At 48.3% G+C, this 65,278-nt stretch overlaps 1 protein-coding gene across 3 annotated transcripts; it reads left to right on the forward strand.

Moving 5' to 3' along the window:
- The first annotated feature begins 14,138 nt into the window (after positions 1 to 14,138).
- Positions 14,139 to 59,875, forward strand: PSD4 (pleckstrin and Sec7 domain containing 4). 3 transcript variants are annotated; one of them, XM_010366042.2, is made up of 17 exons: positions 14,139 to 14,276; positions 39,247 to 40,290; positions 41,769 to 41,894; positions 42,186 to 42,261; positions 42,700 to 43,075; positions 49,292 to 49,468; positions 49,946 to 50,026; positions 50,156 to 50,268; positions 50,490 to 50,548; positions 50,763 to 50,852; positions 52,675 to 52,718; positions 53,096 to 53,256; positions 54,519 to 54,589; positions 54,702 to 54,868; positions 55,684 to 55,828; positions 56,026 to 56,169; positions 58,104 to 58,361. In XM_010366042.2, the coding sequence occupies exons 2-17, from the start codon at positions 39,358 to 39,360 to the stop codon at positions 58,359 to 58,361; spliced, it is 3,021 nt and encodes a 1,006-aa protein (XP_010364344.2). In that variant the 5' UTR covers positions 14,139 to 14,276; positions 39,247 to 39,357. The 3 variants fall into 3 exon arrangements, with proteins under 3 accessions (XP_010364344.2, XP_010364345.2, XP_030776815.1); XM_010366043.2 differs by lacking the exon at positions 14,139 to 14,276 and adding an exon at positions 30,584 to 30,932 and having other exon boundaries at positions 54,705 to 54,868; positions 58,104 to 59,875; XM_030920955.1 differs by lacking the exon at positions 14,139 to 14,276 and adding an exon at positions 30,585 to 30,932 and having other exon boundaries at positions 58,104 to 59,875.
- Positions 59,876 to 65,278: the final 5,403 nt, after the last annotated feature.

Below are 65,278 nucleotides of genomic sequence, written 5' to 3' on the forward strand. Positions count from 1 at the left end.
CAGACCAGCCTGGCCAACATGGTGAAACATTGTCTCTACTAAAAATACAAAAATTAGCTGGGCGTGGTGGTGGTGGTAGTTGTAGTCCCAGCTATCTGGGAGGCTAAGACAGGAGAATTGCTGAAACCCAGGAGGAGGACGTTGCAGTCAGCTGAGATCACTCCATTGTACTCCAGCCTGGGCGACAGAGTGAGACTTGGTCTCAAAAAAAAAAAAAAAAAAAAAAAGAAAAGGAATACCTGTGGCTCCAACTCCTTGTCAACTTGTCAATATTTGGTATGGTCAGTGTTTTAAATTCTAGCCTTTCTTAAGAGGATGAAGTAGTATATCTTTGAGGTTTGAATTTGTACTAAAAATATTGAGCATCTTTTCATGTGTTTATTGGTCATTTGTGATTTTTTTAAAATTGTAAAATGTCTGTTTAACTCTTTGGGCCATTATTTTACATTTTCTTATTCATTTATAGTTTTTAAAATTTATTTTTAATTTTTGTGAGTACATAGTAAGTGCATATATTTATGGGGTACACGAGATATTTTGATATGGGTATGCAATGCATAATAATCACATCAGAGTAAATGGGATATCCATCCCCTCAAGCATCTATTCTTTGTGTTACAATAATCCAATTATACTCTTTTAATTATTTAAAAATGTTCAATTAAATTATTATTGACTATAGTCACCCTGTTGTGCTATCAAATACTAGGTCTTATTTATTCTTCTAACTATTTTTTGCACCCATTAACCTTCCCTACTTCTTCCTCACTCCCTCACTACCTTTTGCAACCTCTGGTAACCATCATTCTACTATCTCCACGAGTTCAATTGTTTTCATTTTTAGCTCCCACAAGTAAATGAAAACATGCAAGGTTCATCTATCTATCCCTGACTTATTTCACTTAACGTAATGACCTCTGGTTCCATTCATATTATTGCAAATGCCAGGACCTCATTCTTTTGTATGGGTGAATACTACTCCACTGTGTATATGTACCTCATTTTCTTTATTCAGTCATCTGTTGATTGACACTTAAGTTGGTTCCAAATCTCGGTGATTGTGAAGAGTGCTATAATAAACATGGGAGTGCAGATATCTCTTCATTATACAGATTTCCTTTCTTTTGGGTATATACCTAGCAGTGGGATTGCTGGATCATGTGGTAGCTCTATGTTTAGTTTTTTGAGGAGTCTCCAAATTGTTCTCCATAGTGGTTGTACTAATTTACATCCCCACCAAGAGTGTGCGAGGATTCCCTTTTCTCCACATCATCACCAGCATTTGTTATTGCCTGTCTTTTGGATAAAAGTCATTTTAACTGGGGTGAGATGATAGCTCATTGTAGTTTTGATTTGCATTTCTCTGATGATGTTGAGCACCTTTTCACATATCTGTTTTCCATTTGTATGTCTTCCTTTGAGCAGAGTCTGTTCAGATCTTTTGCCCATTTTTAATAGGATTATTAGATTTTTTTTTCCTGTAGAGTTGTTTGAGTTCCTTATATATTCTGGTTATTAATCCCTTGTCAGATGGATAGAGTGTAGTAAACATTTTCTTCCATTCTGTGGATTGTCTCTTCACTTTGTTGATTGTTTCCTTTGCAGTGCAGAAGTTTTTTAACTTAATGTGATCCCATTTGTCCATTTTCCTTTGGTTGCCTATGCTTATGGGATATTACTCAAGATATCTTTGCCTGATCCAATGTCCTGAAGAGTTTCCCCAATGTTTTCTTGTAGTTTCATAGTTTAAGGTCTTAGGTTTGAGTCTTTAATCCATTTTGATTTGATTTTTGTAAATGGCAAGAGACAGGAGTGTAGTTTCATTCTTCTGCATATGGATATTCAGTTTTCCCAGCACCATTATTGAAGAGACTGTCCTTTCCCCAGTGTATGTTCTTGGCACCTTTGTCAAAAATGAGTTCACTGTAGGTGTATGGATTTTTTTCTAAGTTTTTACACTGTTCCATTGGTCTATGTGTCTGTTTTTATGCAAGTACCATGCTGCTTTGGTTACTGTAGCACTGTAGTATAATTTGAAGTCAGGTAATGTGATTCCTCCAGTTTTGTTCTTTTTGCACAGGATAGCTTTGTCTGTTCTGGGTCTTTTGTGGTTCCATATAAATTTTAGGATTACTTTTTCTGTTTCTGTGAAGAATGTCATTGGTATTTTGATAGGGATTGTACTGAATCTAAGGTGGCTTTGGGTAGTATGGACATTATGACAATACTGATTCTTTCAGTGTATGAACATTTTAACAATATTGGTTCTTCCAGTCCATGAACATAGAATATCTTTACATGTGCTTGTATAGTTTTCAAAGTTCTTCTTGTTATTGATTTCTAGTTTTATTCCATTGTGTTCAGAGAAAATACTTGATATTATTTTAGTTTTTAAAAATGTTTTAAGACTTATTTTGTGGCCTAACATGGTCTATCCTTGGGAATGATTCATGTGCTGAGAAGAATATGTATTCTGCAGCTGTTGGATGAAATGCTGTGTAAATATCTATTAGGTCCATTTGGTCTACAGAGTAGATTAAGTCTGATGTTTCTTTGTTGATTTTCTGTCTGGATGATCTGTCCAGTGCTGAAAGTGGGGTATTGATGTTTTCAGCTAGTACTGTATTGGGGTCTATCTTCCTCTTTAGCTCTAATACATGCTTTATATATCTGGGTGCTCCAGTGTTGGGGATGTACGTATTTACTCTTGTCATATCCTTTTGTTAAAGTAGCCCTTTTATTCTTATATAATGACCTCTTTTGTCTCTTCTTATAGTTTTTGTCTTGAAATCTATTTTGTCTTATGTAAGTAGAGCTACACCTGCTTCCTTTTTGTTTCCATTGGCATGGAAACAAAAAAAAAGTCATTTCTTTATTTTCAGTTTATGTTTATCTTTTTAGGTGGAATGTGTTTCTTGTAGGGAACAGATCATTGGGTCTTATATTTTTTAATCCATTCAGCCACTCTATGTCTTTTGATTGATGAGTTTCATCTATTTTCATTCAATATTATTATTGATAAGTAAGGACTTACTCCTACCTTTTTGTTATTTGTTTTCTGGTTGTTCTGTGGTCTTCTCTTCCTTCTTTCCTTCCTTTCTGTCTTCATTTTAGTGAAGGTGATTTTCTCTGGTGGTATGTTTTAATTTCTTGCTTTTTTATTATTCATGTATCCTTTGTAGGTTTTTTGATTTGAGGTTACCCTGAGGCTTGCAAATAATATTGTATAACTATTTATTTATTTACTGAGACAGAGTCTCGCGCTATCAACCAGGCTGGAATGCAGTGGCACGATCTTGGCTCACTGGAATAACTCATTATTTTAAACTGATGACAATTTAACACTGATTGCATGAACAAACAAGCAAAAAGAAAATTAATAAAAACTCTGCACTATAACTTTATCCCTCACTTTTTAACTTTTTGGTGTTTCTGTTTATATCTTATTATACTATCTATATCTTGAAAAGTTGTTACAGGCCAGGTGCTGTGGCTCATGCCTGTAATCCCGGCACTTTGGGAGGCTGAGGAATGCAGATCACTTGAACCCAGGAGTTTCTGACCAGCTGGGCAACATGGCGAAACCCTATCTCTACACAAAATACAAAAATTAGTCAGGCATTGTGCTATGCACCCATGGTCTTAGTTACTCAGGAGGCTGAGGTGGGAGGATCACCTAAGCCAGGGAGGCTGAGGCTGCAGTGAGCCATGATTGTACTACTCCACTCTAGCCTGGGTGAGAGAGTGAGACTTTGTCTCAAAAACAAAAAGTTGGCATAGTTATTATTTTTGGACAGTTCTTTTCATCTTTCTACATAAGTTGTGAGTAGTTTACACACCCCAACTATAGTGTTATAATATTTATTTTTTTGTGTACTTACTATTACCAGTAATTATCTGAATTTTGTACCTTCGGATGATTTCTTATTGCTCATTAATGTCCTTTTCTTTCAGATTGAAGAACACCCTTTAGCATTTCTTGTAGGACAGTTCTTGTGTTGATGATGAAGTCTCTCATATTTTGTTTGTCTGGGAAAGTCTTTATTTCTCCTTCATGTTTCAAAGATATTTTTGCTGGATATAGTATTCTATAGTAAAATTTTTTTTCCTTCAGAACTTTAAATATGCCATGCCACTCTCTCTTGGCCTGTAAAGTTTCTACTGAAAAGTCTGCTGCTAGATGTATTGGAGCTTATGTTATTTGTTTTTCTTATTTACTGCTATTAGGATTCTTTCCTTGACCTTCGAGAGTTTGATTATTAAACGCCTTCAGGTAGTCTTCTTTGGGTTCAGGTAGTCTTCTTTGGGTTCAGGTAGTCTTCTTTGGGTTAACTCCACTTGGTGTTCTATAGTCTTCTTGTACTTGAATATTGATTTATTTGTCTAGATTTGGGAAGTTCTTGTTATGATCCCTTTGAGTAAACTTTCTACTCCTATCTCTCTCGTTACCTCCTCTTTAAGGCCAATAACTCTTACATTTGCCCTTTTGAGGCTATTTTCTAGATCTCGTAGGCATTCTTCTTTTTTTATTCATTTGTGTCCTGTATCTGTGCATTTTTAAATAGCTTGTCTTCAAGCTAAATAATTCATTCTTCTGCTTGATCAAATCTGCTATTAAAAGACTCTGAGGCTGAATGCAGTGACTCATGCCTGTAATCCCAGCACTTTGGGAGGCTGAGGCAGGAGGATCACATGAGGCCAGGAGTTCAACACCAGCCTGGCCAATATGGCAAAACCCGGTCTCTACTAAAAACACAAAAATTAGCTGGGTGTGATGTTGCATGTCTGTAATCCCAGCTACTCAGGAGGCTGAGGCATGAGACTCACTTAAGCCTGGGAGGCAGAGGTTGCAGTGAGCTGAGATTGCACCACTGCACTCCAGCCTTGGTAACAGAGAGAGATTCTGTCTGCAAAAAGAGAGAGAGAGAGAGAGAGAGAGAGACTCTGATGCATTCTTTAGTATGTCAATTGCATTTTTCAACTCCAGAATTCCTGCTTGATTATGTTTAATTATTTCAATCTCCGTTAAATTTATCTGATAGGATTCTGAATTTCTTCTTTGTGTTGTCATGGATTTCGTTGAGTTTCCTCAAACAGCTATTTTGAATTCTCTGTCTGAAAGGTCACATATCTCTGTCTCTCAGGCTTGGTCCCTGATCCCTTATTTTGTCCCTTATTCGGTAAGGTCATATTTTCCTTTATGGTCTTGATGGCTTGTGAATGTTCATCAGTGTATGAGCATTGAAGAGTCAGGTACATACTGTAGTCTTCACAGTCTGGGCTTGTTTGTACCCATCCTTCTTGGGAAAATTTTCCAGGTATTTGAAAAGATTTGGGTGTTGTGGTCTAACTTTTTGGTCACAGCAGTCATATCTGCTTCAGGGGCCATGTCAAGCTTAGTAACACTGTGGCTCTTGCAGACTCATAGAGGTATCACCTTCGTGGTCTTGAATAAGATCCAGAAGAATTCTCTAGATTGCCAGGCAGAGACTCTTATTCTTTTCCCTTACTTTCTCCCAAATAAACAAAATCTTTCTCTCTGTGCTGAGTGGCCTAAAGCTGGGGGTAGTGGGACACAAGCACCTCTGTGGCCACCACAGCTGGGAGTGCACTGGGTCAGACCTGAAACCAGCATGGCACTGGGTCAAGGCCCACTGTAACCACTACCTGTCTACCATCTCTTTTGACTTAAGGCTGTAGGACTCTACAATCAACAGGTGTTGCAGCCAGCCATGCTTGCATCCTTCCTTTCAGGGCAATGAGTTGTTGTCTGGAGGAAATGGCCTGATGTTGGAAACCTTAGAAATCTACCTTGTGCTGTAGTCTCTGCAGGTAAGCTGGCACACAAGCCACAAGACAATGTCCTTCCTACTTTTCCCTCCCCTTTCCATAAGCAGAGGAGTCTCTCCTTATGGCCACCATTGCCACAGGGCCTTGGGGCATACTGTCAGGCTACTGCCAACGTTTACTCAAGGCCAAAGGGCTCTTCAGTCAGCTCGTAGTGAATGCTGCCAGGCCTGGGACTTACTCGCCTTCAAGACAGTGGGCTTCCATCTGGCCCAGGGCAGGTCCAGAAATGCCATTCAAGTGGCAAGGCCTAAAATCAGGGACCTCAAGAGTCTGCCTGGTACAAGCCGTAATGTCTCTGGGGTCCTAAATAAACTTGAAAGCTGCAAGACAAAGTCCCCTCCTTTATTTTTCCCTCTGCTTTTCTCAAGCTGAAGGAGTCTCTTCCCATAGTACCATAGCTGGTAATGTGCTGGGTCACACCTGAAGCCAGCATGGCCCTGAGTCTCACTCAAGACCCACAGTGTATACTACCTGCCTACAGCTGCTGATTATTCAGGGCTCAAGGGCTCATTACTCAGCAGGTAATGAATCCTGCCAGGACTAGGTCCTTCCCTTCAAGGCAGTGATTTCCCTTCCAGTCCAGGGTATATCTAGAAATATCATCTGAGAGCTAGGACTTGGAATGTGTGCCTGAGGACTCTGCTTAGTGCCCTATTCTACTGTAGCTGAGCTGGTATCCAAGTTGCAAAACAACATCCTCTTTATTATACCTTCGTTTCTCCTCAAGCAGAAGGAAGGAGTATCTTCTGGATCTGTGAGCTGCACTTTCTGGGATTGGAGGAGGGGTAGTGCAGGCCCTCCCTTGGCCTCCCCAGCTGGCGTATCACTAGGTCATGTGCCCCCCAAGTCCACTGACTCTGAGCCCAGAACAGCACTAGGACTTGCCTAGGAGTTGCAGTCTTTGTGGCTTAGATTGCCTTTCAAGTTTATTTAGGACCCCAGAGACCTTTAGTTCATGACATTAAGGCTTACCAAAACTTAAGTTCCTTCCTCTGGCATGGACGATACCTCTCTGCCTAGGGCTGATCTAAATGCTCCCTCTGTGTGCATCAGCTGAGTTCTGCTTGGTGTTGCTTTCTACTGTGTCAGGGCATCGCTGAGTTCCAATGCAAAGTCTGGCCATCACTGCACTATCCCTCCTCCATACTCATTGATTCTCTTCCTGTGCCACATGGCTGCTGCTGGGGGATGGGGGAGGGGTGACATAGGTAACTCAAAACCGTCTTTTCTACCCTATTCAATGCCTCTTTCAGTGCTATGAAGTTAAAACCAGGTACTGTGATGTTCACCTGATTTTTTTTTTTTTTTTTTTTTTTGAGACAGAGTTTCGCACTTGGTGCCCAGGCTGGAGTGCAATGGCACGATCTCAGTTCACTGCAACTTTCACCTCCCGAGTTCAAGCGATTCTCCTGCCTCAGCCTCCCGGGTAGCTGGGATTACAGGCATGCGCCACCACGTCCAGCTAATTTTGTATTTTTAGTAAAGACAGGTGTTCTCCATGTTGGTCAGGCTGGTCTCGCACTCCCAACCTCAGGTGATCCGCCCGCCTCGGCCTCCCAAAGTGCTGGTGAGCCACCGCACCCAGCCTTGATTTTTGGTTCTTATGAAGGTATTTTTTTGCATAGATCATTGTTAAACTTGCTGTTCCTGTGGGGAGAGTGATTGCCGAAGTCTTCTGTATAGCCATCCTCCTCTGCCTCCCAGGCCTAGGAGTGAAATTCTGGGTCATATGGAAACTCTATGTTTCATGTTTTGAAGAATTGCCAAACTGTTTTCCAAAGTAGCTGCACCATTTTACAAGCCTACCAAAAGTATATGAGATTTTCAATATTTTGCAACCTTGCCAATACTTGTTATTATCTGTACTTTTTATTATAGCCAATCTAGTAGTATCTTATTGTGATTCTGATTTGTGTTTTCCTGATTGCTAATGATGTTGAGCATCTTTTCATGCGTTTGTTGGTAGTTTGTCTACCTTAGAGAAATGTCTGTTCAGGTCCTTTGCCTACTTTAAAATTAAATTATTCTCTTTATGATTGGGTTATAAGTATTATTTATATATTAGATACAAGTCCCAGCGTTCATTTTTTTTAACCATATAGATTTCTAGTTGCTCCAGCACTGTTTGTTGAAAAGGCTTTTCTTTCTTCATGAATTACCTTGACACCTTTGTCAAAAGATATGTAGATATATATTAGGACACTTTAATTTTGTTACCTTAATCTGGTTTTATATATTTATGCCATTCTAATTCGAAGTATTCCCTCATATTTCCTGTGATTTCTTGTTTGACCTATGAGTTATTTGGAAGTGCATTGCTTTATTTCCAAACATTTGGATATTTTCTTAGATAGAATATTATTATATTATTATATATATTTTATAGATTATATATATATATAATAATATATATATTATATATATTATATATATATATAATATATATATAAATATATATATATTATATATATAATATAATAATAATATATATTAAATATATTATTATATATATTATATATATTATATATATAATATTATATATATTATATATATATAGAATAATATATTAGAATATATTATTATGCTAATTTAATTCCATGGTAGTCAGAAAACATGATCTTATGATTTCTTCCATTGAAATTTAGAGATTCTTCTATAGTTCATGAATCATAAGTCTTGGTGAATATCCCATGAGCAGTTGAAAAGAATATGTATTTTGCCATTGGTGGTGTAATATTATATGATGTCAGTTTGGTCAAGTTAAACAATTATGTTGTTCAAATCTGTGTCCTTAATAATTGTTTGTATACTTGTTTTATTAATTATTGAGAAATGGGTTTTACAATGTCCAACTGTGTGGGTTTTCTACTTCCATTTTTGCTTGACATATTTGGAAATTCTGTTGTGACATTCCTACACATTTAGGATTGTTATGTTTCTTCCTCTTCCTCCTCCTCCCCCTTCTCTCTTTTGAGATAGAGTCTCACTCTGTTGCCCAAGCTGGAGTGCAATATCAGGATCTCGGCTCACTGTAACCTCCACCTCCTCGGTTCCTGCCTCAGCCTCCTGAGTAGCTGTGATTACAGGCATGTGCCACTGCACCCAGCTGATTTTTGTATTTTTAGTAGAGACAGGATTTCACCATGTTGGTCAGGCTGGTCTTGAACTCCTGACCCCAGGTGATCCACTCGCTTTGACCTCCCAAAATGCTGGAATTACAGGCATGAGCCACCACACCCGGCCTGTTATGTCTTCTTGATAAATTGATCCTTTTATTATTTTAATATGACCATTTTTATTTCTGGTAATTTCCCTGTATTAAAGCCTACTTTGTCTAAAATTCATATTACATAGTATATTTTCCCTGTACTTTTACTTTCAATTAGGCTGGGTTTTTATATTTAACATGTGTATGTTGTAAACACAGTATAGTTGGGTCTTGTTTTCTTAGCCTATTTGACAAGTCTATCTTTTATTTGAGGTATTTAGTGTATTAATGATACATTTTCTATCTTGCTATTTGTTTTATGTGTCCTCCTTCTTCTTAATTTTTTCTTACTTCCATGGCTTCTCTTGGGTTAACTATTTTTCAGTGATAATTTTTATATCTTCTATCAGATTTTAGTCTGAATTAATATTATAAAACGTCATACACAACGTAAAAATCTTACAATGTACTCCCATTTTTCTTCCCCTTCTATGTTTTGTGCTTTCCTTGTTATACATCTTGCTTCTACAAGTGTTACAAATCTCCCAAAATCTTACTATTTTTGCTTTAGTCAATGAACTTTTAAATAACTTAATACAAACGTGAAAAAGTATTTTGTATTTATCTGTATATTTATAATTCCCACTGCTCTTCATTGCTTCACTGTAGATTTTAATTTTTATTTAATATCATTCCCTTTATCTTGAATAATATATTTACTCTTCATATAATACTGTCAGATTTTATTTATTTGAAGATGTGTTCCTATTTAAAAGTTTTTTAGGGGACAAAGCACTGTAAGTTGCTAGCTTTTTAACTTTTAGCACTTTAAAGATGATATTCCATTTTGGCTCAGCCTGGTGGCTTATGCCTGTAATCCCAGGACTTTGGGAGGCCGAGGGTGGGGAATCACTTGAGGCCAGGAGTCTGAGAGCAGCCTAACAACATGGTGAAACCCTGTCTCTATCAAAAATATGAAAATTAGCCAGGCATGGTGGCATGCACCTATAATCATAGCTACTTGGGAGACTGAGGCAGGGGAATTCTTGAACCTGGGAGGCAGAGGTTGTGGTGAGTGCAGATTGCACTACTGTCCTCCAGGCTGGGAGACAGAGCAAGACTCCATCTAAAACAAACAAACAAACAAAACAATATTTTGTCCTCTGGCCTACATGGTTTCTATATGATGAAATTATTCATCATTCCTGTATGCAATGTACATTTTTTTATTTGGTTGCTTTTAAGAGTTTTATCTTCATCTCTGTTAAGTCAGTAACTGTGAAAGGGTCTGAGTTTTTATTCTGCTTACAAGCTAACTAGATAGCCCATCACAATTTTATAGATTCTAATAGATGATGGTGGAAGACAGTCTATTTCTTACAGCAGCAGCAGAGTAATACACAGACTCCTCAAGCCCCACTTTTTTTTTTTTGAGACAGAGTCTGGCTGTGTCACCCAGGCTGGAGTGCAATGGCGCAATCTCAGCTCAATGCAACCTCCACCTCCCGGGTTCAAATAATTCTCCTGCCTAAGCCTCTCGAGTAGCTGGGATTACAGGTGCCTGCCACCACACCTGGCCTCCGCCTGGCCTTGAGCCCCACTTTCTACAGGGAGTTGTGATGAGCTCCATATGTTACCTGAACACATAGTGAAATACATCATAAAAAGGGACCCTGGCCGGGCGCGGTGGCTCACGCCTGGAATCCAGCACTTTGGGAGGCCAAGGTGGGTGGATCACGAGGTCAGGAGATCAAGACCATCCTGGCTAATATGGTGAAACCCCGTTTCTACTAAAAATACAAAATAGCTGGGCGTGATGGCAGGCACCTGTAGTCTCAGCTACTTGGGAGGCTGAGGCAGGACAATGGCGTGAACCCAGGAGGTGGACCTTGCAGTGAGCCGAGCTCGTGCCACTGCACTCCAGCCTGGGTGACAGAGCGAGACTCCATCTAAAAAAAAAAAAAGGGGGGGACCTTAATATTGTAATGGAGGCCCTGAACTTACATAGGGGCTGTTGGCAAACCTGCCCAGGCTTCCCCCTGGAGGGCAAAAGTTGAGATGTCTGGGGTAATAAAGATACAGATATTCATTCTGGGGTAATAAAGATACAGATATCACCTTCATCGATGTGGATTTATTTATATTGCATTTGGTACTTATGCAATATAAGTACAATTTGGTACAATTTACTTATATTTCTCCTGAAATGCCTGATTTCTTTACCCATTATATCTATTTTTTGCTGGAAGTTTTTTTAAACCATATTTATCATAGTATTTGTTTTTAATTCCTTATCTTTGGATCCCAATATATTGGTCACCTGAGGGTCTATTTATTTTTTTCTCTTGACTATGGCTCACATTTTTCTGCTTTTCTGAATGTCTGATAATTTTTTGTCACATGGTGAACATTGTGAATGATATATTGTAGATGCTCTGCATTCTATTTTCCTTTGAAGAGTGTCAAGTTTTGTTGTAACAGGAAGTTAAATTATTGAAAACTCACCTTGGTTTTGTGGAGATTTGGTTTTGCATTTTGTTTGGATTAATTTCTTTTGATTTTGTCCCTAATTCTAGGGTATATCCCTTAATGCTGGGATACAGTCCTTCCTGCTAAGGGGTGGTCATTCTAGGGTTACAATGGAAAGCCCAATAGAACCAAGTCCCTCTCAGATGGTGGAACTTTCCCAGAGATGAAAACTAACTGCTCAGATCTCTGCTCACTATTGTTCTCCTTTGGGTTGTCTAGATTCTTGTTCCATGCATTGTTCATTCAGGAATCTGCCAAGAGTTTAAAGGAGTTTGCATGTAGTTGTTGGGCTTCTGTTCTTTGTGGCTCCCTCCTTTTCAGGATTTTCCCCCTCAAAGACACCCCACTCAGTCTCCCAAGTTTACAATTTACCAGTGTACCTCACACTACTGCTTATATTCCCTGCCAGCTGCAAGCTTTTGGAGTGTTCAGTTCATTGTTTTAACCAGTACCTGGCATATATACAGTAGATGAATACTGAAGTGAGTATTTGCAGAGTGAACAAATGAACTAATAAATTATAGGATTATTAAACCTAGCATCAGAGCCACATCTAAAAAGACTAAGCAGTAGTGTTGCACATTGATTTAGAGCAATCCCTTGTCCACGGCCTGTTAAGACCATGTTCGAGGTGGGGGATTGCGAGCAAAGCTTCATCTGTATTTACAGGCACTCCCCATTGCTTGCATTACTACCTGAGCTCCACCTCCTGTCAGATCAGCTGTGGCATTAGATACTAATAAGAGTGCAAACACTATCGTGAACTGTGTGCGCAGGCGATCTAGGTTGTGCGTTCCTTATGAGAAGCTAGTGTTTGATGACGTGTCGCTGTCTCTTATCACCCCCAGATGGGACTGTCTAGTTTCAGGAAAACAAGCTTAGTACTCCTACTGATTCTAAATTATGGTGAGTTATAAAATCATTTCATTATATATTACAATGTAATAATAACAGAAATAAAGTGCACACAATAAATGTAATGTGCTTGAATCATCCTGAAGCACTATCCACTCCCGCCTCCCCCATCTGTGGAAAAATTGCCTTCCCCAGAAAGCAGTCCTTCCCTGGTGCCAAAAAGGTTGCACACTGCTGATTTAGAGCATGGTCTTTGGGTCTTGCCTGACTGTGTGTCTGTGTGTCTTTGATCAGGTTACTTAGCCTCTCTGTGCCTCAGTTTCCTCATGATGTGAAAAGCTTCCTAACTCGTAGGGTTGCCATGAGGATTAAATGTTTTAAGACAGTTTATTGCCTAGCACTCAATAAATATCAGGTGTTGTCAGGGTTGTTGCTGCTTGTAGAGAGCCTGGTCAGTGTCATTTTAGCAGCATCAAATCAAGAAATGTACCTCTCTAGGTTGCCAATTCCTAGGGGAGCTAAAATGTTCACTAGATATTGTGAATAAATGTGAACCTTAAACAGCCAATTCTTCCAGATGGATCCTGAGTGGTTAACTGGGCCTAGATCTGTTTTATTTTTCTGTTTTTACATGTCAAATGACTGGACCGTATTGGCCTAAATTTAAAATAGAGCCAAGTGGTCGTTTGCTGACTAAAGGTCACACAGGCTGAGCTGTCTGGAAGCCAGCACCTTTTGTTTCTGGGAATTTCAGAGCTCACCTGAACCAACCAATCAGAGCTCACCTGCCTTGGCCAATCAGGGTTCAACTGTATCACGCAGTCAGGGCTCAGATGTATTGATCAATCAGAAGTTAGCCTTGTCAAGCAGTCAGAACTAAGCAAATTTCAAGACTTCATTTGCACAGGAAACCTGTGTGGGACCATTTGCTATAAAACCTGAGCCTTCCCTTTGTTCTTTGGAAGCGCACCTTTGTTTTACAATAAAGGTTGTGTCTCTCCAGTTTACAAACTGCTTACTGGAAGATTCCATTTGGAGAACTTCTATTCACGACATACAGGAAATATGGAATCATTTAACTCAAAATGTCATTATATGGTGCCTTACATAGTTACAGAAATAGAAACCAGATCGTGCCATCAAGGGTGACATTGAAAAATAATAGCTTCTCGCCAATGACAACCTATTCTGAGCATATGTTTGCTGAAATAGATTAAGTGTAAAATCATAGCTATTTGCTTCTATGCCACCAATCCCCAAACCAACTAGTGAATATTCACTGTAAGTCAACAGTTACGGACAGCTGAAATTCGGAAATCAAATAATGCAAACTTTTTCTTGTGCCCAGTGAATAGTAAATGAATAAGGGGTTTGTAAGAACTCCAAACAATCCCTTTCAAGGCTTGCACGTATCTAGGGCAGGCCTCAGTTTCCGGTTTAGGTACTGGAAAAAGAGCCAGAGGGCTTTGGAGTGCCTGCAGCTCGCTAGCGCACAGGTCAGGCGGTGCGGTGCAGGGCGTGCAGGAGGTACCCGGCCTGCCTGGCGGCCCAGCCCGGCGTCACCGCGGTCAGACCAGTCCGACAGCTTCGCCCCCCCACACCCCAACCCTGGCCTGGTCTCAGCCCGCCCCTCCCTGCCCTGCGCCGCCACCAGCCCGCCAGCCTGCAGTCCCGGAAACCGAGTCCCTCCTGTAAGCGCCCGGAGCTGGACTGGCCCAGCCCCCCGCGCAGCCGAGGCCCCACAGCTCTCGCTGCCCACGGCTGGCGCCTGGGTGCGGGGCCATGGGGCGCCCGGGCCGGCGGGAGGCCGGAGCAGGAGCCCAGCGGGAAATGGGTAAGGGATCGTGGGGAGGCCTGGGCCGGGCGGAGGCACCCCCCGCCGTCGCCGCCCTCAACACTGACTGTGTGCCACGCACCGGTCTCGCCAAGCCGGTGAGCACCTGCAGAGCGGCTGTCGCTGAGGGTAAGGGTTCCTGGAGCAGGAAAGAGGGTTGAGAGCGAGCAGGGGACCCTGAGAATCCAGCCTAACCAAGTGGCGGAGACTGGGACAGCAAGGGGACACTCTCTCCACTGAAAGAATCAGCCTGGGCTCTCTCGCTGTGGGCTACTCCAGCTGCGCTGCTGGATCCTGGCTCCAAGCCCCGCTGGCGAGCAGGAGGAGCTCTTAAAGACCCAAGTGTCAGAATCAGGCGACACTGAGGGCTTTGCGCCTAATCGCTCATGGCCCTGTGCCTCAGTGGTTTCTGGTGCTCATGACCAGGCCAGGCTGGCCCCTGCTTGGTGGGAGCTGCCCCCCAGGAGTGCACTGGGCTAGAGGACCAGGCAGCTCTTCCCTATCCCCTTGGGTGCTGGCCCTTCTCCTAGGTGTGTCTAGCAAGAAAGTATCAGAGATTTCTGGGAAGGTAAACAGTGTCTGCTCAGCTGACAAACTCATATCCCTCTAGAATTTCTTTCTGGCTCTAGAATTGTCTAGCTCCTCTTTTCCGTAGGATGATGGAGGTAAGAATGTGAGTTCTTTGCTGGATTTTTCCATGCTGCAGGATGGACTTGCTGCTCTGGTCAATGCGCTCGCCAGACCTCTGTGTCCACGGTCTGCATGTCTAGGTTGGGGGACAGTATCAAAGTAAGACTGGGCAAGGTAAGCCCCATCTGCCCTTGAATCTCAGGCTTGGCCATCCCCGAGCCCAGAGCTGATTGAATGTAATTAGCAACTAATTGGATGTCCATGAGACTCTCCACATAAAGAACACACCAAGGTCAGGTTTAGACAGTGTGTAGCGCCAAATGATTCATTCTTTTCTTCCAGATGTGATATTTCCTCTATGTGAGGCATCTAAAGAAGATCCATTCATTCATTCATTCATCTAGCAGGTATTTACTGAGTGCCAACTAGGAATCAGGCATGTAGGGACTGCGAATACTACTGCACTTATTTGCATATGGGTTGGAGAGAGAAAATAAGCAAGTAAGCAGCTGAATGACATCATTTCAGAGAGCAATAAATGCTGAAGAAACAACACTGAAAAATTTTCAATCAGAAGGATATGGGGCATGACAGCGAAACGTGTAAGAGAATTTGGGCCTTAGCTAGAAAGTGCAGCAAACAGACTTTCTAAATTAGATGGGAAAATGGTCCCATGTTCAGGTCCTCAAAATCTAGGGACACAGGATGAGGTGCTCTCTGTTCCTATGAGCAGGGAGTTGTAAGCTGCCTATAAGAGATCAGTGAGAAAGGGACTAGTGGTGAGTAGCTCCTCTCTAAGAGTACGTTTCTTATTGGGAAGCTTAAATCTAAGACAGAGATGGAGATTCCAATGGACTAGTGGTGAGTAGCTCCTCTCTAAGAGTACGTTTGTTATTGGGAAGCTTAAATCTAAGACAGAGATTAAGATTCCCAGAAAACTTGGTCTATTGACTCACTCACTCATTTGTATAGTTATTCAACAAATATTTATTGAGGACCTGTATGTTCCAGGCACTATTCCAGGTTTTAAGGATACATCAATGAACAAGACAATCCTTTGTTTCATAGAGCTTATTTCTTGTGAGAGAAACAGACAATAAACAACATAGCAATTTTAATGTGGTGTCAGATGAAGGAAGTGAAGAAAAGCAAAGCAGCTTAAGGGGTCAGAGTTGATAGGGGCTGCTGTGTCCAACAGAGTAGTCAGGACAGGCTGTGCTGAGATGAAATTTGAGCAAAGACCTGAATGAATGTGGGACATAGCCATGTGACTACCTGGGGGAAGAACATTCCAGGCAGAGGGAACAGCAAGTGCAAAGGCCCTGAAGCCAGAGCGAGGCGTGAAAATGCTGGGCATGCTGGATGAACAGGGAGGAGGTCAGTGTGGCTCTGGGGTGGGGAGCAGGCATCTCAGAGACTCGTCTTAAAGGAGACCGGGGTAGGACTTCGCCTTGACCAAAGGCACCCAGGAAAGCAGGTGATGCCCCTCATTGCTGTGGCAGGAAGATTTACAATCTCCAACTTGTAGACAGGACTGGTGGTTTATGCCAAGTAGGGCAAGAGGTGATCAACAGAGATGGAGAGCATGTCTTTGGGTGGGAGAGGTATCATTTGCTTTTCTTACTCACACCCTGTGTCCTTCAAAACATTACGGACAGCCTGACTAACATGGTGAAATCCTGTCTCTGCTAAAAATACAAAAATTAGCCAGGAGTGGTGGCGCTTTCCTGTACTCCAGCTACTCGGGAGGCTGAGGCATGAGAATAGCTTGAACCCAGGAGGCAGAAGTTGCAGTGAGCAGAGATTGTGCCACTGCACTCCATCCTGGACAACAGAGTGAGAACCTGCCTCAAAAATAAAATAAAATAAAATAAAATAATAAAAATAACATTATGGGGCCATACAGTGAGAATTATAGTGGGCAGCAGACCCTGAGGTTTTCAAATTTAGTATTAGGTTGGTGCAAAAGCAATTGTGACGTTTGCCGTTACTTTTAATGGCAAAAACCACAATAGCTTTTGCACCAACCTAATAAATGCCCAGGGAATGGAAGATGAGAAAAAACCTGCCTTCTGGGAAAATTCCAATAACCTATTTTTTTCATCCTTAAAACTATTATATGATCTCATTAGCAGGTTTTTCTTAAAAAACAAACCAGCCCAAGAGCATATAAATCATTAGCATTTATTGAACACATACTATATGCCAGACCCTCCTTTGGGTTACTTGTGTGCAGTAACACAAATAATTCTCCCAGAAAGTCTGTGCAGTTTATACTATTTTGATCCCACTTCACAGATGAGAAAACTGAGGCCCAGAGAGAGTAAGAAAGTTGGCCAAGGTTACATGGGTAGTAAGTGAAGAATCAGAATTTGCCATCAGGCAGTGCTATTTTTGAGCCAAGTGCTCTCACACTATGCTGTAACAATGTCAGAGAGTCAAACTTGGGCCCAAATTTTGAAGAGATTCTGTCCACCAAATGGACTTCTGCCTGCCCTAACTTTTGGAGAAGCTCCTAGTTGGCAAATGAAATTGGTCCCTTTATAAAATAGTCGTGGCCGGCCGGACGCAGTGTCTCCCGCCTGTAATCCCAGCACTTTGGGAAACCGAGGCTGGCAGATGACTCAAGATTAGGAGTTCAAGACCAGCCTGGCCAACATGGTGAAACCCCATCTCTACTTAAAAAAAAAGAAAAAGAAAAAGAAAAGAAAGAAAGAAAAATACAAAACAGCCAGGTGTGATGGCTCGCGCCTGTATTCCCAGCTACTTGGGAGGCTGAGGCATGAAAATCACTTGAACCCCAAAGGCGAAGGTTGCAGTGAGCCAAGATTGTGTCTCTGCATCCCAGCCTGGGCAACAGAGCGAGACTATGTCTCAAAAAGAAACAAATAAATAAAATAAAATAGTTGTGGTCATGAGACATATTCCACAAATACTGGTCTCAGGTCATGGTGAGGATGCGGGTGCAGGGTGAGGACTACATAGGGTGCGGTAGGTCAGTGGGTCAGATCCAGTTAGCTGGGGCTCAGCCTTGTGCTCAGGATGCTAAAGCAGGAGGATGGCATAAGACCAGGAGGGCAGTTTTTGTCCACAGTGCATGACAACAGATGGTTAAAGAGAAGACAGCTGCTGGGTTTGAGCACATTCTACTTCTCTCCTTCTTTAAAAAAGATGTTTTTAAGATAGTACTGGCCGGGCACAGTGGCTCACACCTGTAATCCCAGCACTTTGGGAGGCCAAGGCAGGCAGATCACCTGAGGTCGAGAGTTCAAGACCAGCCTGACCAACATGGAGAAACCCTGTCTTATGAAAAATACAAAATTAGCCAGTTGTGGTGACACATGCCTATAATCCCAGCTACTCGGGAGGCTGAGGCAGGAGAATTGCTTGAACCCGGGAGGCGGAGGTTGCGGTGAGCAGAGATTGCGCCACTGCACTCCAGCCTGAGCAACAAGAGTGAAACTCTGTCTCAAAAAAAAAAAAAAAAAAAAGAACTTACACAGGTTAAATATTCTTTAAAAATATTTTTAAAGGCAATATTTACATGTATTCAAAAATCTTTTAAAAATATTAATGCAAATAGCCCTTAAGGTACACAGTGTAAAATCTCTTTCCCTCTCCTGTCCTGTCATCCTCAATTCTCCTCGGAGGCGATTTCTTGAGGATACTTTCAGAGTGACATATTCTATTTGTAAACAAGCATGTATGTGTATATACCTTTCCTGTCTTCTTCTTTTTTTAAAACATAAATAGTAGGAAATAATACTTAGGTATGCACTTCTTTTACTTTATATACTTAACAATCATTCTGCTTCACGACATATAGACAGGTTTCATTTTTCTTTTTTTTTTTTGAGATGGAGTCTCTCTCTGTTGCCAGGCTGGAGTGCAGTAGCATGATCTTGGCTCACTGCAACCTCCGCCTCCCGGGTCAAGTGATTCTTCTGCCTCAGCCTCCTGAGTAGCTGAGACTACAGGCGTGCACTACCACAACCAGCTAATTTTTGTAGTTTTAGTAGAGATGGGGTTTCACCATGTTGGCCATGATGGTCTCGATCTCTTGACTTTGTGATCCACCCGCCTCGGCCTTCGAAAGTGCTGGAATTACAGGCATGAGCCACCACTCCCGGCTTTTTTTTTTTTTTTTTTGAAACAAGATCTCACTCTGTCACCCAGGCCAGAGTGCAGTGGTGCAGTCATGGCTCACTGCAGCCCAACCTCTTGCGCTCAAGCAATCCTCCAGCCTCAGTGCCCTGCCCTGCCCAACCCCTGCCCAGTAGCTGGGACCACAGGCAGGCACCACCACGCCAGGCTAAATTTTGTAATTTTTGTAGAGATGGGAGTGTCACCATGTTGCCCAGGCTGGTCTCAAACTGCTAGCCTCAAGCAATCCTCCCACCTTGGCCAGCCTCCCAAAGTGCTGGGATTACAGTCGTGAGCCACCACACCCCGCCTTCGTCCTTTTTAAGTACATGTATGATACTGTATCTCATTGAATGGGCTACCGTATTTATCTAGCCAGTGCACTGTGGGTTTACAAGCTGTTTTCCCCATTTCTGTTTGCCGTGATGGACAATAACACATTAAGCATACCTGTACCTATATAATCTCAGTTCTGCGACTGTTTCAGCAGGAGGAATTCATAAATGTGGTTTAAAAGTTACTGCCAGCCTGCCTTCCGAAGGCAAGCTATTTGTATTTCTGTGGGTTGTTCACATACTTGGCCTATGTTTTCAATTGGATTTTCATTGTTGTTATTGAATTATCAATTCCTCTTCATCCCTCATTCCTAGTCCCAGTGATTTCCCCTCACACTTACCCTCTAACCCTACCCTCATGAGCAGCAGCTACTCTGACATATTTATGATAGGTTTATCCTTAGATCTGGATGTATTTTAGAAAGGTATATGATGTTGATTTATATACACATGTATTTTTAACCTGACATAAATTGCACTATGGGGCTGGGCACAGTGGCTTATGCCTGTAATCCCAGCCTTTTGGGATGCTAAGGTGGGAGGATTGCCTGAGGCCAGGAGTTCAAGACCAACCTGGGCAACATAGCAAGACTTTTTCTCTACAAAAAGAAAAAGGTAATAATAAACAAAAATTAGCCAGGTGTGGTGGTGCACTCCTATAGTCCTAACTACTTGGGAGGCTGAGGCTGGAGGATCACTTGAGCCCAGAAGTTTGAGGCTACAGTGAGTTACGATAGCATCACTGTACTAGAGCCTCAGCAACAGAACGAGACCCCATCTTTACGGGGTCACAATTGCTTCACCCTATAAATCATTATATTTTTCTTTCTTTTTAAAACCAGCACTTTTTTTTTTTTCTTTGAGACAGAGTCTCGCTCTGTCAACAATCTTGGCTCATTGCATCCCCTGCCTCGTGGGTTCAAGTGAGCATGCTCGGCTAATCTTTGTACTTTTAGTAGAGATGGGGTTTCACCATGTTGGCCAGGCTGGTCTCAAACTCCTGACCTCAAGTGATCCACCTGCCTCAGCCCCTCAAAGTGCAGGGATTACAGGTGTGAGCCACCACCCCTGGCTAACCAGCACTATGGTTTTTTTTTTTTTTTTTTTTTTTTTTTTGAGAGGGAGTCTTACTCTGTCTCCCAGGCTGGAGTGCAGTGGTGTGATCTCGGCTCACTGCAACCTCTGCCCCCCAGGTTCAAGCCATTCTCCTGCCTCAGTCACCCGAGTAGCTGTGATTACAGGTGCCTGCCACCATGCCTGCCTAATTGTTGTATTTTTAGTAGAGATGGGGTTTCACCATCTTGGTCAAGCTGGTCTTGAACACCTGACCTCGTGATCCACCCTCCTCGGCCTCACGAAGTGCTGGGATTATAGTCATAAGCTACGGCACCCAGCCACCAGCACTATTTTTTAAAAGATCTATTTGACTGCAGTGTGTACTCTTGGTTTGTTGCTTCTGATTGCTGCATTGTACTCTGTAGCTGGAGTTACGGAATTATTGTAATAGTCAATTCCTATTGGATTGGTCTAGAAAGATTGTAAGGAGAATTGGCATTATGGGGTGAGCCTCAAAGGATGAAGAGGACTGGGGAAGGAAATGAGAGCTGTCCGAGGGGACATGTGAACATGCCAACAGCATTTAGGGAAGGACCCATTGCCTGCTGGGGCCATAGGTCAGGGTGTGCTGGTGTGTGGTCATAGGAGAGGCTGGAGAGGTCTCAGATAACAAGGTTGGTCATTCCCTTAAAGCAATGGAAGAAAGAGGCAGTTAGGGGCTTTGTTGGGGAATGGGGGAGGAGGGTGCCAGGTAAAGATTTTCTAGGGCAGGAGTGATCTCCCAGTGGAGAATTAGGCAGGCAGTTGCTGCAGTTCTCCAGGAAAGCAAGGAGGGGGTGGAGCCCAGGGACCCGCAGGGGAGGAGGATTCAGCACGACTGGGGACCAAAGCCATGAGGGGAGAGGGGCCTGGGCTGGTGCCAAGGTTGCTAACTTGGGAAGCTGGTGGATGTGATGCCTGTCTAGACAGGTCCTGGGAGGCGCAGGCATGGGCATGGGATGGGAAGGATGCTTACAGGCATTTGAGCAGGCTGTGAAGTCTGATGCTCTGCTGTACATCCAGCTAGAAGATTCCTGCTGGTAATTAAGATGCTAGGCTAGAGAGGGAATTGAGAACCTTTAGTGAGTAGGTGGGAGGTTAACACGTGGGAGTGGGTGAGGTCCTCGCAGAAGAATGTGAGGGCGAGAGATGCCCAACCAGAACAGAGCATGGGGCAGGTTTACAGGGAGGAGCTGATGGACAGTGTGAGCCAGGCAAGAATACATGGTGACCTTTTGAACTCTGCCATTTCCTGGCTTGATAACCTCTGGAAATGATCCTCTTGGCATGGACTCTGTGCTGCTGTGGAGCCTGGGCAGGGGAGGGATGGGAGGTTGGTATATACAACAAGGCCCAACGAGTGGACACTGCCTTTTTGGAGCTCTCAGTTCTGCCTTGGAGGATGCATAGATATATTGAGTCAGAGAGGAGGGAAATGGCCCCAGGAAGCTTAGGTGTACAGGCTTTCCTCTGGGAGTATGAGCTCCCAGGCCCCAGTGCTTTTCCTGCTAGGAGCTGCCAAACCAGCCGTCTCTTTTGTCTTCTGAAGATGACGGTGGACAGAGCGTGCGTCAGCCCTTGCTGCTGCAGAGGGCACTGCGAAGCTCACAGCTTTGTTGCTATGGGCAGGGTTAAGCGTGAGCCTCCCCAGGGGAATACGTGACCCTTTACAAGGCCCAGGAAATGTCCTGCTCTGAGTTTGTCTTCCTCCTTCACTTTGTGAGAGCACACCTGTTCTCTGTTTAATGCTAGAGCTTTGCTTTTCTGCAACTCATACCCACTTGAATTCCTATTCAGTGATTGGTGGCCAATCAGGGCTAATGAGCATTACAAGGAAGACTTTCAGCTCTTTCTCCAAAGGAGAACATGCTGCAAAGGTCAGCTCCAGCTGCACAAAGAGTCTGCTCATTTACATATCCCTACTATAATTTTTGAGATGAGAGTTTTGATATATAATTATATTATTAAATAATACTTAATATTTTTCTTTGAATACATATACTTAACAACATAAAGTAGATGTTTTCTACTTTAGCGTTTTCCTAAGTCACAGGTTTGTTACACTATATCCTATTCTACTGCATATTCGAATAAATGATTAGCTATTAATGTTCAGTATGTGTACCACATATCCACGTAGGCAAACACAGCCTCAGATTTGTGGGTTCATGGAGAGGGTAATCTTGGGGTAGGTGCTTTACCCTAATCCTAGGTAGGGGAGGAAATAACCCTTTTCCTCTTCCTTCTTAGGTTTAGGGACTGAGACCTGCAAATTAAACTGACAAAAGCCAGATTAACAGAAGAAAAAGGTTTTATTCACATGTACATGGGAGTCAACAAAAGTAGTAGCTGGCTTGTTAGATAGTTAAAGTTCAAGGCCATGTACCTAACTCAGTAGGGGAAAGGGAGGGGGCAGAAACAGTAACTTTATTATTTTTGCTGATAACAGACATAAAGTATATTTATTTTTAAAAATTGAATACATATGAAACAAGCATGAAGAAATTGAAATCATGTATACTGTTGTCAGGCACAGATAGCTACTGTCAACCAATGCTTTCATGTTTGATTGCCTAAATACACAAACACAAACAAGTTTTTTTAAAAATTGGGACCATAGGCCAGGCGCGGTGGCTCACGCCTGTAATTCTAGCACTTTGGAAGGCCGAGGCAGGTGGATCGCCTGAGGTCAGGAGTTCGAGATCAGCCTGAACAATATGGTGAAACCCTGTCTCTACTAAAAATGAAAAAAAAAAACAGCCAAGCGTGGTGGCGTGCACCTGTAGTCCCAGCTACTTGGGAGGCTGACGCAGGAGAATTGCTTGAACCTGGGAGGCAGAAGATGCAGTGAGCCAAGATAGCGCCACTGCACTCCAGGCTGGGCGACAGATCAACACTCCATCTCAAACAAACAAACCAACAAACAAAACAAACAAATAAAAAACTTGGGACTATAGTGAAATTATAAATAGTTTTCTTATTTAACAAAATTCTGTGAGCATCTTTCCATTTCATTAGATACTCTTTAAAAACAAGATGGGCCGGGCGCAGTGGCTCAAGCCTGTAATCCCAGCACTTTGGGAGGCCGAGACGGGCGGATCACGAGGTCAGGAGATCAAGACCATCCTGGATAACACAGTGAAACCCCATCTCTACTACAAAATACAAAAAAACTAGCCGGGCGAGGTGGCGGGCGCCTGTAGTCCCAGCTACTCCGGAGGCTGAGGCAGGAGAATGACGCAAACCCGGGAGGCGGAGCTTGCAGTGAGCTGAGATCTGGCCACTGCACTCCAGCCCCGGTGACAGAGGGAGACTCCCTCTCAAAAAAAAATAAATAAATAAATAAATAAAATAAAATAAAATAAAATAAAAACAAGATGGCTAAAGATTGCCTAGGTTCACCATATGGCTATATGGCTACCCAGTAATCTATTCATTTATCTCGTTCCCTATTGTGGATATTGAGGCTGTGAGCATTTTTGCCATGCTGAGTAACTGCGTGCACATGTGTTTCAGCAGATGTTTTGTGGGTGCCTTCTGGTGCCAAGGGGGCTGGGGAGAGAGGGTGAATAACCAGTGCCCAACTCACTGCTCACGTGGAAAGGACAGGCCACAACATGAGCTTATCTAAAAAACAAAGAGCTGGGAAAGAGTCCAGGAGAAGGACCTTGAGGTGAGCTTTTGTGTTGGGGCAGAGGAGAGCCAGGGAGCTGTGACCTGAGTGGCCCCGTCTCTGGCCATCTGTCCACAGACACTGGGTGTGCTTCATTTGGCCACAGGGGGGTAAGGACAGCCTCCCAAGGCTACTGCATCGGTACGGGATTGGGCAAGCAAGTGAGGAGACGGCGGCTTGTCATTCACTTTTGTAATCACTTCCTGCCCTTCTCCAGAGCACCCAGGGCAGCAGCAGCGCACACATGCGCTTAGAGGTCAGTGATGTCAGCACTGGGCTGGGCTGTTCTCCCTTTCCTCTTTTCCCTGCCTCTAGGAGACTTCTCCCTCCCACTCTAAGGTCACGGGCGGCAAGGAGAGGCACTTTTGGCCCCTGCCACGTGCCCAGTCATTGGAAGCCCTGGCCCAGCCCTACCTCCCTGCTCTGATCCTGGGAGCCCACAGCTGAGCTGGCCAGTGGGACTGTAAACATCTTACCGGGCAGAGGAATGGATGGGGAGGCAGGTGTTTTGTCTGCCCTTCTCCAGGGCCAAGGCTTGTGGAGGTCAGAGAGCTGGGAGGGAACAGGGCCTTTTCTGGAGAAAGGAGCATGTGGCCACCTCACTCTCAGCCTTCTCTAAAGTATAGGACTTTTATGGAGACTAATTTGGAGCCCATTTGGATGCTTCAGTCCTGCTCTCTCACCCTGCCCCAGGACAGTATTTCAACTCCATTAGCACAAAGGTTTTCATGAACTTCCAGTTGGGAGACATGAGTCAGGCTTACCCTGTCTAGCTCTGCTCATTTGGGAAGAAGACCTGCTCCCCACCTGGGTTTTCATTTCTGCAGCCTGCAGTGGTAACGGGGTACAGCAGAAAGTGCATTTGGAGGGTTCCACAGGCCTAAGTCCGATCCCAGCCTTACCATTTCCTGCCTGTGCAAGCCCAAGTGACTGCTGACCCTCTGTCTCCTCATCTGTTCTGTAGCCTGGAGATAATAAAGCCCCTCACCCTGATCCCAGAGCCCCAGGAACTAGAGATGATGCGTGGAGAGGGCCTGGTTAAGTGCCAACACACTGGGGTCCTCAGGAAAGGGTCCTGGGCTTTATGTCAGGTGCCATTTCCTTCATTGGTGGCCTCTCTCCTCTCTCCCCTCTGCCTCCCAGGAGGGGCTGACTATGTGCTGAGATCCCCAGGGCCCCTGTCCTGGAAGGTGGGCTCCACTCGCTGGTCGGTGCTCAGTGTGGAGAAGCCGCCTGTGCTGAGCAGTTGCTTCTGCAGGCAAACAGGAAGCAGCTTACCTTGAGGGAGGCAGCAGAGTTGCCTGGCTGTGCTGTGTGTCTGCTGTGTTGTATGTCCTCTGTGCCGTGGGGAGGAGGACAGGCTGGGGAGGGAACTCCCAACACACACACACACACACACACACACACACACACACACACACACACACACAAAATATGTAAGACCCACTGTGTGGAAGGAACGGGGAGAGGCAGGTCCCATTCCCCTTAATACTGTCTTGAAGAGAGGCTGAGCAACCTTTATTCATTCATCAAATGGCTGTGGAGCAAGTGTGAGCCAGGCACTCTGCTGTAAAGCACATGGGCCAGTCCTTGCCGTGAAGAAGTCAAGGGGAGGATGGGAACCCATAACTAAGCCGAGGGGCAGGGCCTGGACTTGGGGAAGGGGGAAGATCACTGGTGCCTCCCTTTCAGCTTCAGGAAGCCATGGATTACCAGGAAGTCTGGACTGGAGGGGGCAGAGCCCCGACTTGAGGAGGTGACACCTCATCTCTTGGTCTCCTGGCTTCTGCTTTCCGCATCTGGTGCCAACCCCACTTGTCCATAACCTCTAGCCATGTACAATATAGATCACTTTCGCTTCTAATCTTCCTGCACTTTTCAGCAGCAGTCAACCAAGCCAACCACTTCCTCTGTCTGAAGTAACCACCTTTTGTCTTCTGTGAGAACATGGCTCTCCCCTTGTTTCTCTCACCTTCGCAACAGTCCATTTTCAGTCTCCTTTGTAGACTTGTACCCTCCCAGCCGGATAGGCAGCACCTTCCCTCTCCCAGCTCAGATGGGTTCCAGGTGCGTTTTTCAGTTGCCTACTTGACATATTACACAGGTAGTTCAAATCCAATATATAAAACTTAAACTCTGGGCCGGGTGCGGTGGCTCAGGCCTGTAATCCCAGCACTTTGGGAGCCCGAGGTGGGCAGATCACCTGAGGTCGGGAGTTCAAGACCAGCCTGACCAACATGGAGAAACCCCGTCTCTACTAAAAATACAAAATTTGGTAGTGGCGCATGCCTGTAATCCCAGCTACTCGGGAGGCTGAGGCAGGAGAATCGCTTGAACCCGGGAGGCAGAGGTTGTGGTGAGCTGAGATAGCACCATTGCACTTCAACCTGGGCAACAAGAGCGGAACTCCATCTCAAAATAAATAAATAAATAAATAAATAAATAAATAAATAAATAAATAAAAGTTAAACTCTGGATTTTCTTCCTGAGCCTCATCTCCCAGTTCTTTCCTATTTCAGCAAATGCCATTATTACCACCCATCTGGTCGCTTAAGTCAGAAATCTGGAAGTTGCCCATGACTTCCCCTCCCATCTTGACCCCTCGAATATAATGAAGCAGCAGGTTCTATAATCATATGCATTCCCAGCCCTATGTCTCCCTTCTCTCCTATGACTGTCCTAGCCAAGCAACTGTCCCCTGTCACCTGGACTCTCACAGAGCCTCCTAACTGGTCTCCTTGAACTTACATAGCCTCTACCATCTCTTCTCCATATGGCAGACAGATCCATCTGTTCTCCATATAGCAGATGGACGATCTTAAAAGTAAATACACAAATACTCTTTGACCTGTCATTTCTCTGCTTAAAAATGTACCCTGGGGGTTGGGCGTGGTGGCTCGTGCCTGTAATCTCAGCACTTTGGGAGGCCAAGGTGGGCGGATTACCTGAGGGCAGGAGTTCCAGACCCAGCCTGGCCAACATGGCAAAACCCCAACTCTACTAAAAATGCAAAAACAAGCTGGGTGTGGTGGCACAGGTTAGTAATCCCAGCTACTCGGGAGGCTGAGGCAGTAGAATCGCTTGAACTCAAGAGGTGGAGGTTGCAGTGAACTGAGATCTCCCCATTGCACTTCAGCCTGGGAGACAGAGCAAGACTCCTTCTCAAAAACAAACAAACAAGGCTGGGTGCGGTGGCTCACGCCTGTAATCCCAGCACTTTGGGAGGCCGAGGTGGCCGGATCATGAGGTCAGGAAATTGAGACCATTCTGGCTAACACGGTGGAACCCTGTCTCTACTAAAAATACAAAAAATTAGCCGGGCATGGTGGCGGGCGCCTGTAGTCCCAGCTACTCCGGAGGCTGAGGCAGGAGAATTGCTTGAACTTGGGAGGTGGAGATTGCAGTAAGCCAAGATAGTGCCACTGCACTCCAGCCTGGACAACAGAGCGAGATTCCGTCTCAAAAAACAAACAAACAAGCGAACAAACAAACAAAAATGCACCCTGGGCCGGACATGGTGGCTCATGCTTGTAATTCCAGCACTTTGGGAGGCTGAGGCGGGTGGATCACTTGAGGTCAGGAGTTTGAGACCAACCTGGCCTACATGATGAAACCCTGTCTCTACTAAAAATACAAAAATTAGCCAGATGTGGTGGCAGATGCCTCTAATCCCAGCTCCTTGTGAGGCAGAGGCAAGAGGATTGCTTGAATCCGGGAGGCAGAGGTTGCAGTGAGCTGAGATCATGCCACTGCACCCCAGCCTGGGTGACAGAGTGAGACTGTCTCAAAAAAAAAAAAAAAAAATGCACCCTGTCTTGCCACTGGGGTGCCCGTAGGATCTGGCCCTGCCCCTCCTGGGCCCCGGGACTGCGCTGCACCACACTGGCTTGCTTTCTATTCCCTGGAAATGTGGAGACCTTTCCCACCTCAGGGAAGGAATTAGAAGCCGAAAATGCCCTTCCATGCTGGACAGTCCTCACCAGGACATGGTGCAGCCTCAGAGGCCTTCCCGAATTCCCATGGCAGTGCGCTCACCCTCACTGCTCTCTTATTTCTCTCTGCTTCTTCCCAGGCATTCCTCACAATTTATGATAAAGTTTGATTCAGGAGTCCGATTGTTTATTTTCTTTCTCTGTCAGTAGACTGGAAGCTCCCTAAGAACAGGAGTTGTTCTACAGTAGACAGGCCTAAGCAAACCTACCCCAAAGTCTGAGGAAGCTGAGAAGTTGAAGAAAGAGGCTGAGAAAGCTAGGGGACTTTCCAACAGAAGCCATGTAGGTGTCTCAGGCGGCGATGAGATGAGATGATGGATCCTCGCATTAGCACCCAGACCCAGGGCTCATATACCATAGGGTAGGGGTGGTTCAGATGGGATTTGTAAGACAATTGAAGTGTAATATCAAGGTTGTTTGACCTACAGGTAGCACTTATGGACTTACAGTAAGTACTTGCTCTTACACAGGGAACAATAGATAAACTGGAAATCATAGAGGCCCTGTCTTGGAACTGGGGTCACTCAGTTAAGTCAATGTGGCAGGTTAGCTTTCAAGATGGACTTGTCTCAGCTTCCACAGGGGTCATGTGTTTTATTCCTGATGGGTCAGCGGCTTGTAGCATAGAGCCTACACGGAACAGGTGCTGGCTTTGAGCCATGGCCATGTTCTGGAGGCACCCCTAGAGGCTGGGGGCTGGAGTGGAGGGTTTGCATTTAGGTCTTGGTGACTTCAGGTTTCTGACTTACCCAGCTTGATGGAGACAGAGTTGTAAAAGCTGAAATATATGAGGAAGAACAGCTTGGAGAAGAGAGGGAACCAGGTTTGCCTTATAAACATGGAGTTTGAGGTGCTGGTGAGATAAGTGTGCCCCCAACATTTGCCAGCCGCAGGAAGTGGAGAATGGAGGACCGCATCTGATATGTCCGAATACATGAAAGTTAAGACTAAAGCTCACAAACTGTCATATAAAATGTATCCTGCCGGGTGCGGTGGCTCATACCTGGAATCTAGCACTATAGGAGGCCAAGGCAGGTGGATCACCTGAGGTCGGGAGTTGGAGACCAGCCTGGCCAACATGGAGAAACCCTGACTCTACTAAAAATACAAAATTAGCCGGGCGTGGTGGCACATGCCTGTAATCCCAGCTACTCGGGAGACTGAGGCAGGAGAATCACTTGAACCTGGGAGGCGGAGGTTGTCGTGAGCCGAGATGGCATCATTGCACTCCAGCCTGGGCAACAACAAGAGCAAAACTCTGTTTCAAAAAAATAATAATAATAATAATGTATATTCTCCTACCTAATTCTCCAACCTCCCACCTTCATCATGGCCTGGAGCTCCAGGTTGGAGGGAGGATTCTCAGTCGCCTCTAAGTGTTGCTGCCACAGCACAGCCCACCCCAGCCTTTGGTCCATGTCACAGCTCCACCTCTGTTTCTCTTCCTCACCCTGCTCTGTATCATACATGCGTGTGGGTGGGTGACCTGCCCACAGGTTCAAGCTCTCTCTACCTGCTCCCGTCTCTGCTATCAGGACTCTTGCCAGCGCTCCACCCAATCTCGGGCAGTGCAGTGTGCCCACATGGGGAGGAGGCCATTTGGGCCCCAGAAGTGGAGAATCTCAGGATCTGGGGCACCCAGAGTGTGGTGGAGAAGCAGGGTGCACGGGCTCCATGTTGGTATGTTCCTGTGGACTCTGCACCCTGTGGGGAGGGGTGAGACTGTGGGTTAGCTAGAGCCCGACCCTCTCAACTCTGGGTGGGGTGTGCATGTGAGTGCACAAGTGAGGGAGTCTCCTGGTCAGCTGGAATCGTGAAAATGAGAGTTCAGGGAGGGTGGGAGTGGTGGAGCCTCAGCAGAGAAGTTGATGGTCACTGATGCTGAGGAAGTAGATTGGGTGGAGGGAGGAGAATGGCATGTTGAGTGCGCTCCCCACCAGCCTCATTCACACTCGTGGACACTGCGGCCTGTGTCTCGAGGACATGTGTTGAGAATTCAGCCGTGGGGAATGGAGGTCCATTGGTTCATATAGTCAGAGGCTCTGTATTTTAACCCCAGCTTTGTGATTTTCCAACTGTGCAACCCTGGGCAGTGGCTTAGCGTCTCTGAGCTTGCCTCCAGATCCAGATCTGTATGATGGGTTTATTAATGCTTCATAAAGTAGGTGTGAGGAGGGGTTGAGGTGCTATTGGGAGACACTTTGTAACTAAAAGGCAACTCTATCACCTGCGTTAGTACCAGTGACATGAGACAAAAACTGAAATGTCGTTTGTTAAAAACCAGAAATTGCCTGACTTAGGGCCCTCAGGTCTCTCACTGGGTGCCCTGAAGGGGACTGAGAGCCAGGGCAAGACTGAGAACCTGGGGCGGAACTGCAGGGAGGAAGGAGGTGGGGCCTGCTTACCAACCAGGCCTCGGCGGCCCCTTCCCCTTTCAATCCCAGGCCCCTGCATGGCAGGGAGAGGACAGTTCCACCATGGCAGGTTCTTTCTAGGCTGGTGTGCAGAGTGGGGGCCTCCAAGGAGCAGAGGCATGGGGAAGGGAGTTGGAGGCGCTGGGCCTAGGAGGAGAGACTCTTGTCTTGTGGGCAGGAAGTGTGAGGTGTTGAGCAGCTAGGAAACCCTGGGGAGGCAGCAGGGAGCAGGAGGGGTGTGTGTTGTGGTGAGGAGGAGCGGAAGTCGGAAGCTCCAGCCGTCACAGTCACATTCACTGGGCAAGCCGACTGTGCAGCCAGGAAGTGCTCTTGGGGACCCCAGGCCAAGCCATCCCTTCTTGGGTCCTTTGGAGGTGAGTTAAGTGGGTCTGCCTAGGGTGGGGCTGGAGGAACCTGCGGGAGCAGGGAATATGAAGAGTCATATGTGGGTCCTTGTGGCAGGGGCTGGGGCAGGTGGGCAGGGGAGAGGCGAGGGCTCTGGCAGTGCCGTGTGTACCTGCCATGACACCGGGCTAGGCTAGGCCCCTTCTTCCCCCTTCCTGCTCTTTGTCTCATCCCCCTCCTCCCTCAGCCTACCCCTCCTCATCTGAGCCTTCTCCCATTCCCTGCCCTGGCCCCACTGACCCCTGTTGTTTCCCTTCCCTAGCTCCCAGCAGAGCCCCTGAAGGTCTGCAATAGTGAAGGGTGAAGGAAGTTCCTTGCTAAATCTCTTGTGAGTGTCACTGGGTCCCCAGTGACTACTCTGGCTGAGTACCCAGTGGGGGCTTTTGTGGCCAAAGGCCCCAAGTGATCCTCGACCCTAGACTCCGGAAGGAGGGAGTCTGGAAGGCCTGAGTTTGGGGTGGGGGCAGCTCTGGGTGTGGTTGCTGTAGGAGCTCAGAATCAGCTTGGCCATGAGGGGACTCCCAGCTTCATCTTGCCTTCCAGGACCATCCTGGAGAAGCTCGAGGAGAGGTAAGGGGACCCTCCTTGCTGGTTTAGCTCTGGCTTAGGCCTGTTGTCCTGATGGGCAATAGGAACCACTGAACTCTCAAAGTGCGCCTGTGTGGGACACTCTAAGGCCCACTGTAATCGTTATTGTCATAGTAAAGGGAGTTGCATGGAAGGAAAGTCCCCTGACACCACCATTCCCCCCTTATTCCAGGGCCTAAAATCCCACAGTTGAAGTCACTCCTCTGCTAGAATGCAGGGAAGGGTGGCCTGTCATCAGCTGATGATAAATACTCCTCCGTTCATCGGACCTTGGCCCAGCTTTAAAAAGTGGGCCCCAAGCAGGCCTGTATCCCAGCTTCCTAGGACTCTAGAGCATCACATGGCCTCTCCTCCTATAGACAAGGAACCGCCTAGCATGGGGATCGGAACCCGGGGTGCTGAGCTCTTTGTTGGAGAGACCCACAGAAGGGGTGAGGGATGTGGGGTGAGAGGACCCAGGGAGGACAGGCCCAGCCTGGCCCCAGCCCCCTAGGGGTCTTTGTCCTCCCCAGGCAGCAGCTGTCCTGGGTCCCCTTTGGCACTTTACCCCTACCCCCATGATCTCTCCCCTGGATCCTCTCTGCCTACCTCAGACCACCATCCTCTGCTCCCTTCCTGAGCCTCAGCTGGCCTCACCACAGGCCTTCAGTAGCACTGGTTCTCTCTCTCTCTATCTCTCTCTCTCTCTGTGTGTATGTGTGTGCCAATTTGCATGATAGCTCTTTCTGTGTGGGCAGGATGTGGGGCCTTCTCGAGTCATTTCTCTCACGGTGCTTCAGGTCCCAGGTTCAGACAGAGGCCTCTGTCCTGCAGCTCCAGGCCAGGGAGCTCCATTCATGGTTCCTGCCTGCAGCAACATCTGTAATTCAGCAGCTTCCTGGGCTGCAGAGGGACAGGACAGGTCACCTCCTAAGTCCTTGGACCGGCCAGAAGCCTTCATACTTTTTCCATAGGAGGGAACACATTTCCCATTTCCAGGGTAAAAGGAGGGAGCGTTTGCTTGCTGAGTCTGGAAGCTCAAAAAGGGAAACAGAGACAGGCACCCTCTGGATGAAGGCTCAGGGCTGACTCCTTGAGGAGGCTGAGAGCTGAGCCTGACCAGGAGGGCTATTTGTTTGTTTTTGTTAATTTTGGCTTCTCTAAATGGACAGCAAAACAACAAAGTTAAACTGAGCAGGACACGGTGTTTCCTGAGCACCCACTAAGGGCCAGGCCCAGCACTCAGACCCATTCCAGCTTTACAACAAACCTGTGAAGTGTAGCTTTACTGGGTCTTAGTTCCTTATTTTACAGATAAGGAACCAGGTGGAGTTTTTCACCCAGAGTCACATGGCTTGTCAGCTGTAGAGTTAGGATGGGATTCTGCTCTGCATTCTTCACTATGACCCTGAAATGGGCAAAGGAGGGTGGTCAGTGCTGCGCACCCAAGGCCATCACCTTCCTACTCAGGGCAGGCTCATACCCCAGCCTCTGTGCCCGATCTCCCGGTTCTTCAGCCAGAGCACTGAGGTGCAATGGTTCAGAGGGTGCAACTGCAAGGCTACAATGCCAGGCTGAGGGTGAAAAACAAACTCACTGTTAGAAAGCACAACCTGGGTGCCAGGTGTCAGCTGGGTTCCTTCCTGCCCCCTAGGGTCAAAAAGAAATTGCCTTGAAGCCAGGGGGTGGGGCAGGTGGGAGGGACTCTGTCTTCTAGTCCCTCAGCCACCACTTTCTGTGTCCTTCAACTCCCACAAGAGGGACATAAGGCTTAGCCCCTGCAGTATTCTCCATGAGAAACATGCACCTCCTCCCCACCATGGTGAAGCTTCCCTGAAATGCAGTCAGCTGTGCTCAAGAAGAGTGGCTAGTGGGCGGCAGAGTGGAGCTATGCTCTCTCTTTCCCACCTGGGCTCCCTCCTGCTCCCTCCCCTCTGAACCCTCCTTAAACTTTCAGAGCCACCTCAGTGCTCAGAAAAGATGAAGGACCACTTTAATGTAGAGGTAACAGAACTCAACTGGTGGGGCAGATGGCAATTCTTTTGCTGCGGATTCCTTTCCTCCTGCTTTCGTTCTGGTTGGGATAACAGACAGAAGATTTTAAAGGAGATTTTACTAAACACCAGGGGTGGAAAAACACAAGTAAACCAAGAAAATTTTAGATGCATAAGACCTGGGCTCTGCTGCCTGGTTCCTGGCCTGCCTCTGCCTAGGGGGTGCCATTCTACCTCAGGGATCAAAGGCTAGTTCCATCCTCCACCCTTCTGAGGTCAGACCACCCTCACCTGGGTGACCAGTAGGACTGCCTTTATGGCCTTAGGAAGTGACTTCACCTTTTAGGTCATCCTACCTTTCCATTCAGGCAAGAGCAATTGAAAAAAAAAAAAAAAAGGAAGACATCTTTTAAACATACAGTTGCACAGTGCCCCCTCCACAAGTGGAGAGCACAAACGAGACGATTGAATGGGTCCTCCTTTCTGTTCCGGCTGCTGCCTGGGAGCCAAGACCCATAGGACATTTTGGCTGCTGACCTGGTAGGGATCTACCACTTGGGGACCACTGCCCTTGGAGCACTGGGCTTTCTGGAGAGGGGAGGAAGAGGTGATTGGTCATGGGCAGACTGGCCCCCACGAGGAAGTCTTCATGTTATAATGATGCTAATTCTCTTCTCCAAGCCTCGGTCTTGCCAGTCCTCTGGCCTGGTTGTTGTGGAGGGAGAGTTCTGAGGATCCATCCCATCAGTGTGTCTCTCCGTTTGTCTGTCCATTCATCTAGCCAACCTCTCTCTTATTTTCACAAATGTTGTACAGCGCCGACTTTCAGCCAAGGAGGTGCTGCACAGGAGTTTGAGTGACTCTAGTGAATTCAGGAATGTCCAAGAGAATTGATCAGAGGGCAGGAGGAGAGAGTGATGCTTAAGAGAGCTGTAACCTGGGTTCATGCCCCAGCTCAAGTCACAGGCGGGCCTGAACCTCTCACGTCAACGCTAACCTTTAAGTTTCTAATCTACTTGAACTAAACCTCTCAAGTCAATGCTGATCTTTAAATGCCCCCAGAGCTTTGTGGGTGGGAGTGGTTTAACAAATTGGTCACATAAAGTGACTAAGCCATTTGACATTTTTGTACGGAGACACAGTGGTGAACAGGAAACACAAAGAATCTGCCATCTTGGCTCTTACCTTCCAGGCAAACTAGAACCATGCGGGTAAACACACTGGGAACTACACACCGGGATAAACGCTCAGAAAGTAAAAGTGAGGGGTGGAGTGTAGTCACATTGGGTTTAATTGGTTTAAAAAGTCATAGCCGCCCAGGTGCTGTGGCTCACGCCTGTAATTCCAGCACTTTGGGAAGCCAAGGCAGGTGACCTCAGGTGGATCACCTGAGGTCAGGAGTTTGAGACCAGCCTGGTCAATATGGTGAAACCCCGTCTCTACTAAAAATATAAAACTTAGCCAGGCATGTTGGCAGGTGCCTGTAGTCCCAGCTACTTGGGAGGCTGAGACAGGAGAATCGCTTGAACCCAGGAGTCAGAGGTTGCAGTGAGCCAAGATCATGCCACTGCACTCTAGCCTGGGTGACAGAGCAAGATACCATCTAAAAAAAAAAAAAAAAAAAAAAAGCAATAGCCAGTCAAACTACATGCCTTGTCCCCGTCGAATACCTGATCTGTCTCCACCCTTCTTGTCTCCATTGCCTTGGGCTCCCCTCCACTGACCAGTTCCTCACCTCCCACCCCTCCCAGGCTCCTCAGGTGCTGCAGGTCCCAGAGATCTGCTCTCTTCTCTTTGCTCAGAAAGCTGCTGTAGCCTCTGGTATTTATTGTTTTCCTTTGAAAAAACCCAGCAAGGAACACTGGGTTTTTCTGGGAAGGCAAGTCCAAACCTCATTTATATCTAGCATCAGCATTAACGTGTACCCAGAGGGCTGCTTTATGTACACATATATATCTATTTGCAAGTGCATATGTGCAAAGAGAGACAAATTTTCATCTTATGAAAAATTCAGGATGCCCTTTTCAGCAGGCCCAGTCCCGCATTCCCACTCCCATTCCCATATTGGCATGGGAACGTTCCTTGCCAAGTGAGTTGACTAATGGTGAGAGAAGGTGAGTTGGTGTTATCTGGGCAAAATGCTCTGATGCCCACAGGGCCATGAGGCTGGCACTCATTCAGGTACAATGTGTGGAGTTGGGTAAATGAGAACAGGAGAAGGGATAAGGGGTGGTGCATGGCAGGAGAGCTATTTGGGCCCAAAGACCAGTCCTTTGCAGAGACCTGGAGGCTGGTTTTGGGGTATGGTAAGGGAGGCAGTTGGGTAGAGCTAGGGATGTCCCATGTTCTGGTACCTGTAAACCAGGTGCTTTTACCCAGCTTTTCCCTCTATCTCTAAATCGACATGTCTTCCTAGTCATTTCTTATACCCCATGGGCTCGTTTCTTGAGGAGGCTGCAGTGGGATGTGGTGGGGTGAGTCACCTCCATGCTCACACTCAGTTGCTCTCCACCAGGCAGGCCTGGGGAGGGAGATTTGGGGTCCAGGGTGTTTTCTCTAGTACAGACAATAGATCCGGAGGTTCCTCGTCCCTTCTGCCTTGGAAATAGAACTGTCTCAGGCCTCTTGCCCAGAGAGCACTGAGGGTGGACAAGGGCAGCTGCATGGGGAACAGATAGTGGTATCAACTTAAGGAGTAAACCATACAAATCCTCTGCCTGTTACCTGGAGCTGGTGATGTGAGGTGGAGAGGCAGAACCTAGAATGAAGGCTGGATCCATAGGAGAATGAAAGGCAAGACTGTTAGTGGAAAGGGGTCCCAATCCAGACCCCAAGAGAGGGTTCTTGGATCTTGTGCAAGAAAGAATTCAAGGTGAATCCATAAAATGAGGGCAAGTTTATTAGGAAAGTAAAGAAATAAAAGAATGGTTACTCCATAGGCAGAGCAGGAGCTTGGGCTGCTGAATTAAGGATACCCGTATCTTGAGCCCACCTCTTATCTCATCCTGTGACTTAGCATGCCTAGCCTACTGGGAATGCAGCCCAGTAGGTCTCAGCCTTATTTTACCAAGCCCCTATTCAAGATAGAGCCGCTCTGGTTCAAACACCTCTGACAAGATCAAATCCAGTCCATTTGATTCAGAGCATCATGTACAAGATTAAACATAAGAAAGGGCCCCTCCTCTTGGGAAGTCAGCCTGTTGGGGAGGCTGCCATAACTAATGGGTGGAAGGGCCCTGAAGGCCGGTCAGGGGCCATTCCGGGTGGGCTGAAACATCAGAATCCTGAGGCCAACATCCAGCAAGTCTAGATTCTTGTTATTCTAAAACAGGAATGCAGGGGTTGGGTCAGAGGGAGGGGTAAAAACCCAGAAAGAGATTCCTTTTGGAGACACTTTAAGAGAAAGGATACTTTCAAGGTGAATAAGACACTGAAATGCATACTGGTCCTCCTTCCTTCGCTCAGGTGCCCTCCAGAAAGAAGGCATGGGGCAAAGCGATGTTTTCTAGGTGACCTTGAATAACAGCTGGACCCCCTGACCTTGTGAGAGAGCGCTGAGGGTTACCATTTACTGAGTGTCTAACGGTGGGCCAAGCCTGGGCTGAAGGCCAGGCGAATCACCTCCATTAACCCTAGCTCCCCTCTGCAGTGGGGCTCCCAGATGCTAAGGAACTTTCCAGGCTCATCCACTCAACTGTAGGTGGCAGGACGAGGGTTTGAGCTGCGGTCCATGTGGCTATTGATTCAGCTCATGTTCTCTAGTGCTGGGCAGGGAGGAGCCGACCCCCAGGGGTTTGTTATGTGTGCTGGTTGGGGCCCTGCATGCCAGTCAAGCTCCTGTCCTACAGCCTGCCTATGGCAGGACCTCGGTGTGAGGTCTGGAGCCCTGGACGAGGACACCTGGATTCACTCTGTTCATACTGGAGCAGGGACAGGGCAAAGAGAGCTGCAGACCGGAAGGTGGATGATCTGGAGTCAGAGTCCGGGCCCTGTCACCAGCTGTGGGTCATTAAGCCAGACTCAGGCTAAGGCTTCCTCATCTGTTAAACAGGGACATGCAGGGGACTGCTCATCTTTCAGGTGGTAGGTGGGGACAGGCTTGGTTAACTATATGTGGAACGGGCTGTTGTTCTTGGGGAACTGGAAGTCACACATGGTTCTAAATTGGGAGCGTGCGTGTGTTTGTTAATAAAAATATTCCAATACAGCTCACAAGAACACACACAAGGCTTCAAGACAGAAATCTGTGAGTGAAGAAAGTGAGGCAAAGGGAAAATAAGAAAAGACAGCTGCTGGGTGCAGTGGCTCACACCTGTAATCCTACCACTTTGGGAGGCCAAGGTGGGCAGATCACTTGAGGTCAGGAGTTCGAGACCAGCCTGGCTAACATGGTGAAACCCCATCTCTACTAGAAATACAAAAAAAAAATTAGCAGGGCATGGTGGTGGATGCCTATAATTCTAGCTACTCAGGAGGCTGAGGCAGGAGAATCGCTTGAACCCAGGAGGCAGAGGTTGCAGTGAGCTGAGATCGTGCTGCTATACTCCAGCCTGGGTGACAGAGCGAGACTCTGCCTCAAAAAAAAAAAAAAAAAAAAGACAGCTGAGCCAGGGTTCTTACGACGTGCCATAAGGACCTGTGTACTTGACCCTGCACTTCCACTTTGTAGAGAGCAAGCATGACGAGACAAACAAGTTACAAGCTTACAGTGTGCTTTGGATCAAAACATGCCAGCTGTTCTGAGGAAGCAGGGTTGCTCTGAGAGCCATGTAAGTGGTGGGCTGCATGCAGGGAATGGAGATGCAATGCATGTTTCTAGAAAACACTCTGAGGTTCCTGGGCTCATCTGATAAGGGCCCACCCAGAGAGTTAGTGCAGCCCGTGCAGACAGCAGCTGTGGGCAGATGTGAGGCAACTCCAGGCTGACATGGCCGCCACATCCCAGCCTCTTCTTCCCTAGAAGGCAGGGATCTGCTCTCCACGCAGCAGGTGGTCTGCTGGGTGGTAGGCAGTAGGACTGAAGCATCCTCCCTTCATGAGGGCTTGGGCTGAGTTGAGCAGAGAGCCCCTTGCTGCATCCACCTGGGCCAAATTCCAAGCTGTCAGTAGCTTACAAGGACCAAGAAGCAGCCTGTGAACCAGCCTCCTGAACAGGGTAGGCCCCAAGGATAGGAGCCTTGGAAAGTGGAAGTAAGGCAGGCTGTGGCCTTCCTTTTGTGGGTGCCTGCTTCTTCCGTGAGTCGGCTGCATTCTCTACCTCCAGTCTGTGTCTGTTTGGCTCCCACATGCTTTGGTTTACAGCTTTGGTTTACATTCTGTAAACCAAAGCATGTGGGTTGCAGCTGCTTCCTTGATACCTAAAAGCATTTCCACCTTCTGTTCCTGCTGCCAACCACCTCGGTCTCCACGCTCTCCAATCCAAATGCCCAAGAGAAGGATCTGATTTGGCCAGTTTGTTCTTTTCAGCTAAGCCACATGGGCTACCTTCAGCCAACAGATGGGTGTCTTTGGGGCAGATGCTGCCCTGGTGCAAGTTTAGAGATTGTGGGGTCAGATAGAATATGTGGTACACTCCTTCCTCCCAGCAGGGCTGTGGCGGGCAGTGTCCCTTAGCAGAGGGCATAGATGGGGAAGACACTCCAAACACATCTAACACACTACATATGTGCCTCCAAAGGCTGACAGCCCTTCCCTAACCTGCACTTGCTTTGGGCATTTCCAGGGTAGATATGGATTCCCAGTTGCCCCAGCGGTCAGTGCTCCCCCTAGTCCACACAGTGAGACTGTGAAAGCAGATACTCCGGGGGACTCCTGCACAGCTTTTGTTCTGTGGATGATGGGTGACCACAGACTCTCTGGTCAACCCCAGCCCATGGAAATTCTCAATCCGTACTTGGGAGACAGCCTGGAGCCCCACCCAGGAGAGTGCCCAAGGGAAACGTGCAACCATGAGGATCTACCGGAGCCTTGCGAGGAGCAAACCTGGGCCACTGACCCTCCTGAATCTACCAGACAAGATGCTCCTCCCTGGGGCTCTGGTGTGGAGCTCACACACCTGGGGAGCTGCTCTGCCCAGGGGGAGCACAGGCAGAGCACAGCATCACCAGGGTCACCTGCGAACAGCCATCTACTGGGGAGCCCACAGCAGAACCGGAGCACGTCCACGCAGGTAGTGTTCTGGGCAGGCATCCTGCAGGCCCAGATGTGTGTCCTAGACCTGGAGGAGGAGCTGGAGAAGACGGAAGGGCTCAAGGCTGGGCTGAAATGCTGTCTCCCCACGCCCCCTGTGGACCTCCCTGGGGTCACGGGCCTGCACTCCAGCCCACCTGAGGATGAAGACTCAGGGGAAGACAGCAGCGAGCCTGAAGGGGAGGGCCAGGCATGTCTGAGAGAGGGAACCCCAGACTCTTCCCCACAGTGGGTAGCTGAGGAGGACAGCATGTTCTTCAGCAACCCCCTCTTCCTGGGGAGTCCTTTCTCAGAGAACAGTGCTTCTGGAGAGCGCTTTTCCTGGGGGGCTTCAGACTCCCATGCAAGTGTGAGAACTGGATCTGAGAGCCCAGCAACTCTGGAGACTCACCTCCCAGAAGGGACGGTGCTGTGGGAACTGGAAAGTGAGCCGGATTTGGGGGACAGTGCTGCTACCAGTGGGCATCGTACCCCTCCATTCCCTGTGCCCGTCTATAAACCACACTCCATCTGCTGGGCCTCAGTGGCTGCCACTGATGGGGTTCCTGCAGCACCTCCTGGTCAGGGGGAGAGTGAGGTAAGCCCAGTCTTGGGAACCAACCGGGGCTGTGCTGGGAACACAGAAGGGAGGGTCTTCCTCGGGGGTCACCAGGCCCAGGACCTTCTTTTCTGATGCGAAGAGATTTTGGGATAACCTGCATCAGTATATAGCAGGGGAATAGAGCAGAAAATCAGGACCAGTGTTTTCGTCAGAATGATAGGACATTTTATCAATGCCATGATGTCAGCTGATGTCAGCTGATAATTAGGTCCACAAATGTCTCCATCTCACCAGCTCCAAGGGGCTATGCTTAGATACGTTTGGAGAACAAACAGCTCCTCCAATTGCAGCATGTTCCAGGCCATTCTGATTCTTCCCCTCCCACCTCCAAGACATTCCCAACTGTTAACAGGGCAGCGCTCAGCCTGCAAGGGTGACCTCTGCCCCTAGCAGAGAGATGCCTATTTCAAAAGTCCTGTCCTCTCTCTTCTTGACAGATTTCAGCATGTTGTTACTTTTAGCTCACCATCTGTCATTCTTCCCACGTCCAGTGTCAATAGATCAGGCCCATATGACAATGGCAGAGATTCTTAATATCAACTAAGGATGGGGACATGCTCTGTGAGACAATAGGGAGCACAGTTTTCCCAGGGAAGCCTCTCTTTAAGAGATAAGGAGACTCAATATGGTAGAGTGTGGCTGTAATTTTCTAATCTCTCAATTCCCTGAGAACAATGAAGAGCTATTACCCAGAGCAACTCTATTAGCCAAGGCAACTCTATTACCCAGAGCAACTCTATTAGCCAGGGCAACTCTGTCACCGGAGCCCCAAGATCAGAGGACCTCCTAGGTACTGATGGGAGTCCCCTCCACATGGGCCAAGGCCCTCAGTGTAGCGCAGTGGCAGTTAGGGCTGTGCCTGTGGAGGTCCATTTTCTCAGGAGTTTCTTTTTTCTTTTATTTTTGAGACGGAGTCTTGCTATGTTGCTCAGGCTGGAGTGCAATAGTGCCATCTCGGCTGACCCTCCACCTCCCAGATTCAAGCGATTCTCCTGCCTCAGGCTCCCAAGTAGCTAGGATTACAGGTGTGTGCCACCACACTCAGCTAATTTTTGTATTTTTAGTAGAGATAGGGTTTCACCATGTTGACCAGGCTGGTCTTGAACTCCTGACCTCAGGTGATCCACCGGCCTGGGCCTCCCAGAGTGCTGGGATTACAGTCATGAGCCACTGCGCCTGCCATGGACTTTCTCTGAGCACTAACTTCTCAGAGGGAAGCCTGGGAGCACTATAAGTTGGAGATTGGCTTCTGTCTGTGAAGGCAGAGCCCACCCAGCCCAGTGCCTGGGGCTATCACCCTCCCTAAAACACAGCCCCTCCTTGGGCTGGCACCACCTGAGGCAGGGCCATCTGGGCAGACTGTGAAGGGAGGCCTCATGGGATTTGAGGAAGGCCCTGGGAGCAATTTTCCTCTAATCACCTCTTCTCTCCTTCTCTCCTCTGTTTCTCTCTAGACTTCTCAGGGAGATAGGCTTGGTCTTGCTCCATCTGCAGCACCGTGTGTGGACGAAGCATTCAACTGGGAATCAGGATGTATCGGATCTGATCTTGGCCCTGCTGCACATCCTGTGCAATCTTGGGCAAGTCACTTCCCTTTTCTGGGCCTTACTTTCTCCATCTTTGGAGGAGGACGATGAGCCCATTCAGTTCCAGGACCTAGCACCGACAATCCTAGCATGTGGAGCTTCTCACATCCAGGACTTTCTGAACTGAGGCTTCAGCCTGGGTGGGAGGATTACGGTGGGGCTTCTGCCTACTCATGGCATCCTTCCCAACCCCTCCTTTCCCCATCATTTCCCTGCCTGGCCTCTCCCCCATCCACCTCTCTTTGCCTCCAGGGCTCATGGGAATGCCTTTGCCTCTCTCAACAGGCCTCTCCCAGCCCTGAGGGCTGGCAGGGAGGAGGTCCTTTTTGGCCCCAGGTGACTCTTAACTCCCAGGACAGAGGTGAGCCCTAATAAGGGGGTTTGGGAAATTGGGTCCTGGGAGGCTTTGGAATTTGGAGTGGGGACAAAGATCATTCTTGGATCCATGGTTGCCATTAATGGGTCCCATTGTATTGTGTTTAAGCCAGACAGACTTGGGGTTAAATCCTGCCTCTTTAGAAAGTAAATGAAGGAAATGTACAAAAGGCCCAGCATTTCTTACCTCTGGGTCTTGGTGGTTTAGCAAAGGTCCTGAGCCCTTAGTGGCCTGGAGGCTGGAGTCCTGGGAGCCCGCTGTCTGCTGCCTCTGCAAGTGGGAGAGGTCACTGCCTGAGGGAGGGACAGGGCATGCTGCCAGGCTCCAGGGGAGGATCCCCAGGGAGGGAGCCTCTGGAGGTGGTGCCCAGGCTGTTCTCCTGCCTCCTGCCCTGTGCCCGCCTCACTTCACATTCTTCCTCAGGTGAGACGGAGGCTGGGCACCTCCAGGAATCTGGTCCCACCTTGGCCCCCAGCCCCTGGAGGAGCCCAGCTTCTTCTCCAGAGCCTAGCAGCCCAGAATCTGAGAGCAGAGGCCCTGGTCCCAGGCCCAGCCCTGCATCGTCCCAGGAGGGCAGCCCGCAGCTTCAACACCACAGCTCAGGCATTTTGCCCAAGTGGACACTAGACACTTCACATTCTTCACTCTTGGAGACGGATGGGGAAGAGCCAAGGTCCTTGAAGAAAGAGGAGGCAGGGGAGGCCCCAAACCCAGGCGAGGACGTAAAGAGTGAAGGAATAGCCAGGCCTGCAGAGACTGGAGACATCCAGCCTGACATTCACCTGACTTCGGCAGAACAGTAAGTCTCAGACTAATTGGCTGTCATGCTCTTAATGATGGATACATTTAAGAATATCCTAGTCTGGATGGAGCGTGAGAAATGCACATTGGAATTAAGCATACTCATATTTATTAAGCAAGGATTATATGAGTGGGCACCAGGAAAGAGTTTTGAGAAACACCATAAGGTTCAGAAGCATCAGAAACAAAACAGCAGATAGTTATACACGTGGAGGTGAGATCTGAGTGTGCTGGGGCAGGGCTTTCAAAGAAGCATCCACAGTTGGAGACCAGGAGAGGAGAAAGGGGCGGAAGTGTCCAGGGAACCTGAGCAAGGGCGTGTGCCTGCCCAGAAAAATGGGAGTCATGCTGGCAGGCCAGGGAAGTACAAGGTCAGAGCTTGTGATGTGGGGATTATGGACAGCTTTGAATTTGAGGAAGTATCCGGGAGGCATTCACCAAAGAACCTAGGCCTGGGGCACTGGCTCAGATCTCATCAAGTGGAGGTTTGATGGGGACCAAGGGAATGGATCCTGGGGCCCAACATAGGATTGTGTAACCCCAGAACTGTGACCAGAGGTAGGAATAGGCCAACTGGGAAACCATCCTAGATGTCTACTTGTTCCAGAATGCTGCCTCAAGACTGTCAACCCCTGGGATCTCTACACTGAAAAAGGGGTTTTGTTCTCTAATTGGCTGAATGTGAGTCATACTAATGGCACTAGCAGGAGCCAGCAGTGGTTCATGTCATGGACATAATGGTGCAGTCCATGCAGGTTAGTTGTTGCAAGGGTGCCTCCCTGAGCTCAGGGCCTTGAATGGTGGGGCCTGGAGGAGCTGGACCCAGTGCCTCAGGGAAGAGACAGAGTCATAGCCAGACTGACTTAGCCTGGCCTGGGACCAGGAGAACCCCAAGAGGAAGGTAGTCATGCAAGGTCTCCAGGTCTGGGGCCCTGTGCTTCCTCAGGTAAAGCACAGCCATGTTCCGAGTTTAACTCACATCAGGCGGCAGGTGCGCCCCTGTGAGGACCCCAGCGTTGTTTTCTCCGATGCAAGGCACGTGGGATTGTCTCCCTCACCTGTCCTGCGGTCCTCCTATACCTCCTTGTCCCTTCCCCACCTCCCAACTCTGGCTGTAGCCTCCACTCCTAGATCTGGAGCCAAGAAAGCTGAAAGGATGGGCTGAGAATGGGAAGCTAGGTGGGCTCTAGTAATGGCAGCAGCTGGGGTAGTTCAGGAGGTGGTCCTCAGCCTCTCCCTTCCCCCACCTAGCAGCCTGGATGACTAGGAGACTGGGTGGTGACCTATGATCCAGTGTGAACAGGCCCAGGTGACCCCCAGCAGACTCAGAACCTCCGAGTCTGGCACTAAGACTCTCAGATGTCACTCACTCTAATCTTTACCTGACTCTTCTGCTTCCCCCACAACGTCACAATCAGGTGTGGGGTATTCTAGTTATGCAAACATTCATTATCCAACTGACACAGTGAGGAAGTTGAACTGGTAAGCAGGAATTATCATAATATGAAAATGTTCCCTGATAAACAGACGCATAACATTAAGTTTCACTTAAGCACCCTCTCCACCTAACACAGACGGGTCAGGGTCTTTGTTGGTGACTTCTCCTTGCCTCTTGAGGCTCATAAAGACTCCACAATGCAGGAGAAGCACAACAGAAGCTAACAGAAAAGTGTAATTACGAATCTTGTCAAAAAACATATGATTTCATGAGGTCTATGAAAGTGATGCTGAAAGACCTCACACATCACATGGAAAACCACTGACAAAAGAGGAGCCAAAAGAGACTGTCCAGTGAACAACGGAAGAGGCGGAAATAAAGATGAAGAACCAATTGTCACATCTAAAGAGAATTACTTGAATAATCAACTGACAAAGCCCTAAAATATGCTTTTAAAAATGACCTAGTCAATTAGTATTCTTACTAAAATAATACTTAGATGAGGGAGCACTTTGAAAAAAAAGTATGCAAATATAAATTATCATAAAATTATACACTTTATTTATTTATTTATTTATTTCTGGGACAGAGTTTTGCTCTTGCTGCCCAGGCTGAAGTTCAATGGTGCAATCTTGGCTCGCTGCAACCTCTGCAGCGACTGAACCTCTGTTTAAGCAACTCTCCTGCCTCAGCCTCCTGAGTAGTTAGGATTACAGGCGTGTGCCACCATGCCTGGCTAATTTTTGTACTTTTAGTAGAGAGGGAGTTTCACCATGTTGGCCAGGCTGGTCTTGAACTCTTGATCAGACTGGTCTTGAACTCTCAAATCCACCTGCCTTAGCCTCTGAAAGTGCTGGGATTACAGGCTTGAGCTGCCGTGCCTGACCCCACTTTATTATTTTATTTTTTTAACTTGAATTTTCTTTTCTTTCTTTTTTATAACTTTTATTTCCATAGGTTATTGGGGAACAGTTAGTGTTTGGTTACATAAGTAAGTTCTTTAATGGTGATTTGTGAGGTTTTGATGCACCCATCACCAGAGCAGTGTATACTGCACCCTATTTGTAGTCTTTTATCCCTCACCCGCTTCCCACTGTTTCCCCGAGTCCCCAAAGTCCATTGTGTCATTCTTATGCTTTTGCATCCTCATAGCTTAGCTCCCACTTATAAGTGAGAACACATGATGTTTGGGTTTCCATTCCTGAGTTACTTCACTTAGAATAATAGTCTCCAATCTCATCCAGGTTTCTGTGAATGCCATTAATTCATTCCTTTTTATGATTGAGTAGTATTCAATAATATATATATGTATGTATTCAATCTATATATGTATATTCAATCATATATGATTCAATTATATATAATTGTAGATATATAATTGTGGGAGTGTGTATATACACACACACACACACACACACCACAGTTTCTTTATCCACTCGTTGTTTGATGGGCATTTTGGTTGGTTCCACGATTTTGCTATTGTGAATTGTGCTGCTATAAATATGTGTGTGCAAGTATCTTTTTCTTATAATGACTTATTTTCCTCTGGGTAGATACCCAGTAGTGGGATTGCTGGATCAAATGGTAATTCTACTTTTGGTTCTTTAAGGAATCTCCACACTGTTTTCCATAGTGGTTGTATAAGTTTATATTTCCACCAGCAGTGTAGAAGTGTTTCCTATTGACCTCATCCATGCCAACATCTATTTTTTGATTTTTTGATTATGGACATTCTAGCAGGAGTAAGGTGGTATTGCATTGTGGTTTTGATTTGCGTTTCCCTGATCATGAGTGATGTTGAGCAATTTTTCATGCTTGTTGGCCATTTGCATGTCTTCTTTTGAGAATTGTTTATTCATGTCCTTAGCCCATTTCTTGATGGGACTGTTTGTTTTTTTCTTGTTGCTTTGTTTGAGTTCATTGTAGATTCTGGATATTAGTCCTTTGTCAGATGTATAGATTGTGAAGATTTTTTCCCACTTTGTGGGTTTTCTGTTTACTGACTGTTCCTTTTGTCGTGCAAAAACTCTTCAGTTTAATTAAGTCCTGGCAATTTATCTTTGCTTTTATTGCATTTGCTTTTGGTTCTTGGTCATGAAATCCTTACCTAAGCCAATGTCTAGAAGGGTTTTTCCAACGTTATCTTCTAGAATTTTTATAGTTCCACGTCTTAGATTTAAGTCGTTAATACATCTTGAGTTGATTTTTGTATAAGGTGAGAGATAAGGATCCAGTGTCATTCTCCTTCTTGCGGCTAGTTAATTACCCAACACCATTTGTTGAAAAAGTGTGTCCTTCTTGTGACTAGCCAATGATCCCAACACCGTTTGTTGAAAAGTGTGTCCTTTCCCCACTTTATGTTTTTGTTTACTTTGTTGAAGATCAGTTGGCTGTAAATTGTACACTTTAAATGTGTGAATTGGATGGTATGTGAATTATAATTCAAAATAGCTGTTTTTATCATTATTATATTTTGAGACAGGATCTCACTCTGTTGCCCAGCCTGGAGTGTGAGGTACAATCATGAATCACTGAATCCTCAGCCTCCCAGGCTCAAATGATCTTTCCATTTCAGCCTCCCAAGTAAGTGGGACCACAGGCGTGTACCACTACACCCAGCTAATTTTTACTTATTTTTATTTTTGGTGGAGATGTGGCCTTGCCATGCTGCCCAGGCAGACCACAAGGCTGGTCTCCAACTCTTGAGCTCAAGCAATCCTCCCACCTCAGCCTCCCAAAGTGCTGGGATTATAGGCATGAGCCACTGCACCCAGCCTGTTACTGTTTTTAACAGCCTTTATGATCTTACTGTGAAAATCAAGCATGAATACAAGATGTCTTATCCAGCCAGAAAACTTGTGCTGGGAAAATTAAATTTTAGGCATTGTGTTTAATATAAGATTAAATAAACTTATTTGTACCATGTCTAGTATCATTTACCAAGATAAAGCTCCAATTAAACCTTTTCATTATTTGCTAGGAAAGTATGTTCTCATTTTAGTTAGATTTACTTACTTCTATTTTGGGTTGGGTGAACTTTAATTTTTGACATGAAGAACCCTCCCTTTTCAGAGGCTGGAACTTCTCTGGCTACCAAGCCTATGAACCTCTCAACAGGGCAGCCTAGTTTCCAGATGCATATAAAAGATCGTTCTTTGGTTTCTGCCACTGATTGACATTCTGTCACCATCACCCAAGGACACCGTAATGGGAGTGGGGTTAACCCTCCCATTAACCCTGACCCAGCCGTGTTAGGTAGTGAGGGTGCTTAAGTGAATTCTAATGTTATATGTCTGTTTATCAGGGATTGTTTTCTTTTTCTTTTCTTTTCTTTTCTTTTCTTTTTTTTTTTTGAGACAGAGTCTCCCTCTGTCACCCAGGCTGGGGTGCAGTGGCCGGATCTCAGCTCACTGCAAGCTCCGCCTCCCAGGTTTACGCCATTCTCCTGCCTCAGCCTCCCGAGTAGCTCAGACTACAGGCGCCCGCCACCTCGCCCGGCTAGTTTTTTGTATTTTTTTTTTAGTAGAGACGGGGTTTCACCATGTTAGCCAGGATGGTCTCAATCTCCTGACCTCGTGATCCGCCCGCCTTGGCCTCCCAAAGTGCTGGGATTACAGGCTTGAGCCACCGCGCCCGGCCCTTTCTTTTCTTTTCTTTGAGACAGCATCTTGCTCTGTCGCCCAGGCTGGAGTGCAGTGGTGCAATACTAGCTCACTGGAATTTCTGTCTCCTGGGTTCAAGCGATTCTCATGCCTCAGCCTCCCGAGTAGCTGGGACTACAGGCATGCACCACCATGCCTAATTTTTGTATTTTTAGTAGAGACGGGGTTTTGACATGATGGCCAGGCTGGCTTCGAACTCCTGGCCTCAAGTGATCCACCTACCTTGGCCTCCCAAAGTCGTAGGATTACAGGCGTGAGTACTGCGCCTAGCCCCACGGAATGTTTTCATGTTATGATGTATTCTGCTTACTGGTTCAACTTCCTAACTGTATCACTGGATAATGAATGTTTGCATAACTAGAATACCCCACACCTGATTGTGACGTTGTGGGGGAAGCAGAAGAGTCAGGTAAAGATTAGAGTGAGTGACATCTGAGAGTCTTAGTGCCAGACTCGGAGGTTCTGAGTCTGCTGGGGGTCACCTGGGCCTGTTCACACTGGATCATAGGTCACCACCCAGTCTCCTAGTCATCCAGGCTGCTAGGTGGGGGAAGGGAGAGGCTGAGGACCACCTCCTGAACTACCCCAGCTGCTGCCATTACTAGAGCCCACCTAGCTTCCCATTCTCAGCCCATCCTTTCAGCTTTCTTGGCTCCAGATCTAGGAGTGGAGGCTACAGCCAGAGTTGGGAGGTGGGGAAGGGACAAGGAGGTATAGGAGGACCGCAGGACAGGTGAGGGAGACAATCCCACGTGCCTTGCATCGGAGAAAACAACGCTGGGGTCCTCACAGGGACGCACCTGCCGCCTGAGGTGAGATAAACTCGGAACATGGCTGTGCTTTACCTGAGAAAGCGCAGGGCCCCAGACCTGGAGACCTTGCATGACTACCTTCCTCTTGGGGTTCTCCTGGTCCCAGGCCAGGCTAAGTCAGTCTGGCTGCGACTCTGTCTCTTCCCTGAGTGACGGCCTGGGTCCAGCTCCTCCAGGCCCCACCATTCAAGGCACTGTGCTCGGGGAACTCTTGCCACAAGTGTCCTGCAAGAACCCTTGACCCAGAGCTCCTGCATGTCTATCTCAAGTGAGAATCTGAGGACACCGATGAACTCTTCTAGGCTTCCTGGGAGCCCTATGCCCCAAGCACGGTCCCCAGAGGAAGGCCAGAGACCACCAGCTGGAGACAAGCTAGCTAATGGCATCAGGAACAACAAGGTAGCCTGGAACTTGGCCTCACGCCTCTATCGCCTGGAGGGCTTCCGGAAGTCTGAAGTGGCTGCCTACCTCCAGAAGAAGTAAGGGGTTTTTAGCCTGGGGAAGGCTGGAGGCTGAGGCAGCCAGGGAAGAGCTGCCGAAGGTCTCCCTCCACTGGCCACCCTCCCCTTCCCGTTCCTGCCCTGTTCCCTCCCCATCTCCCCTCCCAACTCTTGCCCCATACCTTCACTGTGTCTGCTGCTTCCTCTCAGTCACGGTCACACTGTGTCACCTCTTCTCCACACCCTTGGTCCTTGGGCCTCGCTGCCTTGCCAACCAGAGTCCATAGGTCTTTCCCGGTGTCGCCCAGTGTACACTGAATAGGGTAGCAGGGCATACCAGACCCTGGCTGCTCCCTTGTCCTGTCAGGACCCAAGGCCCAGTGTGTCTGCGCCCTTCCCTTGCTCACCCCCAATGCATCAGGCCCCATAATGTGTGCAAGTCCTGGGGGCCCCAGTGCATCTGCGGCCCCAGCCCAGGCCCCTAGTGCAGACTCCATGCCCCTTTTCCCTCTGCAGCAATGACTTTAGCAGGGCTGTGGCTGAGGAGTACTTGTCCTTCTTCCAGTTTGGAGGCCAGAGCCTGGACCGAGCCCTCCGGTAATGTCTTTGGGTCCTCTCTGGGGAGGCTGTGGAGGATGGCATGGGGCAGTGGCACCAGCCTGAGGCCGGGATCTGATTGGCCCTAAGCTCCTGGGCTCTCTCCTTGACTCTGGCCCTTCTTTTCAGGAGCTTCCTCCAGGCCTTGGTGCTCAGTGGGGAGACTCAGGAACGGGAGCGAATCCTCTACCAGTTCTCCAGACGCTTCCACCACTGCAATCTGGGGGTCTTCCCCTCAGTAGGTAGGGAGGGGCTGACCCTGACAGCAGAGCAGGGAAACTTTGGGGTGCCCTTGTCTGCTTGGGAGTTTAGTAGGTGACAGTGAACTGGGGGGAGTGTGTTGGGGGCTGTGGAGAATGGAAGCATTCCAGGGTTTCTGAGGTTACCCCACCCAGTGTGGGCAAAGGAAACAGGAACCCTGGTTCCAGTGAGCTTTCTCTCCACTCACCTATCTCTGGGGCAGATTCTGTACACACCTTGACATGTGCAATCATGCTCCTTAACACGGACCTGCACGGACAGGTAAGACGGTGGAGAGAGTCCCTGTGGGAACTGAGGCCGGGGCTGTGGCAAGGGGTTTGGGGAGGAGAAGACCAGAGGCCTGAGACCAGGCAGGGAACACCCCTGAGGGATGTGGGTCTGGGGAGCTGGAAAGGGTTTCATGGTGGCTGGCTGGGGGGTTATTCTATTGGGATGGAGTGTGTGCTCAAGTCATCTCACTTCTCCGTGGATACAGAACATTGGCAAGAGCATGAGCTGCCAGGAATTCATAACCAACCTGAATGGGCTGAGGGATGGCGGGAACTTCCCCAAGGAGCTGCTAAAGGTATGTGCCATGGGATCTTCTTACGGGCTCAGGACCCGGGGATCCCTACTTAGGACCTGCAGCCTTGGTTCTTTGTTCCAAGGGAGATGCTGAGCTTGAGACTGGCTTTGCCAAAATATCCTTGAGAGAACAGGGCTTATTTATTGCAGGCTAGTAAGTGTGGTCCCTGGCTGGCAGCATCAGAAGCATCTTGGAATTTGTTAGCCATGCAAATCTGCTGGCTCCCTGTGCTGGACTTACTGAATCAGACTCTCTGAGACTGGGACCCCTAAAATATTTTCTTAAGTTTTCAAGTCATTCTTACCCCTTCAAAGTCTGAGAAGGGCAGAGCTACACACGGTGAAAGTCTGGAGCTCAGACTTGGGAGCCTGGTGTTCCTGGGTTTGAATTCTAGTCTTGGGCAATTTGCTCCCTCTTGGCCAACTCAAGTTCCTCCTGAGGGTATTAACCACTTTACAATGCCATTATCAAGGTGAAATAAAATCTGTCAAGTGCTCAGCGCGGTGCTTGGCACACAGCATGTGTGTCATAAGCAATTAAAATCATTTGCTGTTTCATCACAGTCACGCATCACTTACCGATGAAGGTATGTTCTGAGAAATGCATCGATGGGCAATTTCACTATTGTGTGAACATTATAGAGTGAACTTACACAAACCTAGATGTACAGCGCACTGCACACCAGGGCTATATGGGATAGCCTATTACTCCTGGCTACAAACCTGCATGGCATGCTGTTGTACTTAATACTGCAGGCAATTCTAACACAGTGCTGTACTTGTGTATCTAAACATAGAAAAGGTACAATAAAAACATGATAGAAAAGATTAAAAATGATACACTTGTATAGGACAGCTCCATCATAATCTTACGGGACTACTATCATGTATACAGTTCATCCTTGACTGAACCATCATGATGCTGTTATATGGTACATGGCTGTACTTCATGAACATTTACTGAACACCTACTATGTGCCAGACATCTTGCTAGGCACTGCAAGGGCTATAAAAGCAAGTGAGATAACATCTACATTAATACGTCAAACTTTTAGTGCATCATTCATTCATTTATTGCACATTTATTGTGGGGATTGGTCAGCCAGTTTCTTCTCCATCAGATCCCTCCCAGCAGGATGCCAGGAAGGCAATTCATTTCTCCTCCATGAGAACTAGTTAAGGCCTCACTAAGCATGGGCAGGACAGGGACTTGTCTGCCTTGGTCATCATCTTTTTTTGTTTGTTTGTTTTTTGAGATGGAATCTCGTCCTGTCACCCAGGCTGGAGTGCAGTGGTGTGATCTTGGCTCACTGCAACCTCCGCCTCCCAGGTTCAAGCAATTCTCTTGCTGAGGCTGAGGCCTCCTGAGTAGCTGGGATTACAGGTGTGCGCCACCACTCCCAGCTAACTTTTCGTAGTTTTAGTAGAGATGGGGTTTCATCATGTTGGCCAGGCTGGTCTCGAACTTCTGACTTCAGATGATCCACCTGCCTCGGCCTCCCAAAGTGCAGGGATTACAGGCGTGAGCCACCACGCCCGGCAGATCATCTTTATGTCTTTAGCACCCAGCATAGTGCTTGTCACTGGGAAATGCTCCAGAAATACTTTGCTGCACAGATGGATGGATGGATGGATGGATGGATGGATGGATGGATGGATGGATAGATGGATGGATGCTTGCCTACTCAAGGAGGAAGGGTAGCTATGTTGTGGGTGGAGGAGGCAAGCTGTACACATGCCCCTATCCTACCTCTGCCAGACAAAGAGGCTTTAGGCTCCACAGTCCTGAGTTTTCCCTGCCCACCTGTGTGCTTCTGTTCCAGGCCCTCTACTGGTCTATCCGCAGCGAGAAGCTCGAGTGGGCCGTGTGAGTGAGACCCCCTTTCCCCTGTCCTCCTCACTCCCTTCCCCTGTCTTTGGGCTGCCCTCCCTCTGTCACCCATCCAAGATTTAGAGAAACTCAAATAGTGCTCCCCTCTGAGTGGGACAAAGCCAGAGGCAGGGCTCTGGGGAGACAGCATAGAGGAACCCAAGTAATGCTGGAGGGCCAGTGGTAGTGGAACATGGGGTACGGCAGAGTTTTCAGGAATTGATGGGTCTGCTCTGAAGGAGGACTCCCTTTGGGGGGGTCCTGGGGTGTGGCTCCCCAGGAAAAGAGAGGTTGCTGAGGCTCTGGGAGACAATGGATACCTCCCAGTGGTCTTTGCGTAGTCAGCACTTCCAGCCCAATTCTCTGTTGTTCAGGGATGAGGAAGACGCAGCCAAACCTGAGAAGGCCCGGCCATCCCTGCCAGCTGGCAAGATGAGCAACCCCCTCCTTCAGCTGGCTCAGGATCCTACGGTGCCCACCTACAAGCAGGGCATCCTGGCTCGGAAGATGCATCAAGATGCAGATGGCAAGAAGAGTGAGTGTCTGCTGCCCACAAACAGGGTGGTGTGCTGGGAGTGGCCCTGCTCAGGTACCTGTGCGGATGCATGCGCAGGTGTGCAGAGAGATGGCCCGTGTTGAGGACAGGCAGCCAGCCCATGTTCCTTCCTCAATGTGTACTGAACAGTGACCTCGTGCTGGATGCCGTGTGAGGCGCTAGAGGGTAGGTAGGAGAACCCAGACAAAACAGGTCTAGTTATTCCTGGACCCCAGAGTCCCTGTAGTAAGATAGAGATTAGACAAGTGTGTCAATGTCTGGGACAAAAAGGTAGCAAGAGCTGAGTGTCTAGAGGCTGAATCAAGTGAGGAGAAAAAGGTTTTTGGTTTTGCTTTGGAAGTGGGATGTGGGGACAGGGAGAGGTAAGGCTCCTGGTAAGTGACGGTATCTGCACTGAACTTCGGAGAAGAAGAGGGTCTGGAATTTGGAAGCTGGGCAGACAGCATCCCACACAGAGAAAACAGCAAGCCAAGTTTGCTCAGAACATGGGGTGTGTGCAAGGGAGGTACACTTGTGGCAAAATTGCCAGGGCCTGCGTTTGGGCCTCATTCCGCAGGCAGCTGAAGGCTTTTGATTAGGGTACCAACATGACCAGAGTGGTGATCTCAGCATACTAATGTGCAAGCACAGATTGAACAGGGTGGGGCGACCAGGATGGGAATTAGCATTTGCTGTGAAGCCGCCGGGGCCCTAGGGCTCACCATACAAGACCAGGGTGGAGAGGTAGGGGGAAAGAGGGCAGGTGGTGTTCCAGGTGGTGTTCAGAGTGGGGTACACAGGGAAGGACACCCCAAAGCTGGGCCCTGAGCCCTTGAGCCCCTCTGGATGGGTATGCAAGGTCAAGAGCATCCTGCAGGGACTAGAAAGCTGTCTGGTGGAGTTGTGTTTGTGCCTGGGTGTTTGCCACTACTTGGGGTAGTGGGTGTGTGTTTGGAGTTGGAGAGAGGATGATCTGTATGAATATCCATATTTGGGTGTGAGTGGTTCTATGGTTTCATTTACAGGAGGGATTGCCTGTGTGTGGAGAGACTCAATGTGTACTGAACAGTGACCTCATGCTGGATGCTGTTTGTTTATGATTGTATATGTTTTCTTGTGTTGGCATGTTCTGCATTTGTGTGCATCCTGGTGAGAGACTGGAGGTGGTGTGAGGGGCAGGGGGCTTATGCACACTTGTGTGTGTCTGAGTGTGTCTGGATGCTGGTGCCCCCACCTACATTTGTGTTCTGTTCCTGGAACAGCGCCATGGGGCAAGCGCGGCTGGAAGATGTTCCACACCTTACTGCGAGGGATGGTTCTCTACTTCCTGAAGGTAGGAAAGGAGCCAACACCCCTGTCAGAATGGGAGACTGAGAGAGGCCCAGAACTGTCTGGAGGGTGGGCAGCTGATGATAACCTCTTGTCTGAGCCCCTGTGACTGGTAGCAGGGAGAAGACCACTGCCTGGAGGGGGAGAGCTTGGTGGGGCAGATGATGGACGAGCCTGTTGGGGTGCACCACTCGCTGGCCACCCCCGCCACGCATTACACCAAGAAGCCGCATGTCTTCCAGCTGCGCACGGCTGACTGGCGCCTCTACCTCTTCCAGGCACCGTAAGTCCCTGGGGTGGGAGACTGTGGCAAGGCCTTGCCTTGCCCTAGTTCTCTCCCCACTGACCCTGCTGACACCTGAGGCCTGTGGACCCCGGGGGCCCTGGTGCGAATGGCCATAATGATCAGAAATTCTTAGAATGTGGCAGCAGGAAGAGGAGCTGAGGACCAGGGATGAAGTCCAGGCATTGCCTGCTTCCTCACCATCCTTGGCCAACGTTGCCAGCACAATATGCCTTTTCCTTGTCAGTGGGATCAAGCCTCCCAGTTCAGAACACAGGATTCTGGGAAGCTGCTAACGATTGACCAAGTTTGGCATTTGTTATAAAATCTGTTGCTTTCTCAGACTGTCCTCTTTATTTTTTATTTTTGAGACAGAGTCTCGCTCTGTTGCCCAGGCTGGAGTGCAGTGACTCGATCTCGGCTCACTGCAACCTCTGCCTCCTGGGTTCAAGCAATTCTCATGCCGCAGCCTCCCGAGTAGCTGGGATTACAGGCGCACACCACCGTGCCTGGCTAATTTGTGTATTTTTAGTAGAGACGGGTTTCACCATGTTGGCCAGGCTGGTCTCGAACTCCTGACCTCAGGTGATCCGCCTGCCAAGGCATAGCCACAGCGCCTGGCCTCCAGATTTTCCTCTTTATTGATAAGAAATGCCTTGGTCAGAGGTCGAGTGCCCTGCTAGTGGCAGGGCTCTAACTATGGGAGGCTGAGTCCTGAGCAGCTGGCCAGCTGTGCAACCAACCACAGGAGGCTGCGGGAGGAGGGTGAGGACCAACTGTGTGTCCCTGGGGACCAACGACCTTCTTTGCCCCAGCACTGCCAAGGAGATGAGCTCCTGGATCGCGCGCATCAACTTGGCTGCGGCCACACACTCCGCACCGCCCTTCCCCGCCGCCGTGGGCTCCCAGCGCAGATTCGTGCGGCCCATCTTGCCGGTGGGCCCCGCCCAGAGCTCCCTGGTATGGCCTCCGGGAAGGGGTGGGGTACGTTGAATTGGGAATGTGCACCTGGAGCCCTAGGACTAGCTCGGGGAGGCTGGAGGCCGGCTGCGCACCCGGCCTGGGAACTGAGGTGACCAGGAGGGCAGCACACCCGGGCCCGGAAAGCGGTGGAGGGGACGCCCGGGACAGCGTCCCTCACCGCCTGCCGCTCGCAGGAGGAGCAGCATCGATCCCATGAGAACTGCCTGGACGCTGCCTCGGACGACCTGCTGGATCTGCAGAGGAACTTACCGGAGCGGCGGGGCCGCAGCCGCGAGCTGGAGGAGTACCGCCTGCGGAAGGAGTACCTGGAGTACGAGGTGAGGGGCCGAGCCCACCTCCCCGCCGCTGCGCAGGACCCTCTCCGCCCTCTCGAGGCTGCCTCGGTCCCTGCAGCCGTCACTGCCCTGACCGCGCCGGGGCGGGGAGAGGCGCTTGTGTGAAGGCGGGGCCCGTGTGTGATCTCTGCAAAGGGGCAGGGACTCCCATAGGGACACCCGCGTGCACGGGCGTGCGCAAAGAGTGTGTGTCCCCATGCACTTAGGCCTTTCACCTCTTGTCCTGGGGGCACATAGCAGCTGCTTGTCTGGAAACACCCATAGCAGACATTATTTTATAGTTTTCTTTCTCCTGAGTATATTTGGTTTTTCCCAAGTTGAAAGAATTAACTACATTTCAGCTGAATTGTTCCATCTAATACCTGCCAAATAGGTAGTATTTATGGAGCTTGTCTTCCTTGCATGGATTATCTCATTCAATTATCTAACAACTCTGGGTAGGTACTGTTATCCTCATTTTACAGATAAAGAAACTGAGGCACAGAGAAATTAAACTACTTGTCCAAACCTGGTAAATTTACATGCTGCTTCAAATGCCCCATTTATGGTCTTAACTAAGAAATGACCATGTTTTTTTGTTTATGTTTTGTTTTGTTTTGTTTTGAGATAAAGTCTCACTCTGTCGCCCAAGCTGGAGTGCAGTAGCTCGATCTCAGCTCCCTGTAACCTCCGCCTCCCAGGTTCAAGTGATTCTCCTGCCTCAGCCTCCCAAGTAGCTGGGATTACAGGTGTTAGCTACCACCCCTGGCCAATTTTTGTATTTTAAGTAGAGACAGGGTTTCACCGTGTTGGCAAAGCTGGACTTGAACTCCCGGCCTTGAGTGGTCTGCCTGCCTCAGCCTCCCAAAGTGCTGGGATTACAGGTGTGATCCACTGCCCCTGGCCAGTAATGACTTTTGTTGGCTCTACAGCCCATGTTGCAATGTTTCATCCCCTAGTCTCCCCCAACCCTCACCCATCCACCCACACTCCCCAATTCTGCTTTGGTGTCATGTCACTTCATCCGAGATCCCAACACTGGGTGCCTGCTTCAGGGGTCCTGAGTGCCTGCTTAGGGTGAGGGCCCACTGGGGAGGAAGCATAGGTTAATGCAATGTGAAAATAGAGGGAATCAGAGGCCACCCAGAGGCAGAGACCAGGAAGTGGGAATCAACATTGCCTCCTGCCTGTCCCCACTGCACCCTCATGCAGCCTTCTGCCTTTCAAGGCCCCAGCCTATCCCTTGGCTTGGTGATTGTATCCATGGCTGTGAACTCCCCACTTTTCAGAGGCTTCAGGGTGTGGCTGTGAGGACCCAACCTCTTCCTCCCACTGACCAGCTAGGACCTTTAGCAAGCCACTAGCCCTCCCTTCCACAATGATTTGTGCCCCTCCCAGGGCTGGCATGAGGATCCAATGGGATGGAGGGTGAAGAAGCACTTTGTAAACTGGAAACCATATCCCAAGGATGCTAGCTGCAGGGGCCTTAGTAGTACAGTGTTAAGCAGATGAGGGTAGTTAGCATCATGCTCCACAGATGCCAATTGTTAAAATGCTATTCAGACCCAATTAGGGCTGTACAGATGTGAGCTGTTTGTGTGTAGGGCTGCAAAGCTCTCAGGCATAGTGGGTGACACATCTTTTAGTGCCTCAAAGATGGAACATGGCATAGAGATGTTAGTTACAGCACTCCAAGGGGTTGGTTATTATTAGAAAAGGGTTGGGCTGATATGTGTCATTATAATACCATCCAGAGGTATGCTCTGCAGTCTGCTTGCCCAAGCATTATACTGACACTCACTGTTGGTCCAGCCCTCTTTCTGCAGAGGTCTGCATCACCATAGCTTCAAGTACCTGTGAGCTGTCCCTCACGATTCTAGCCTCCTCCCGGCCTGGAGCCAGGATGGTGCTAAGGTGGTGGGGACTGTGTGTTGCAGAAAACCCGCTACGAGACCTATGTGCAACTGCTGGTGGCCCGCCTGCGCTGCCCCTCCAATGCTCTGGACCTGTGGGAGGAGCAGCTGGCGAGGGAAGCTGGAGGCACTCAGGAGCCCAAGCTCAGCCTGAAGAAGTCCCACTCAAGCCCGTCCCTGCACCAGGATGAGGCTCCCACCACAGCCAAGGTGAAGCGCAACATCTCAGAGCGCAGAACCTACCGGAAGATCATCCCGAAGCGGAATCGCAATCAGCTGTGAAGCCGCGCCACCTCAGAGACACTGGCCCCTGCTCCAGGGTACACTTGAGATGGACCTCCCTGGAGGAGACTTATTTCAATGAGTCCACCATGACGGAGGAGGCACCTCCTTTCCCTGCTAAAGGACAAACCTCATTTCCCTGTGGCCCTCATTCTCATGCTCACTGAAGCTTTCCTAATACTGCTGTGCTGCCCCCCACCCCCATGGCAGTCCCTCCGAAGCCCCAGTCCCTGGCCACACCCAAGGGAAGAGGGAGGTTGAGGACTTGACTTTCCTCCTGGAGCTCGTCCCATGTCACCCTGCAGGCCCCAGAATCCAGAGTGGCCTCATTTCCTAGACCTGCTGGGAACTCGGCACTTGTTTGAGAACCAGGGCATATGTGGTGTGGCCTTGGCTTCTGGGGGAGAGCTTGGGGCAGCAGAGGTCCCCTGGGCAACCCAGCCAGGGGAGCCACAGCCCTGAGAATGGTCTTGCTCTGGGAATTAGCTGACCTTCCTGGGGAAGCCCCAGAAGAGTGAATCAGGGACTCTTGAGAGATTCCCAACCAGCCTCCTGTGACCCAGGGAGCAGGGTCGCTAAGGTCCTGCCTACTGAAGGGACAGCCTTCTGGGCAGGGACCTTGGGGGGCTTCAAGGGCTCCGCATGGCTGTGGGGCACCGTGCCTTTGTCTCCTTTCCCCCTACAGTCGTCCTTTCCCCTGAAGCAGATGAAACAGCCTCACATACCCAACTGCCCATCAACAGAGCAGGGCTGATGGCCTGAGTGAGGGCTGGGAGGGGTGGGGCCTCCAGAGCTTTGCAGTGAACCCTGGAACCCTGGGAACAAGAAGCCTTTGTTCCAACAGAGCAGGGAAGGAGGTTCTCTAGGTTCAGACCACTGGAGAGGATAGAGAAGTATAAGGTGGCGACAGTTTCCCTTAGGGGTCTGCCTGGCAGGAGCCACGGCTCCGGAGAGTTGTGAGGGATGGGATGGAGGCTGGAGACCAGGTGAGGCCTAGACCAGGCTTGGGAGACTCTTCTGTGTGCCTTCCTACACATGCCTTAAAGCTTCCTTCCTGGACGAAGGTGCCTGGACCCCTTCCCCATCTCTGGCAGCTCAGAGGGTCTCCGCTGCTCCCCCCTGGGAAATCCCCTCGTCCTGCCCTCTGGTTGCCTCCCAGCTGGACTTGTTCTCTGAGGGAGGTTCCGGAGACTCATGGACTTGGGGCTCTGCCTGTAGGAAGGAGGCTGGGCCGGAGGGAGCAGCCACCATTGTCTCTGTTCAGCCAAGTGTGCAAGTAGGCTGCCCGCCAAGAGGGGGCCTCTGCTACCCACTGCTGCCTGCCGGCTGACGCACTGCCTCCCCAGCCTTCCTGCTGGGCCACCCTCCTCCCTTCCCATGCTTGTAATCAGCTCTGGGGCCTGGACCTCCACAAAGTAAGGCTGGCCCTTGGAGGCCATGTTTGGGTCTCTGGCCAGGTCCTGGGGCTAGGCCTTGCACCCAATGGGTGCACAATAAATACAGGTCAACAAAGACGGAGGTGTGTCAGTGTGTGAGGAAGGGAGGTCAGGCAGCTAGGACCACCTGCAGTGTGGCAGGCTTCATCCCTCTTTGCTTCAAGTGTGTATGTGTGTCTGTGCATGTGTGTAGTGTCTGTGTCTGTGTGTTCATGCATATGCAGGAGTCACACGGTCGTAGGCTGTCAAAGCTGGAGGAGACCTCAGAATCATTCATTCACCTACTTGCTCATTTATTCACCTACTTGCTCATTTATTCATTCATTCATTTTGCAAATAATATGGGACGCTTTCTATGTGCCAGTACTAGGGGATTCACCAATGAATTAAACATGTCCCTGACTGCATGAGTTGACAATCTTGCCCCCTGGTTTCCTGCTCTCAGTTTACAGATGCACTTTTATCTTGCTGGGGAAGTGTGCTGAAAAGACACATTCCCAGCCCACACCCAGGGATGCTGATTCAGTCAGCCTGGGTCAGGGGGGTAGATAAATATGTTGGGTAACTCTGATGTGTAAGTAGCAGTTACCTGCAGTACAGTCCAATTGCCTCATTTGATTGAGGTGGAATCCCAGCATCGGGTGGACGTGACTTTTGGCCCAAGACTAATGCTTAGAAACTAAATGGAGTAGGTTATTAGAACTCACTGAACATGCATCCTTTTTTCTTTTTTCTTTTCTTTCTTTCTTTTTTTTTTTTTTTGAGACGGAGTTTCACTCTTGTCACCTAGGCTGGAGTGCAATGGTGTGATCTTGACTGACTGCAACCTCCGCCAAATCAAGCATTTCTCCTGCCTCAGACTCCCAAGTAGCTAGGATCATAGGCGAGTGCCACCATACCTGGCTATTTTTTGTATTTTCAGTAGAGATGAGGTTTCGCCATGTTGGCCAGGCTGGTCTCGAACTCCTGACTTCAGGTAGTCCGCCTGCCTTGGCCCCGTAAAGTGCTGGGATTACAGGCGTGAGCCACCACACCCGGCCTATGCATCCTTATTTCTAAAACCATAAGAAAAGGTGGAAGTTTGAATGCATGGGTGTGTGACACTTTGATGCTCCTTTGCTCATGTAGAACCGGCACCTCTCTTTCACCTGAGCACGTGGAATCTTCAGAGCCAGATGATGGTGGCTGCCTGGCTTCCCATAGTCGATGCTGCCCAGGCACCTCTGCCTGGAGGGTCTGGGTTGTGGGCTGCAGTTATGACATGTGACCACTTGGAGGCGGGCTTGCATCTTTCTAGCTTCTGGCTGCTCAGGTGTCCTGCTGTGGAGCTGCGCTGTGCTCCCTGAAAGGCAGAAAGTTACTGTGTGTGCCCCTATGCCATCACAGAACCAGGACCTTCAACTTCGTCACACCCACAGTGGCCCAGGCCAGGACTCGCACCATCTAGGGAAGCCTCTCCTAGGGAAAAGATTGGGGCTCTGACATCTTCCTGCAGATGTAAAGAAAGACATCTCAGAAGTCTACGGGGACAGCCCACAGCTCCCCACAGGATTGCTCCAGGTAGCCCTGGAAGGTGAAAGCTGAGCAGGCCCCAGTCCCCATCCTAGGTATGGAACAGATCAAACCACCATAGGCCTATGTCTGACCTTCTTGTCCCCACCCCATGCTCCTCTGGCACCTGTGTCCTTCTCTTCGCAGGAGAAGGGACAGACAGAGGTTCTCAGTGATGAGCTCAGGCTCTGGAAGGGCAGTTGAAGTCTGGCTTTAGTTCTTCCTTTCCCATATAGGGTAGCTCAGCTTCCGGGGGCCTGGGCCTGCTGTGACCCAGGTTGACACCCCTGATATAACTGCTTCCTGGGCTCTCATGATCTCAGCTGAGCCTGGCTTTCTGCTGATGACATTTGTTTGTTGCTTGCCAGGCACCAGGGTAGATGAAAAGATCACTAAGACCTGGACCTTTTTCCTTAGGAGGCTCTGAGTCTTCTGGAGATGGAGACATATGGGGTGTGTCGGGGTTGGAAGGAGCGGGACTGGAGGGTGGGGGTGAGGGGGGCAGAGGGAAACAGGGCTGTCAGGGCGGCCTAAGGCCAGATCATCCAGGGCCTCCAATGCAGCCAAGGACAGTGGCTTTTTGTGAATGTACAGTGCAATTTTTATTTTTTATTTTTTGAGACAGAGTCTCGCTCTGTCATCCAGGCTGGTGTGCAAAGATGCAATCTCAGCTCACTGCAAACTCTACCTCCTGGGTTCAAGAGATTCTCCTTCCTCAGCCTCCCGAGTAGCTGGTATTACAGGCATGCGCCACCATGCCCGGCTAATTTTGTATTTTTTAGTAGAGACAGAGTTTCGCCATGTTGGTCAGGCTGGTCTCAAACTCCTGACCTCAAGTGATCCAGCCACCTCGGCCTCCCAAAGCATTGGGATTACAGGTGTGAGCCACTGTGCCTGGCCAGTGCAGTGCAAATTTTATAGAGAAGAGTGCCAAGCTCAGGGCTTGGGGGACAGCCTAGGGATTTCATTTTAAGAAGATGAGCTTTTATCTGGCCGGGCACTGTGGCTCACACGTATAATCCCAGTGCTTTGGGAGGGTGAAGCGGGCGGATCACCTGCAGTCAGGAGTTTGAGACCAGCCTGGCCAACGTGGTGGAACCCAGTCTCTACTAAAAATACAAAAAATAGCCGAGCATGGTGGCACATGCCTATAATCCCAGCTACTCAGGAGAATGGCTTGAACCCAGGAGGCGGAGGTTGCAGTGAGCTGAGGTTGTGCCATTGCACTCCAGCCTGGGCGACAGAGCTAGACTCTGTCTCAAAAAAAAAAAAAAAAATTGAAATGCCTTGAATAAGTAAGGCCAATGAGTAGGGTCAGAATATAGACTGCAAATGCCCTGTACTATTTGTGTAACTTATATGTAAATCTGAAATTATTTCAAAATAAATATGAAAAGAGAAAAAGGCAATATCCCAGAACCTTGTGAAAACCTGGCCATAGCAGGTCCTTTTTCCTCCTGCTGAGCTGAGCAGGCATGCTCACAGGTCCTCAGGGTTTCCTGAATGGCTACTGTCCTCCCCACTGGCCCCTCTGCCAACACCTCTGCCCCCCAGCTGATGCCCATGCCCCCTCACCAGCTCATCGTGGCTTGCACCTTTACCTGTTCCCTTCATCTTCCCTTCTCCAGAGGAAGAGGTGCTCTCCACAAGCCTGTGACCAACCGTTCCCTTCAGCCGGCACACTGGCCCCTCTACTCCTGCCTGCCACAGACCTGTCTCCTTCGTGGGCCCACTGGGGCTCTTTGGGCCTGTTCTCTACCCCCTTCATTATCATGCCTTGTAAACATCATCGTGAGCAAAAATCAAAGCTGGTGTTAGACTCTCTTGCTTTCCGTAGCTGAGCCTGGCTTCCCTGCTTTCTGTGATGAATTCACGGGATGTGTGCGCTTTGCCAGCTGTTCCCAGCCCTTACCAGGTTCCCATTCATACCTGGCTCTAATTCACACCTTACAAATCGGCGTCCACCCCACCTTTGCCTGAAACGCCATCCTCCCAGGGCCATTGATGGCTTCAGTCATCAACTCCAATGCCTTCTCAGCCTTCTTCCCCCATCACCTCTCAGCGACCTTTGGCCTTGGTAGCCATGTGATCATCTACCAGACCCTGCACCAAGACTCAGCCTGATCTTGCCCCAGTGGCCAGGCCCTTAGATGGGAATGCCAGGAATTGAGTCCAGCTTTTCCAGCCGTCTGACTATGGCCAGTTAGCCTCTTATGTTCTGTTTGCTTCTCTATGAAATGGGGATAATAACACTACTTATGTCGTAAGGTCCTCGTGAAGATTAAGTGAAATTATGCACGTAAACATCTCAGAACAATGCCTGGCACAGAAGGAACACCTGTGAGGTTAGCTATTAATTCATAGCCTAACCAGACTTACCCCACGTCTGCTCCCCTCCTCCTCTGGGCTCTGGCTTAGGCTCTGCCCTTATGCATGCCATCCTGCTCGGATACTGGGTCTCTGCACTTGGCTCTGCCTTGGCCTGCAAATAATAAATCTTAGCTCAAACGAGCTTTAGCAGAAAAGGGCTTTGATTGACTCCAATAGCTGAATAATCTGTGTCCAGGTGAGGTGAAGCTTCATCTAGGGCTCCACTCTGATCCAAGGCCCCTTTTCTCTCTTGTTCTTTTGGAGGCTCCATCTCCCAGGCCTATGAGCGGGAGCAACCCTCATGCTTCCAAGATGGCCCCAGGAGCTCCCAAGATCCCTTTTCTTGGTGCAAATCTAGCAGGAAGTGATTCTCTGCTTCCTGAAAGTTTCAAACTCAAATCCAGGAATAGTCTGCTGTAGCAGCCTGCCTTGGGCCATGTGCCCATATCTGAGCCAGTCACTATGGCAAGGGGTTTAAGGAGATCAGAGTCCATTTCTGGAGAGGATGAGAGTGAAGTCAGCACCACCCAAAACATAGGGACCAGTTGTGGCGAAATTCTGAGCACTAGAAGGACAGGCTAGGAGGAATGGATGAGGGGGAGAAAACCAACTAATATTCAGATGCCCTTTCCTCTAGGAGGCCTTCCCTAAGTCTTCCTCCTTCAGTTTCTATCACAGGAAACTCTGTAACTCTCCTCTCCTCTCTCCTCCTCATTTCTTTTCTTTTCTTTCTTTCTTTTTTTTTTTTTTTTTTTGAGATGGAGTCTCACTCTGTCGCCCAGGCTGGAGTGCAGTGGCACAATCTTGGCTCACTGCAAGCTCTGCCACCCGGGTTCACGCCATTCTCCTGCCTCAGCCTCCCGAGTAGCTAGGACTACAGGTGCCCACCACCACGTCTGGCAAATTTTTTGTATTTTTAGTAGAGACAGAGTTTCACAGGATGGTCTCAATCTCCTGACCTCGTGATCCGCCTGCCTCGGCCTCCCAAAGTGCTGGGATTACAGGCGCGAGCCACCGCGCCTTGGCCCTCTTCATTTCTTTTTGCCTCTCTGCTTCCAGAGCAACATAGACTCCCTGTGGGCAGGAAATGGAATTGTTGATTTCCACTGTTTCCCCAGGGCCCGATTATCTAGAGTCGAAAGAATGCACATCTCAAAACTATCTCCTGGTTCTTTTTCTACTTTCTTGCGTATTCTTTTTTTTATTTTTTATGGTTTTTGAGATGGAGTCTCACTCTGTCACCCAGGCTGGAGTACAGTGGCATGATCTCAGCTCACTGCAACCTCTGCCTCTTGGGTTCAAGCAATTCTCCTGCCTCAGCCTCCTGAGTAGCTGGGATTACAGGCATGTGCCACCATACCCAGCTAATCTTTGTATTTTTAGTAGAGATGGGGTTTCACCATGTTGGTCAGGCTGGTCGCAAACTCCTGACCTCATAATCCACTGGCCTTGGCCTCCCAAAGTGCTGGTGCATATTCTTTTTTTGTCTTTCCTGCTACTCCCTCTTGCTCTTCCCACCCCTAAACTATGTAGCCTCAAAGATCTTACCTGGCTGACTGA

The sequence above is a fragment of the Rhinopithecus roxellana genome, chromosome 17, assembly GCF_007565055.1.
Source record: "Rhinopithecus roxellana isolate Shanxi Qingling chromosome 17, ASM756505v1, whole genome shotgun sequence".
Taxonomy (NCBI): Eukaryota; Metazoa; Chordata; class Mammalia; order Primates; family Cercopithecidae; genus Rhinopithecus; species Rhinopithecus roxellana.

What these genes read in the sequence shown, in the direction of transcription:
- PSD4 (XM_010366042.2), top strand. Translation starts at nt 39,358, where the DNA reads ATGATGGGTGACCACAGACTCTCTGGTCAACCCCAGCCCATGGAAATT. An exon ending in GAGAAGCTCGAGTGGGCCGT is followed by an intron (nt 52,719 to 53,095) that starts GTGAGTGAGACC and finishes TCTGTTGTTCAG; the next exon opens with GGATGAGGAAGACGCAGCCA. An exon ending in AGGAGTACCTGGAGTACGAG is followed by an intron (nt 56,170 to 58,103) that starts GTGAGGGGCCGA and finishes TGTGTGTTGCAG; the next exon opens with AAAACCCGCTACGAGACCTA.